At 47.1% G+C, this 72,089-nt stretch overlaps 1 protein-coding gene and 1 pseudogene across 1 annotated transcript; one reads left to right on the forward strand and one right to left on the reverse strand.

Annotated features, from left to right (window-relative positions):
• Positions 1 to 26,888: 26,888 nt before the first annotated feature.
• LOC147852223 (G-type lectin S-receptor-like serine/threonine-protein kinase At2g19130) lies at positions 26,889 to 29,570 on the reverse strand. The gene has a single exon (XM_087334429.1). The coding sequence runs from the start codon at positions 29,568 to 29,570 to the stop codon at positions 26,985 to 26,987; it is 2,586 nt and encodes an 861-aa protein (XP_087190555.1). The 3' UTR covers positions 26,889 to 26,984.
• A 1,119-nt stretch (positions 29,571 to 30,689) lies between these two features.
• LOC147852224 (G-type lectin S-receptor-like serine/threonine-protein kinase LECRK4) lies at positions 30,690 to 33,187 on the forward strand (annotated as a pseudogene).
• Positions 33,188 to 72,089: the final 38,902 nt, after the last annotated feature.

Consider the following 72,089-nt stretch of genomic DNA (forward strand, 5'->3'; position numbering starts at 1 on the left):
AATTCATCAAAAATGATATCTGTTCGGATTGAATCAAGAAGACTTGAATCTTCATATGCTTGAGAGGCATTAATAGTTAATAGTCATAACCGATTAGGCCCCAAGACGATTTGTTTTTGATGATCAAATGTGGGTTCTCCTGGTTGTGGAGCCAAATAAGATCATTGTGAGAGAGTATCGGCCTTTCCTTGTTGAACTCCTGGGCGATATGTGATAACGAAGTCAAAATGCGTTAGAAACTGTGCCCAACGAGCTTGGCGGCGACTCAAGACTCTAACACTTTGAAAGTATGTGAGGTTTTTATGATCATTGTAAACAATGATTTGGTGGGGAGAACATTCTAAGAAATATCTCCACTGTTCAAACGAGTCTATAATGGCTAGAAGCTCTTTGTCGTGAATCTCGTAATTGATCTCTACAACTTCGAATTTGCGTGAATGCAAAGCAATTGATGTAGCTTCCCATGATCTCCTGTCTATGACAAGATACTTCCTAGTGCAAAATCAGACGCATCCACCTCGATGATAAACAATTTTTCTAGGTCAGCATGAAGTAGAATTGGAGCAGAAGTGAATGCGCTCTTTAGGCTTTCAAAAGCATTGGTTGCACTAGAACTCCATGTGAATGACTTGTTCTTTTGTGTAAGCTTTGTGAGAGGCATCACAATGTTTGAATAATTCTTGATAAATTTGCAATAAAAATTTGCAAATCCTAAGAAACATTGAACATCACGCACTGAACGAGGTGGTTGCCAGTTTAGAATTGTCTGAACCTTAGATGGATCCATAGATATACCTTGTTGTGAAACCACATACCCCAAAAACTCCACGTGGTTTTGATCAAAGCTACATTTCTCAAGTTTGGCATAGAGCCCATATTCTTGTAAGCATTGGAAGACTTGGCGGACATGTATGTCATGCTCTTCTTGAGTTTTTGAGTAGATCAAGATTTCATCAAGATATACTATGGTGAATGAATCCAAAAAATCGCGGAAAATATCATTCGCCATGTGTTGAAAAACCGCGAGCGCATTCATGAGACCAAAAGGCATAACTATGTACTCGAAATGTCCGTATTGAGTACGGAATGCTATCTTCCATTCATCTCTTGGACGTATCCGAACAAGGTTATATGCACCTCGAAGATCTAGCTTCGTGAAAACTTTCGCTCCACTAAGATGCTCTAGTAAACTCGAAATCAAGGGTAGAGCATATCTATTTCGAACTGTGATTTTGTTTAGACCTCGATAGTCCACGACCAGTCGTAGAGATCCATCTTTCTTCTTGACAAAGAAGATGGGTGCACCAACAAGGCTTGTAGAATGTCGAATGAATCCATTTGCTAAGTGCTCGTCTATATACTCTCGAAGGGCCTTGAGTTCGGAAGGTGATAGATTATATATTGGGCCCCATGGTGGCTCTTTCCCAAGTTGTAGATCGATAGGTCAATCATAAGGCCGATGGTTTGGGAGAGAACTAGCTTTAGCTTTGTTGAAGATGTCTTCAAAATCCAAGTACTTGGTAGGGAGGGGAGTACTTGCCCCTTGTGAGCTAGAGGATGGGTTTGCTATTACTGCAAAGACAAACATTTCATTTGTTTGCCCGTCTTCTCGTAATTTTTGTAGAGAGATGATCTAACTAGAGAATTGGAATGAAGATTCTCACTAATACTTACTTGATTTACTTGTCGTTTTGGCCTATGTGGGCATGTGATCACAATGTGTCCTGAACCACCACAATACAAACATAGACGGTTTGCTCGATGTCTTTGCTTCTCAGCTTCAGATAAAGGCCCTCGACGACGTGTTACATCGAACTCCATTGGACTTGGACCACCTGATGGAATCATGTGTGAAGTTTGGGTAGTGCTCATAGGTGTCGAGGCTACTACCGAAGCATATGTTTGATTCGTTCTTGGTCATGACATTAATTGACGCTCCGAACGTCGCTCGAATAAGCGGTTGTCACATCGCACTGCACGACTTACCGCTTCTGTAAGTGATCTTGGATCTTCATGAAAAGTGAATAGCAAATCCTTTACATCACTTCTTAGTCCATAGCGAAATTGATCCATTAAGGCTTCTTCATCCCACGGAATATCACAAGCTAGGAGGCAGAAATCTGTGGCATAGGCAGAGGCAGGACGGTCCCCTTGACGCAGTCTTCGAATCTTGTTAATCGCTGTTCTAACACTATCAGTGTCTCCAAAGTTTGCTTGAAATTCTCTAATAAAACCTTCGAAGTCTTGGAGAAGAGGAGACTTCTTTTCTAGTAGTGGTGCAAACCACGCTAATGCAATTCCTGTTAAGAGGGTCCCAACTAGTCCAACTTCAGGTGCATCAGTCAAATACCTATTAGGGTGCATATAAATTACTAGATGTACTTGGTTTAGAAACCCTCAAAACTATGATCGATTACCATCGAACTTCCCAGGCAAACAAATCTTCGGTTCTTTGGGAGAGGTTTGTTGCATTGAAGCTTGTTGATGAAGAGACCACTGTCGTGATGTGGCGTGTTTAATGCGAGAAAAAGTGAAAAATTGAGGATACATGCACATTACACAAATACTTGTAAAAATGAAAATAATAATAAATAAACCTAGGACATGATGGCACTGAGTGCATATTGAGGGTTGCAAGTAAGATTTGAACCTTGCATGTCTAAGATAAGAAACAATGATCATACCACTAAATCTACTACTACATGCTTTACATTTTGTATATTTTCTTTTCATATTCAGTATTTCATAGGTAGCAAACAATCAAAACCGTGTACACAAAACCATGGTTTTTAGCCCATGGTTTTGTGCATGTCATAAGAAAAACCATGTGCACAAAACCATGGTTAGCCCATGGTTTTGTGCATGAGACAAGCATGGAGAGACCTATAAAAGCCTCTAGTAAGGGTTGTGTAAGGGGGGGCTCAATAGGTGATAATCACCACCGTCTTCATCATCATCAATATAAAATTCTTCTTATAATTATACTTCTATTGTTCATCTTCTTTCATCTTTGATACTTCGTATTGTACTTCTTATAATCATCAATCTTTTGATCTTGTCAAGGGTAACATTGTTTCTCAATAACTTGGTAAACGTCCTCCCTGGTCAGAGACCCCGGTGGTCCCGTTCGAGTGACACACGCACGCGCATCTTCGCGACACCGCAATGTTGTTTCGAGTTGCGATACACGTGTCGATAACTCATCATATTGTTGTGCCTTTTCTATGCTTACTTGTTGCAAATCTCCAAGCAATCGTTGATTCTCTTGTTCTAACGCCACAAACTTATTTGCGAGATGCTCTAGTTCAGAGACGACTCGAACATACTCTTGCTTGCTAACTGACTCCATGGAGAGGATAACATTTGGCAATATTCTCAAGGAGAAGGAAGGAAGGAGAAGAGAGTGAAAGAGACACACACAGAGAGAGAGAGAGAGAGAGAGAGAGAGAGAGAGAGAGCAAGGAAGAAAGAGAGAAGGTAGGAAAATTCTGGTTCAAACTGTCAAGGCCAAAGTTAGGAACGAGTTTTAAAATGAAGACAAGAATGAGAATGTTAACTCTTCGGGCCGGACAATGGCCTAACACAGGGTGTCTACGTGAGACACTTCACCAAAGGGTGTTACGACAACCGGATTAGACTTCAACGCTTAATCCGACTTAGTTAAGTTACTTATTAGGATCGTCTTTCATAACACGCGTAAGATATAACAATTAAGACAGAACGGCAATTAACACAGAGAGATAACAACGCTTAAGCTTTCATTAATAAACCGCCCTCTATCACATTGTATCCGGGCCTTTAAATAGGTTTCCGGTCTATATTACAAAACGGTGCCATCCGCACCTGTTCGGGATTGGTCCGGATCTGGAACGGCATACCGATTCCGGTCCGTCCGTCCACACTCATAGCTTAATTACAACCACATTCCTACTACTTAATTAGCTCTCCGTTTCCCACTCTGGACTCCTTTGCTGGCCGGTAACACCTGGCACGCCCGTGGGACAGTACCTTGTACGTCGAATCCACAACCGACCCTTGCTATTCTTCGTCCAAAATGTCCAGAATGATTTGTTCGAGAGGCTCCAATGGTTCATCTGGAAGTGGTTGTTGTTGTTGTTGCTGTTGCTGCTCTGTTGCTGTCTGCTGCGGTTGATCCGTTGGTGGTTGCTGCGGCTGCTCCTCCGTTTGTGGCTCTGACACCGGCGTCTCCGTCGTTGCTCCCTGCGTCGTAGTGGTCTCCGGTTGACTGGTTCCCGGCTGGCCCTCAGCCGGCGACGGTTCCTCATCACTAAGGTTAACCGTTGTCGCTTCCCGTGCTTTTTCTTCCCGTACCCGGGACCGCTCGTAGCTTTCAAACTGGATTTGAGCGTCCAGCCTATCATCGTCCAGCTGAGCTACGAGCTGCCTGACCTGCACCAGCTATTCATCTGCCAGGACTTGGAAGTCGTCGGCCAGCTCGTCCTGTATGGCGGTGAAGTCCTCGGAAGTCAACGTATAATAGTCATCTCCTTCCTTCCGCCAGTTTGCCACATCCGTCCGTAGCAACTGGAGTTCCACCGCGTTTTGTGCCCACTTTGTCCACCATTTTACGGAGCTTTCATCAATCAAGTGTTTCGTCTGATTCAGCCATGCCCGGAGGATGGATTGAATCCGGCTCGTTCCCAATTGCGATTTGGTTTCCGCCGCTTGCCGTTCCTCCTTCAGTTGTTTGATGATTTTGACGTTGTCCTCCGCCTGCGTCTTGTAATGCGTCAATTGCCTTTGATATGTACTTTGTAATTTCTGCAATACTGTTGACGCTCTCTCTTTGTCTTCCTGCTGCTACCTCTGGAGCTCCATCCGGACCTTCTCCGCCTCTTCCAAGCGTCTTGTATTTTCCGCCCGTTCGTCGGCGATCGCCGTCGCGGCCCGATCAACTGCCTGCTGGAGCTCGGCCATCCGTTCTTTATGCTCCGTTTCCAGCCGTTTGTAGTCCCGGTGCAGGTGCTCAAAATCATCCGTCTTTTGCTTGAGCCGTGCGTTGATCTGACGACGGGCGTGGTCCTCGCGGTCCTTCTGCTGGCAGAGCTCTTCCTTTAGCCGTTCAATCTCTGTTTCCGCCGTTTTCCGCAGCTTGTCCTTTTCCTGCAGCACTTTGTCTTTCTCCTCCTTTAGCCGGTCGTACGCTTGATGGCCTTTCCGAAGGCTCTCCTCTGCCCGGCGGAGGTTCTCAGCAGTCTTCTTTAATTCGGCTTCGGCCGCCGTCTTCAATTCTCGTTCACGGCTCCTTAGCGCTTCTTGTGCGGCAAGTTCCTCTTTCAATTCCGCAAGCTCCCGAGCTTGCGCCGTATCTCTCGCCGGAACGGTTTCCGTTGCCGGGGTCCTATTGCTATACAGATCGTTCCGTTTCTTTATTCTGTACACTTATCGGAGTCACTGGTGATTGGATCCGTATTTTGGCCATCTCTGTCGTGACCTGATCCAAATCTTTTTCAAGGCACTGGATTCTGGACCGGGCTGTCTCTAGTTGTTCGGTTGTGACGAGCAACCGTTCGCTTTGCGCTCTTTCTTCCGCCTCTATATACCCCACTGCTCCGGCTATCTGTTCGCCTATCCACCGGAGCCACAGGCTACCGGTGCCTTGTTGTGCTTGTACGGAGGTTTGATAGATGGGCTCACTTGTAGAGGGGTGGTCCCGCCTGGTTGCGCAGAGTTGCAGTTCCTTTTCTACCCGTGGACCATCCTGCTGTCATGGTTCCCCTTGCGCTTCTTCTTGGCTGACCGAGGGAGGCTGCAGTGACCTTTTCGGCTCTGGCGGGATGGGATTTGTCGGTGTTGCCGATGGTGCCGGGGCTTCTGTTTCTGGTGCCATCTGCACAGGTTCCGGTTCCTTCCTTGGCGTCGGAGTCTCAGTATGGGTAGCCGGTGTTCCCTCTATCTGAGGGTCCGAACGTTTCCCGGCTGCCTCAACGGTCCTTGCCGACGACCGTCACTGGAGGTGCTCCGTAGGCTCCTCCTCTATTTCCTCCTCCTGAGCTCCGGCATTGAGTTTTGCCGCCAAGGGGTCCGCTTCTCGATTCACCGGTCGGCGGAGTGTGACCTTTACAGGCCGTGCCAGTGGTTCCTCCTGCGCCTCCGTTGGGCGCTTCCGGCAACCGCTTCCTGTTGCCGCCTGTTCTGCATCCGCCGCCTTTCCCTTAGTGGCTTCGAGGCCAACAGTTGTTGCCGTTTGGAAGCCGTCCTTGATGTGCTGTCCGGCACTCTTCCTCGCTTCTTGGGCTGGACGGTCTAAACGGGTGGCACCAGCAAGGTGAGCCACTGCGTTACGGCGTGCCATATCCTTCGTCCGTCTCGGCCTTCTTTGTCGTCTTTGCCTCTGACGATCTCGATCGCCACACACAACCCGTCTGCAATCAATACCGGCCAATCCACCTTGATCCCTTCATAGGTGGCGATGATCATCCCTGCCCGGTTCTGCGGCATGACAGGGGGTCTAGGGTATACGTGGCCGTATTCATGGAGCACACGAGCAATTTCGCGGAACAACATATCTCCGCCGCCCTGTGTCCAGTAGCCCTTGCTGGCTAGAGAGTACTCACCAAAATACCTGATGAGTTGCTCCGGGGTTGGATTGTCGATCGTGAGTATGCCTCCCTCCAGAAGGCCTGTTAACGCTCAAATCGCCTCTGCCGTTATGACCTCTGTATCGATTTCCTTGATCACTTTGTCGGCTTCTTTGTGTGGCGGTACTTCCATCATCATCAAGAAGCCCTCGAGCCCATGTTGCTTTAGCCATGTCTTGGCGGCTTCCAACAACGTTTGCGGGTCCATCTCTGTGTCGGGGTCAGATTGCGGTGACGAGGATGGATGGTGATGAGAACGGGGTTGAGAAAGAGAGAGTTCAGAAGGCGGGGGTTCTCTGTGCGCAGGTTCTCGTCTGATGATCTTGCAACGTTTCGGTGCTTCTGTGCTCCTGGGTTCGCGAAAGTAGAGGGTCTCTACGCGCAATGGTTTTTGTCTGTGCATTCTAGCGCCTTTTTCGAGTTTGTGCATGTCGCGTACTTAAAATAGCATTATGTCCTGTGGTGGCGCTTTAAATGCCCACTACGTACCTTTTCGCTCCACGCTCTTTCATCCATTCATTCCTCGCTTTTGCATGATTGGTTTTTTTTTTTTTTTTTCAGTTATTATTATTATTAGTGTCACGTCACATGTCCGTTGGTCCTCCCGGACCCTTACCGGCCTCATTCTCTCCGGTTCCCGGCTTGCCGTCTCTGCCGTCTTGGTGGTTGCCGTCGGTCCTTTGCTCAAACGGGTTCTTAGGCATCGGTCCTCTATATGCCTTTAACCGGAATCCGTTGACCCATTTGCCCAGCACTTCGCCGGCAAGTGTCCCCAACTGGTAGGACCCATTATACTCCCATGTTAGCCAATATGGTCCGGTCCATCTAAACCTTGGTTTACCCGGCATCTTGCCCATCCGGGCTTGGAATACTAACACCGGTTTGCCGATTGCAAACATTTTTTCGTTACCTTTCCTGTGCCGGTCGACGAATGCTTTCCGTCGCCGTTGCTTCAATTCTAAATGTAGGATGCTGGCCAACCGTTGTTCCTCCAACTCACACAGCGCTGTCAACCTTATTGTCTCCGACTCCTTCTCGTTCAGCCGTTCTCGTAGCTAGATCCGTAAGCTAGGTACTTGAAATTTTACTGGCATGACCGCCTCGAGTCCGAACGCCAACCGGAACGGTGTTGTTCGGATGCTCGTTTTGTATGCCGTCCGGTATGCCCAAAGCGCGCTATGTAGCTTTGTGTCCCAATCCGTCCGGTTCTCGTTGACGATCTTCCGAAGGATGTTCTGGAGCGTCTTGTTTGTTGATTCCACTAATCCGTTCGCCTGTGGATAGTAAGGTGTGCTTCGTTTGTGGACCACGACATAGAAGGTCGTTAGGTTTTCCACTACTTGTCCGAGAAAGTGCCCCCCTTGGTCACTTATCAATTCAATGGGGCATCCGTAACGACACCAGATGTACTCATATAGAAACTTTGCCGTTGACGCAGCGGTGTTATCCCGTAAAGCTTTGGCCTCCACCCATTTCGTGCAGTAATCCGTAGCAACGATAACGTACCGATTACCCGTTCTCATTGCCGGTGGCTTGAACGGTCCTACAAAGTCCAGCCCCCACTTTTGGAATGGCTTGAGTGGTAGTACCGGCTGGTGTGGCATACGAGCCTGCTCCGTTGGCTGGCCCATTCTCTGGCATAGGTCACATTCTTTTGCGTACCGTACCGCATCTCTTAATGTCGTTGGCCACCATAGGCCACTTTGCCATATTTTTCTGGCGGTCGCATCTCCGGCATAGTGACCTCCGGCAACTCCGCAGTGGGCTTCCCTCAGTATCAGTTCCTTTTCATCGTTGCGCACCGCCCGTCTCCATATGCCATCAGCGCCCTTGTGGTACAGTGTGTCTTGCAGTAAGCAGAAATGTCGGCTTTGTACCGCCAGGCGTTTCCGGTCGTCCCGGTTCAGCTCTTCCGGAGGCAGTCGTGTGCTCAGAAACTGGTGCATATTTGTGAGCCACTTGTTTTCCTGGGCCACTGTCTCATCTGTTGTCGTCTCCGTAGTGACTCGAAACAGCTCCGCATCCGAAAACTCATCCGGTACTCCGTCACCCGTCTCTCCGGACTCTAATCGTCTAATCGGCTTAAGTAATCCGCTACGACATGCTGTATACCAGGTCGGTGGAATATTTCAAACTCGAACTCCTGTAACAATAAGGTCCACCGGGCCAATTTGCCGGTGAGTGACGCTTTGGACACCAGGTAAAGGAGTGTCGAATGATCTACATGGAAGGAAAACTTCCTCCCCAATAAATAGTGCCGAAACTTTGTCACACTGTAGATCATTCCTAGAGCTTCCCGTTCCGTAGTAGAGTAGTTCCGTTCTGCTTGGGATAGCTTCTGGTTGGCATAGTACACTGGCTGGTACCACTTTGGTTTCGTAAGCTGCATCAGTACGCTTCCGATTGCGATGTTGGAGGCGTCCACGAACACGTGAAATTCTTTACTCCAATCTGGAGGTTGTACTACCGGTGCCTGCGACAATAGTACCTTGAGGGCCTTATACGCCCTATCCTCAGTATCGGTCCACTGGAATGGGGTCCGATGTACGACGGCATGCAACGGTGTAGCCAGGTCGGCCAAGTATCGGAGCATCCGGCTGTGCCACCGGATCTGGCCTAAGAACCGGCTCAATGCCTTTGCCGTTCCCGGCGCCGATGCTTCTAATATGGCTTTCACTTTGTCCGGGTCGACTGCAATACCTTCTTGGCTCACGATATGTCCTAATAAAGTTCCACTGGACACGCCAAATACACACTTTGCCGGATTCAAGCTTAGCCGATACGCTCTACACTTTTCTAAACAAAGACGGAGGTGCTGAAAATGGTCCTCCTCCCGGCTATAGACGGCGAAATCTGCATAAAAGCCAGTATATATTCACCAAAGATTTCCATGATGATTCGTTGAAACGTTGCCGGTGCCGTTTTGAGTCCGAACATCATCACCACGGCCACAAACACCCCCCATTCGGTGACGAATGCCGTTTTCTCCTGGTCGTCGGGGTGCATCCGGATCTGATTATACCCACTGAATCCATCTAGGAAGCTATAGACCTCATGGACGGCGACGGCATCCAACACTCCATCTGTGAACGGAAGTGGAAACGCATCCGTTACCGTAGCCGCATTGAGTTTCCGGTAGTCCACGCAAACTCGAATTTTTCCGTTCTTCTTCGGTACGACTACGATGGGGCTCAGCCATGTCGCTTTCTTTACCGAACGGATAAAGCCAACTCTTAGCAGTTTGTCGATTTCTTCCTTGACCTTGGCAGCATAATTGGGATTCATCCGGTACCGTCTTTGTGCCACTGGTTTTGCGTCCTTGCTCAAGTGCACTTGATGCTGGTATAACTGAGGGTCGAGTCCTCGCATATCTTCGTATGACTAGGCGAACACATCCCGGAATTCCGTGAGAAGTGTTATCATCGCCGTTTTGTCTTCGGACTTCATCTCCTTGGCGATGTGCACCGGTTTTGCTTCGTCCGTGGTGCCTAAATTCACCTCTTCCAGTTGCGATGCTTTTACGCGCTATGAAACGGCCATTTCCCGTTCCAACGCTTCCTGCGCTTGCCGTAACTCCCGGATTGCGTCTTTATCCGGTTCTGTTTCCGCCTCTTCCGGTTGCGGTAAGTATGGTGCTACGGCTTCGGTAATGTCAATTTCGAAGAGGGGTATGATCTTCGGGTTTTCCTGCAGGTATTGAGCTTCTTCTTCGTCCGCTAACCCTTCTAGCATGTTGACGCATTCCGCATACAACGGTGTACATTCCTTGCCAGTGCTCGTCCTTGGCTGTGTTGGTACCCGTACCTTGGCTTTTCCTCGCCGGAAGGTAATTATATTTTTTCGCCAATTCTGTTTGATATGTGCCGTTTTCAACCATGGCCGCCCCAACAATAGCGGGTGTGCGCCTTGTGCCTGTAATTGTAGCACTACGGCCGACATGTGAAATGTATGCCCGCCGACGGTGACTTCTAATTTCCGTATTAATCCTGTCGGCCGCACTGAGCTTGTATCGTCCATCCGCAACCAGAACGGACACGGCTCCCACTCGTGGATTCCTAGGTCCTCACACATTCGGAGGCTTATTACATTTACCCCAGAGCCTCCGTCTATAATTGTGCCGGGGAGTTCTTTCCCTTTTACAATGGCAGTGATTACCGGACTGCTGGTGTCTACCACTGTTGGTCCCTCCTCCGGATTCGAGAAGAGTACCGGTGCCGGTGATGGTTCTCCTGCCGTCATGGCCGTCTTCAGTCCTTCCGTGAATCTTGGCACGAGTTGTAGGCGTCTTCCTAGTGGTAACGTAATCTGGCATTCTTGCAACGCCTGCCATGTCTCGTTCTTGGAGTGACTACCGCCGGCAAGCCCTGTGTCATGAACAGTACTGAGACAGAGAAGGAATCAGTACTAAACGAAGGATTAGTACTACGAGAGGTGTGAACTTCTTCGAGAGAAGGGAGAAGTGAGTGAGACAGAGAGAAAGAGAGAGAGAGAGAGAGAGAGAGAGAGGGTGATGATAAGAAAGATATTTATTATATGAAGAGAATATACAACGGCGGCTAAAAGGCTTAAGACTGGCGTTGAACCAATTTGGTTCAACATAATGCCTAGTGCCCTCTTTTATAGTGTTTTCAGGAGTAATCCTGAAGCTTCTAGAATGTTCCAGAGAAATCTGGAATATACACTAATTTCCTATAATAAAATGTAAATGAAAATAATATCCTACGTATTACAATAAATGTTCTAATGGTCAAGAGCTCGACCCATATAACCTAAGGTCATGGGTTCGAGTCTTGCCATATCATGACACTATCCCCCCTTTAAAACGACGAGTGTCACGAGTCGTCTTGGATTGAGGACCCGGTTTGTGTGGATATTGACGATGGAAGTCTTCAAGAAGAGCACGAGCATTGGTTACATTCTCGATCGGTTCCCAAGTACGTTCGCTGGGACTATAGCCTAGCCAATCGACTAGATAGTAGAGCTTGTTGCGAACAATCTTGGAATCAAGGATGGCGGCAACCTCGTACTCCGGCCCATCTTCAAGCTCGATCGGGGGTGGAGGTTGGATAAGACGTTCTGGGATGGTGCTCTCGTGGTAGGGTTCGAAGAGAGAACTATGAAACACCGGATGTATCCGAAGTTGAGGAGGTAGATCGAGACGAAAAGCGACATCATTAATCTTTCCAATAATACGGAAAGGACCTAATCGCCGATAATCCAACTTCTCACATGGGCGAGTAGCCTTGATGTGTCGTCGTAGCAGCCACACCCGATCTCCAATATTAAAACTAGATGGAAGTCGATGACGATCCGCGTAGACCTTGTGTGTTTGTTGAGCTTGCTGGAGATGAGTAGATAAATCTGCTTGTATCTTGCGTAACCGCTCCAAACGATCCTCCGTGCACGGATTTGTGGACACCTCTGGGGTTTCAAATACACTCCACCGGGGGTGACATCCCGTATAAGCATAAAATGGCGTAACTTTAGTGGATGCGTGGATAGAGTTGTTATAGGCAAATTCGGCGAAGTGGAGAATATCTGCCCAGTCGTCCTGATGATAGCTGAGAAAGCACCGCAGATACTGCTCCAACGTTTGATTTGTTCGTTCAGCTTGGGCGTCAGTTTGTGGGTGGTAGCCGGAAGAGAGGTTACAAGTGACCTTGAGCATGTTAAAAAGGTGCTTCCAGAATTTTGACACGAACTGGGGTCCACGATCGCTGATGATACTATCGGGGAGTCCATGATGCCGACATACTTCACGCATGACAATTTCGGCAGTGTCTTCACTGGAGATCTCCTTAGTACATGGCAAGAAATGAGCCATCTTCGTATATCGATCGACCACCGTTAGAATCGCATTGAACCCCTTAGAGACTGGAAGATCTGTGATGAAGTCTAGAGCAATGGATTGCCACGGCTTGCTTGGAATTGGTAATGGTTCTAATAAACCATATGGATGATGCCTTGGCATTTTCGCTCTGCAACATGTATCACAAGTCCGAACAAAATCCTTGACAAATTGTCGCATACAGGGCCACCAGAATGATCGTTGTACTAAATGTAATGTTTTAGTACTACCAAAATGCCCAGCTGTATATGTGTCATGACAGTTTTGTACTACTCGAAGCCGGCAAGAACCATTAGGAACATACAAAAGTTCTTTAAAGAAGAGTAATCCATCATGGTATTTGAATTGCCGATAGTCCGTACCTGGTGGTTGCGACTGTGAACACGACGTTCGAGAGGGATCAATTTGTGCTAGTATAGCTTGGGTGAACGCATCTGTCTTCAATTCTTCACGTATGGTATCGATAACGCGGGAATCCATAGGCATGTCAAAGATTTGTGTTGCTTGTAGTCGTGCCGGTCCCAAGATGACTTGTTTTTGGTTATCGAAAGCTGGCTCGCCGGGACAGGGTGCTAGATACGAACGCCGTGATAATGCATCTGCCTTCCCTTGGTGCCTCCCCGGACGATATGTAATTTTGAAGTCGAAACGCGTGAGGAAGTGGGCCCACCGAGCTTGACGTCGATTCAGCACACGAGCATCCTGAAAGTAGGCAAGATTCTTGTGGTCACTAAATATGGTGACTGGATGAGAGGATCCCTCCAGAAAATGCCTCCATTGCATAAAAGAATCCACTATTGCCAATAGCTCCTTATCATGAATTTCGTAGTTGATTTCGGCGGCATCAAACTTGCGTGAGTGGAAAGCCACAAGATGTAGCTTTTCATCATTCCCCTGTTGTGACAGAATGCTCCCCAATGCAAAATCCGATGCGTCAGCTTCGATAATGAATGGCTTCTCCGGATCGACATGAGCTAGAATTGGAGCCGATGTAAATGCTTTTTTAAGACTCTCGAAAGCCATGTCCGTTTCTTCAGACCAGATGAACGGTTGTCCCTTCCTGGTAAGTTGTGTGAGAGGTAGAACGATCTTTGAGTAATCTTGTATGAACTTCCGGTAAAAATTGGCAAAGCCTAAGAAGCATTGCACATCCCGTACCGAACGCGGAGTCTGCCATTCTACCACCGTTTTGACCTTAGCTGGGTCCATGGAGATGCCTTCTGACGAAATGATGTAGCCGAGAAATTCCACTTGGTTGCACCCGAAACTACATTTTTCTAGCTTTGCATACAGACCATGTTCTCGAAGTCGTTTTAGTACTAATAGTACATGAGAATCATGTTCTTCTTGGGTCTTTGAATAAACCAGTAGATCATCCAAATAGATGATCAAACAATCATCCAATAGATCTCGGAATATATCATTAGCCATGTGCTGGAAGACTGTCGGCGCATTAGTGAGGCCGAACGGCATGACAGTATACTCGAAGTGCCCATATCTGGTGCGAAACGCAGTCTTCCATTCGTCTCTTGGTCGGATCCGTCCGAGGTTATATGCTCCCCGTAAGTCGATCTTCGTGAAGAACCTGGCACCATTGATCCGTTCTAAAAGACTTGAGATAAGGGGAAGAGCATACGTATTCCTGATTGTAACCTTATTCAAGCCACGGTAATCTACAACGAGACGAAGCGATCCATCTTTTTTCTTGACGAAGAAAATGGGCGCACCGGCTGGAGATTTCGAATGCCGAATGAAACCATTTTCCAAATTCTCCTCTATATAGGCCCGAAGGACTTCCAGCTCGGTTGGTGACAAATTGTAGATCGGTCCCCATGGTGGCTCTTTTCCCGGTTGTAAATCGATGGGGCAATCGTACGGTCGATGATGAGGAAGTGTGTTGGCTTGTACTTTATCGAACACATCGGTGTAATGACGATACTTCTCGGGAAGTTGAACGGTGGATTCTTCTTTAGTGGTGTTGGAGGGGTTTACTGATATTGCAAAGAGGAACATTTCCTCCTTGTGCCCTTCTTTACGCAACTGACGTAGCGAAATGGTTGCCATCTTCTGAGTTGACCCTTGGGTTTGTCGACACCGGATTTCTCTTGTTCTCCAATCTATGTCAGGGTTATGTAACTCGAACCACGGTAGTCCTAAAACTATAGGATGTTCTGGGATACTAATAATATTAAATGATACTACACATGCTAAGTTATCTAGGACAATATTAATGGGCTCTGACTCTTCTAGGATATTTCCGGAAGCAATGGGACGTCCATCAATGACTACTACAGAGGCTGGACACTGGAGTTTTCTTAGGGATATCTTATGAGCTTGAGCAAATTTCTTATCCATAAAGCAAGAGTTAGCTCCGGAATCTAGGAGTGCTAGGACATGTACTGGAGGGGTACTTTTAGTACTAACTATTACTTGGGCTACGAATACATCACTAACTTGCTTAGTGGGAATGGAACCACTAATGGGTTGCACAGATCTAGGGCTGTCCAACCAAACGGCTCCTATTTTGGCTGGACTTAGTCGTTTAACTCTTCTTCTAACTGACTAAGGACATCAAATTTGTTTGCTAGATCTAGGATATTAGTACTATTAGGACTATCAGATATCCCTACTGAAATAGGCTTGGATTTAGTACAATTAGAACTAGCGACTATTTGGTTTACCTGTCTTCTTGGCCTATGGGGGCAATTTATTGCGATATGTCCTGGTCCACCGCAGTAAAGACATAGTCGATTTGTACGGCGTCGCTGCTTTTCTTCTTCGGATAATGGCCCTCGACGACGTGTAGTGTCAATCTCCATCGGAGTCGGAGTATTCGTTGGAGGCGCATTATATGACTCCCTCGGAAAAGGTCTTGCTACCATTGAGGCGTAGGTGGGCTCTGATCTTGCCCTTGGCATCTGTAGCTGTCGTTTCGAACGTCGCTCAAAGAGGCGGTTGTCACATCTCACCGCGCGACTGATTGCTTCTGTTAAGGACTTTGGCTCTTCGGGGAAGGTCAAGAGTAAATCCTTGACGTCGTTGCGTAAACCATAACGGAATTGCTCCATCAACGCTTGATCATCCCAAGGGATATCGGCGGCGAGTAGGCGAAAATCTGCAGTGTATGCGGAGGCTGGACGGTCACCTTGGCGTAATCGCCGGATTTTGTTGATTGCGGTCCTGATGCTGTCAGTATCTCCGAAACATGCTTTAAACTCACCTAGAAACTCTTCAAAATTGTTGAGTAACGGAGATTCCTTTTCTAATAGTGGAGCGAACCATGACAACGCTGAGCTACTTAACAAAGTGCCTACTAAACCCACTCGTGATGCATCGGTGGGATATCGGGAAGGATGCATTTGAATAACTAATCGTACCTGGTTAAGGAACCCTCTAAACTGTGATCGCGTTCCATCGAACTTCGTGGGAAGGCCAATCTTAGGTTCTTTATGAATCCCTTGTGTTCCGGGCCCGTGTTGTTGCATCGCTACGATGGTGGCTTCGAGTTGTTGCACGCGTAACGCAAGTTCCCCATGCTGTTGTTGCGTTTGCTGCTTTTCTAAGGAGATTTGCTGAAGATCCCCCAGCAACCGTTGGTTTTCTTGTTCCAAAGCATGGAACTTCTCCTTCAAGCATTGAAATTCTGAGAAAACAGATTGATATTCTTCAGCGCTAACAGTGGCCATAGGATGAAAGAAAAGAGGAATAAAAGATTAGTAGGACATGAGAGAGACAGAAGGTAGGGAAAATTGGTTCAAACTATCATGAACAGTACTGAGACAGAGAAGGAATCAGTACTAAACGAAGGATTAGTACTACGAGAGGTGTGAACTTCTTCGAGAGAAGGGAGAAGTGAGTGAGACAGAGAGAAAGAGAGAGAGAGAGAGAGAGAGAGAGAGAGAGAGAGAGAGGGTGATGATAAGAAAGATATTTATTATATGAAGAGAATATACAACGGCGGCTAAAAGGATTAAGACTGGCGTTGAACCAATTTGGTTCAACATAATGCCTAGTGCCCTCTTTTATAGTGTTTTCAGGAGTAATCCTGAAGCTTCTAGAATGTTCCAGAGAAATCTGGAATATACACTAATTTCCTATAATAAAATGTAAATGAAAATAATATCCTACGTATTACAATAGATGTTCTAATGGTCAAGAGCTCGACCCATATAACCTAAGGTCATGGGTTCGAGTCTTGCCATATCATGACACCCTGCGGTGTTCTCCTTTTGCTGCTGTAAGTCTGTGACATTCTGCTCGTTTGCTTTCTTTACCCATTCCGTTGCTTGTTTCCAGATGGTCTCCTGCGTCTCCCATTCTTTGGCCATGCCCTTCGACCTTGTGGTCACCTGCTGCAGGTCTGCCACCTTAGGGACTACCATATTTACCGCCGGTCGTTTTTCATAGCTCTTCACCAGGCATTGGTTACTATAATGGCCTTCCTGTCGGCAGTAATAGCAGTAGGCTTTCCGGGCATTGCTAGATTCGGCATTGTCTGTTGTACCCGGGGCAGGTCCTACGATACGCGCGGGGTTTTGTACCGGTTGGCTACTTGGAGCTCCTTGTTCCGGATCCCGAGGGTAGCCGCCTTTTTTAAAATGCCGTTTTTTGTTATAGCTCTTCTTATTACGGTACTCTTGACGGGGTTGCCCGTTATATCTGCCGTATTCCTCCCGTTGTTGACGATACCCGGGGGAGTGCTCCCAGTCGTACTGTTCGTATCGTCTATCGTAATCCTGGTACCGATTATGCCGGTCATAGTTCTCTCGCCGATCACCGTACCGAACATCATTTTCCCGTTGATCGCCATACCGGACATCATTTTCCCGTCGCTCGCCATACCAGACATCATTTTCCCGTCGCTCGCCATACCGGACATCCTGTGCCGGTCGGTCACGATCCATTCGCCGCCAGCGTTCGTCTTCTTCATCCCGACTGCTGCGTGGCTCAATTTGTCGGACGGGCGGTGCTTGCCGAGTCAACAGATTATACTCGCACCTATCCGTCGTATGGCTCTTGGATTGACAGATTACACATTGCATTCTCATAGTGCATTCTAGAGCCGAGTGTCCGGAATTCAAGCAGGTTGTGCACTGTATTGCTTGCCGAAACCGGAGGTCTTCATCGGATGGTAACGCCCGTTGAAGTGCGCCCAGTGTGAGCCAGGAGCTTGTCTTTTCCATCTCTTTCACCCGGTCAATGACCTGGTCGATGGTACTTGTGCGGAAATCGATTACCGTGCAAACCGTGCGTAGGGGTTCCCGGAGCGCGTTTAGGAATATCGTCCGTAATTCCTCCTCCGAGGGTGCACGGGCAAGCTGACTATGCATCCGTTGAAACCAGATGACAAATTGGGGAATGCTCTCCCCTGCCTCTTGCCGGATGGTATAAAATAAGCCTACCATTATGGTCTGGTCCACCTCCTTTTGAAAAAAATGCATGAATTTAGCTTTTAAATCTGCAAAGGTGTTGATGGTAGACGGGTCCTGTGTCCGGCGCCATCTTGTTGTTGGTCCCTCCAATGTGACGCCAAATTCCGCTATCTTAGAGCGTTCTTCTTCTTCTGGGGTCAATCGCTGGGACACATGGTTGGCTTCCCATGTCTGTTCAAAGGCGTGAACATGAGCTTCCGCGTCCGGATCATCTCTATACTTGGAGTACTGGAACGGCATGTCGTCGTCCGGTATCGGTGCACGGGCTGGTAGTGTTGGTGCTCGTTCCGGAATTTTCTCCGGTGTCGGTGGTCTTTCCTGATTTGATTCCGGGGTCGGTTGTTTCTCTTCCTTTGGTGACGGAGGCCTCTCCTCTTCGACTTCCGGTGTCGGAGGTCGTTCTTCTTCTGCTGGTTCCGGGGGTTCCAGCAATAGCACTTCCGGTTCCGGTTCCGGTGTCGGTAAGGTATCCGATCCTTCGTCCTCCGGTCCGCCCGGGGTTTCATTGCTGCTACGGTAGTTCGTGTGCACGTTGTATTCCCCTTCGGAGTCCGATTCATATGCTGAAAAGGCCTCTGCTTCGCCTTCTCCGTTTGCCAACGTGTGGAGAAGGGATTCGGTTTCCCGGAGGCTGCTTAGGCTGCTGCCGTCGTCCGGGTGCGATGTTTGCTGTAACCAGAGGGAGTCCTCCGCTACTCTCCGGATTACGTTGGAAAACGAGCGATCCACTCTAATTTCCTGCGCCGCTTGCTGGAAAGCCTCGCGTCTCCTTTGCCTTTAGGCAAGGCGTCGAGTTCGATCTGTAACCAGGTCGTGCGTTGATCTAGACATCCATCCGTGCCGTCGTTCGCTACAAAAACAGGAATCGTGGTCACCAAAAACTGTGTTAACTCTTCGGGCCGGACAATGGCCTAACACAGGGTGTCTACGTGAGACACTTCACCAAAGGGTGTTACGGCAACCGGATTAGACTTCAACGCTTAATCCGACTTAGTTAAGTTACTTATTAGGATCGTCTTTCATAACACGCGTAAGATATAACAGTTAAGACAGAACGACAATTAACACAGAGAGATAACAACGCTTAAGCTTTCATTAATTAACAACCCTCTATTACATTGTATCGGGGCCTTTAAATAGGTTTCCGGTCTGTATTACAAAACGGTGCCATCCGCACCTGTTCGGGATCGGTCCGGATCCGGAACGGCATACCGATTCTGGTCCGTCCGTCCACACTCATAGCTTAATTACAACCACATTCCTACTACTTAATTAGCTCTCTGTTTCCCACTCTGGACTCCTTTGCCGGCCGGTAACAGAGAAGCGAAAGATGTGAGAGAGATAAGAAGAATTTGATAATGTATTAACAACGAGAGCAATGTTTACAAGAATATGACGAAGACTGGCGTTGAACCAGAATGGTTCATCAATAGTCAAATACATGTTTATATAGCATGGTTTGGATACATGCATGCTTGCCACCTCATAGGCATGCATGATCGCCACTTGGCATTCATGCAAGAATGGCCCTTGGCAATCATGCATTAGCCTATGCAAGGTGGTGACATTTCAATAGTATTATTATATGTATTTCCTATTGATTAATAGAATTTATTATTTAATATATACAATATAATGTATCCAAATGGATGGGTTGTATGCCTTCTTTGAGGAGGTCATGGGTTCGAATCACCATAAAGCTTATTGGGTTTCGTATACACATGACAGACAACGATCAACAAAGGAACTGCGATAATCGTTCTTGTTTTTTTTTCTATTTTTTCTTCTCCATTCTAATCATGTATATGGTCATATTTAATTGTTTTTTCATTAACTCAATGATGTTGTAGTGGTAATTAATTGGTTATATAAAACGTTTACATATGTGCACGAGGTCAATACCTCATTTGATATATATTTTATATGTGATTAGTGACGTATGCGTACGAGGTTAATACCTCAATTACGTATTGCGTTCACAAACATATGTTACGTTTGCGTATGAGGTCATTACCTTGATTTGTATGTAAATGATATGCGTTTGGTGTTGTATGCGTATGAGGTCAATACCTCAATTGCGTATTATGATTAACCCTTATTTTTAGATGTTTCGTGTGCGTAGAGGGTATATGCCTCGATTATGTATCTCGATTACATCATTTTTGGCTATTTTATATTACGATTTCTTTTATATATGTATATGTGATCATGTGTATACGTATTTGATCGTATAGATGTGATAATATACATATGTGTATATAAGTTATTACGTGATTTGAATATCGAATGTTTTCCTTTTCGGGGAAAGGATCTTGGTGTCCGTCCTCACATTTTTGTGAGAATGGCATTGTCATCATCTCTTTTTCAATAAATTTTTATTGTTGACATCCACGTTGGTGACTTCGATTTCGTTACGTAATGAAACAATCTTAGCCACAATGGTGTTGAGAACGTAGGGCTTGACCCACTTGATGTGAGGTCGCTCTTATGACACACATATCCAACATCCCTCCCTCATTACATGGATACGATGCCACCATGAGATCATTCTTACGAAAGACATTCGTAATGACGTAACCATGTGATGGGCCACGTGAGCCTACTACGAAAAGAGGGCTCATTTGTCTTGACCATTAGGTTGCACTTGGTGTATGCCATTGTAATTATGAGACTTGAGGTTAGGTAACGTACCAACAAAGTTTGTGGTAAACGAGGGGGAAATAAGGACTCTTGACATATATGTTTCTTTTAAAAAACCATATATGGGCAAATGCCTCACATATCTCTTATATGCATTAAATATTAAACATTCAAGAAGAGCAACCTACTTGGTTGGCTCAAGTGTTTAATCTATTTGTTCTCGAGGTCTCAAGTTCAAATATGACCAAGAGCATACAACATCGTTGATACATATGATTATAACACATGTTTAGACTTGAGGTCTAAGTGTAGTTCAGGCTCCTCATAATAGGACTTAAAGAGCCGAAACCACATATGTGGGCACGGAAACATAGTTTATTGTTAACATTTTTTTCATGTATAAACTATTCATGATGCAAACATACATGGTTGAGCCTTGGGGAGCTGCCATGAAAAAATCGATATAGAGATCAGGGAAAGACATTAATTTGTCACCCCCATGGTTTTTAAAACACCTTTGTGTTACCATAGTAACCTGATCTTCAACCTCATCTCATACGTCTAGAGGGGTATTGACGTGAGATCATGATATCGATTAATGTTTGCCCATGATAAGTTTACATCACGACATGATGTTATGACTATTTGTCTGACCTTATCCTATTTCTTTGCCAAAAATAATCATTCAATGGCTCAAAATAACGACCCGATGTCATCCGCTCAAGCAGAAGGAACTCAAGGAAATCCTCTTGGACAAATGTCCATTGAGATGTATTTTTCACAAATAAGCCAATACCTTAGTTTCACTGCTCAACAGATGACTGAACTTAAGTAATCTCAAAGTGCTCTCGAGGCACGTGTCATTAGTTTACAACGTGAGACTAATAGACCTAATGAGCGACAGGGTGAACCATCGTTTGTCGTTAAGCTATTTACGGGAGAAAAAAAGGAAAGAACCGAAGAAGCAATCTGCACGTGGCTGGGCCGATGGGAGTCTCATTTTGAGCTCTATCCCATGCCAGATAGTACGAAGATTGCATATGTCGGCCGAGAACTAGGGGGTAAGGCTGCCGCCTGGTGGCATGGGCTCCGTACTTTGGGGAAATTGCCCGATACCTTGACAAATTTTGTCACAATTTTCAAGGGCCAATTTCTGCAACCTCCCTCTCGAACCGAGGTAGCACAAAGCTTTAATGAACCTCTCTAGCAGGAAGTTTTCCTCGCTAGAAGACTATGTCTACCATGCTAGAACCCAAATCCAAAAATCGGGTCTAGAAGGGGACAATTGGTCAATAACTTGTTTTGTCAATGGCATCCCCAATTCGGACTATCATGTGATAGTGCACGATAAGGAGCCAAAATCCTTTGAAGAGGCCGTTGAAATAGCTCTTCACTATCAACACACTTCGAAGAAGGACCACAACAAACCCAACAAAGCGCCCGGGACTAAGCAATCACAATTCGCTGGGAAACGGAAGACACCCAACGAATTCATGGATCACGATTGTAAGCGACAACATCCTTTTTGCGTATTCTGCAAAAAGAAGGGTCATACAAAAGAGCAATGTCAAAAGCTCCAACGGAAAGAGCACGATAGCAAAGCTAAAGTTGTAGACTATAAAGGTCAGATTCCTAATGGCCTTCAGGTCTATACACATTATTTAAGTAATTGTCAATGTTCTTTCCCTCACTATGTATTGGGTCCCAATGATTTACTACGTGCAAACGGGTATATCAATACATCTCCCGTACAATTTTTGTTTGATTCGGGAAGCTCACACAACTTTGTGAATGATCGTTTGGTTCAGATATGGGGAATCCAACCCACCGTAAGTGATCACACCTATACGGTGCACTTGGCTGATGGAAGAGTACAATACATGAACGGGGGGATTCATTCATTAGGAATTTCTATTGATACTTATATAGAGGAAGTAGACTTCCATGTAATGAATCTTTGTACCACTGATTTAATACTGGGTTATCCCTGGTTCTATAATAAAAACTCTTCTTTATCTATTGATTGGGTTCATCATTCAATAACTTTTGTACTGAACGATTGTACTCATTTTATTCAATGTGTAAAAAAACAATCCCTCTCAATTGTTTCCTCTCCATCAATATCCGAGTTGTCTTGTTCTACTCTATTTTATTGTGTACTTGATCCAGACATTCACGTTTACAATATCGATAATGTCTCAGTTCAATTAATATATTTTGAACAACAAGAACTTGATGAAATCTTAAATGATTTTTGTGATGTTTTTCTGAATGAACTACTAGATGGGTTACCTCCTAAACGTAATATAGACCATCGTATAGATATTGTACCTGGTGTTGCACCAAGAAGTATACCTCCTTATCGCTTAAGTCGATCCGAAGAGGATGAGGTATCTAAGCAACTCAAGGACTATTTACGAATGGGTTATATATGTTATAGTAAATCTCCATGGGGTGCACTTGTTCTCTTGGTAAAAAAGAAAGAGGGCACATGGTGTATGTGTATTAATTACCGACGCTTGAATAAAGTGACGATCAAGAATTTATATCCATTGCCCCGGGCTGACGATCTAATTGACCGTCTCCAGGGAGCTCGGTATTTTACGAAACTTGATCTCCGTACATGCTACCATCAAATTCGTATAAGTGAGGACGATGTCCCTAAAACGGCATTTCGTACGCGCTATGGCCATTATGAGTTTTTGGTTATGCCTTTTGGTTTGACCAATGCTTTGGCCACATTTCAACAAGAAATGAATGACATTTTCCGAGAACAACTTGGAAATTTTTTCGTTATTTTCTTGCATGATATTTTAGTTTATAGTCGTACATTAGAAGAACATTCTAAACATGTCCACTTTGTTTTACAAACATTGCGCGACAAACAGTTTTATGCGAAGATCTCAAAATGTGAGTTCTTCAAGAAATCAATTACTTATCTTGGAAATCTCATAACCGAATGAGGAGTTGAAATTGATCCTTCTCGCATCGAGAAAATCAAGCTTTGGCTCACTCTTCATAATATTCGAGAAGTTCGATCATTCCTTGGTTTTGTCGGGTTTTTGTGAAAATCCCTTCGTAATTACTCCCAATTGACAATGCCGTTTACTGATTTTCTAAAAGGTCAAACGCGTAAGTCTACAAAACCTATTGTCTGGAATGCTACACTAGACCTCGCCTTTAAGGAACTCAAGGACTTGGTGTGCAAGGCTCGTTCACTTCTTTTACCCGATCCTTTAAAACCTTTTGAGGTTGAAACCGATGCAAGCGATTATGCTATAGGTGTTGTCTTATATCAAGATGGTAAACCAATAGCATTCGAGAGTAAGAAACTTGATTCTGCTCAATGTCCATATACCGTTCAAGAAAAGAAATTATTTGCAGTTATACATGCGCTCAAAACATGGTGCCATTATCTTTATGGAAATTTACTGTGGTAACTATGGACCACGAGTCCTTGAAATATTTTTGTGACCAACAAGACCTGAAAGGTCATAAAGCACGATGGGTTGATCTCATCCAGGACTTTGATTTTTCCATACGATATCGTAAAGGTTCCATGAACACTGTCATTGATGCACTAAGTCGCATTCGTGAAGTTAACGTGCTTAGCTTCACTGAAATAACTTCAGATCTCTATGATCACCTTCGAAGAAAGTACCTGATGACAGCTATTTTGCAAAATACTGGGCAAGAGTTGAGTCTGGAACAGACACCACCGCATCCTCGAAGGAATTCTTCCACATTGCTAATGGTCTGCTCTACCGTAATGGGAAGGTTTGTGTTCCAGATTTTCCTGAGGTCAAAAAGAGAATTATTTTTGAATGCCATGATGCACCCTCAGCAGGGTACCCTGGAATACATTGTACACTCGTTCTCATCTCCACTCAATTCTATTGGCCTAAGATGCGTCCTTACATACATAACTATGTGAATAAATGTCACCAATGTCAGGTTAACAAAGCTGAGCGACTTAAAGCCGCAAGACTTTTACATCCCTTGAACATTCCCAATAATAAGTGGGAAAGTATATCCATGGATTTTATTGTTAGCCTTCCTCGTACCCAAAAAGGTCATGGTGCCATCTAGGTTGTGGTTGATAGACTAACTAAAATGGCCAAATTTATTGCTACTAAAACCACGATAACAACTCCTGAATTGGCTTACCAATTCGTTGAGGAGTTATTTCGTTTTTATGGGTTACCGATGGATATCGTGAGTGATCGAGATCCAAAGTTTACTAGTGACTTCTGGACGCAAGTCTTTAAGAAGTTAGAAACTACATTGAGCATGAGCTCTATGGATCATCCTCAATCCGATGGACAAACAGAACGAGTAAATCAAATTATTGAGGACATGCTTCGAGCAGACGTTGGTACAAAACGAACAAAATGGGAACGTTATCTCCCAATTTTGGAGTTTGCTAATAACAGCTCCAAGCATACATCGACGGGATATAGTCCTTTTATGTTGATGTATGGTTTTTAGCCACGAGCCCCAATTGATGTTAATATACATCATGATGAGTTGCGAAGTACGCAAAACTTTCTTCGAGATATGCAAGATATGTTGCATATTGCATGAGATAATATAAAAACCGCTCAAGATAGAGCACGTTTTTATGCCAATCATCATAGGCAACCTCATGTATTCAACCCTGGACAGAAGGTATTTTTACGTGTACCTCACAATTCTAAGACATTGTCTAAGGGTAAGTGCGCTAAGTTAGCTCCACGGTTTTGTGGACCTTTTATAGTCCTCAACCGCATTGGGTCATCAACCTATCGTCTCGCTCTTCCTGATGGTGTTGAAATTCATCTAGTTTTTCATGTGAGTCGTCTAAAAGAACTTCTAGGTTCTGGCGACAATACAGTTACAACTGAAACTCTGGTTACTTCTGAAGAATTATCTTCTAAACCACATGTACCAGAAAGAATTCTCGATGTTAAAACAAAAAAATTACATACTAAAGAAATCCGAGAATTTAAAATAAAATGGATGGATAAATCAATAAAAGATGCCACATGGGAACGTGAGGTGACCATATAATATCCCATGGTGAGAATTTATCGTAGTATTCCATACACGTGGATAAGTGTGAGGGTTAAAAGAGAGTGTAAAAAAGGGGAGGATTACTTTTAATCTCGGGATTGAGACAACCCATTAGGCCAAGTGTGAACTTGCTTGGGGGCCTTGGGTATCGCTATAAATAAGAGGCCTAGCTTCCCTCATTTCATCATCTTTTGACTACGTCGAGACTTTGTTTCATGGTGGTTCAACTCTTGTAGCGAGCGTGCCAACATCAAGTATTACTCGACGCCACGACGGTGGTATGAGACGCCGATCGAGGCTCAAGTCCGTCTCGATCCCTTCGCTCGGGGTTGTCGGGTGGTTCGGCACCCTTCTTTCTCTCTCTTCTTTCTATCTATCATTCTTTTCTCCTTATCATCCGCTTACATTAGATCATATCTCTAATATTAATGTTAAAGGACTAAAAACAACCCAGTAATAATGTAAAAACATAACACACACGTGCACACACACACACAAGCTATTCTATAAAAAGGTATACCAAGAAGCCATTCGAGGTCTCATTCTCAATGTCAACATGGAATCATGCCATTGAAGTTCTCCAACTTCCTACCAGAACAAGCTTTAAAGTGGAAGAGATCGTCGAAACTTGTTACGAGAACAAGCTTTTGAAGAAGAGATATTTGTACTAGAGTTGGCAACAACAAACAAACAAGCTTCGTAGTGATTTATCCAATGATGTTCAAGATGAACGTCATGTTCAATCATTATGGTTAACCAAGGAGATCGTTATGCTAGACACAATAAAAGGGAGATGTTTTATATTATCAAGCATTTGAGATTAAGAACCAGATTAAGCTCTGAGATATTAACCATTTGATGGTAGTAGAGTTGTTGATTCATCAAAAATTACACCTCAACTAAAAATGAATTTATTTCATGTCTCATCATAGAGTTGGTAAGCTTTATATCCATGAACCTCACCATATTTGACAAAGATTATTTTGTTTGCCAAAGCATGGTAGTTTGTTTCTGTTCTTCTTAGGCACATGTGTAGGTAGAACATCCAAATATTTTAAGATATTTTAATTGTGACTTTTATCCATGTCATAATTCATATGCTATCGTTAATCCCCCTAATCTGGTATTACAGTTAAGAGTGGTTACGGTTAACATGTCTAGACAAATATCAGGCCTCTATCCACAAGTGGGGATGGAGGAGCCAAAAGGTACTTCATAAGGGTTGTTTTGTCAAGTTAAGTCTCAAACGTACGAACTTCCAGATCGATTAAATCATTTACACCAATAGACCATAACATGTCCTTAATATAAACATTTTGCTTAAGTAATAATAATAACGTTTCCTCATCGAGGAAATATTATTGTTTTTATTGTTTTTTTTTAATATACATATAGTTATGTTCTAGCTAGCTACCTTGCTGAGAAAATCACATCGGATTCTGCTATATAGGAAGCTATATTTGTAGAGGTGCTACTGCTTTGATAGCCTACTAAGACGTCATTTGGAGCCGGGTACGGAGGGATCCCAATGTCGTCACCGATACCTTCGAAGAGCTGAAGAATTCGCAACATGGATGGTCGCAATTCGGGCTGATATTGAACACACCAGAGCCCGATCTTAAGGACTCGGATTTTCTCAAGGTTTTCAGCATGCTTATCTGATTGTACTAGGTCCACTTCTCTGTTGGGGATGTCAATATTGTCAAGATCATGCTCATGCATCTGACCCTGTGGATGTGGATGCTCTTCTTCCCCATTTGAAATGCTCTCATCGTTATGGTTATGGTCGCCCGAAATGAACTTGTATGCCCAATCCACAAGGGTTTCATTATCATTTCCTCTCTTATGGAACCCCCTCACAAGCTTCAGCAACACCATCCCATAACTGTAGACATCTGCCTTGGATGTGATCTCTACAGTTTTCAACCATTCAGGTGCTATGTAGCCCCTCGTTCCTCGTGCACCCGACATGTGTACATTGCTCTTTACCCCTTCTAACCGCCTCGCCAATCCGAAGTCAGCAACTTTCGGTGTAAAACCACGGTCTAAGAGCACATTCTCAGGCTTAATGTCACAATGCAATATATGTGGCTTGCAGTCATGGTGAAGGTATGCAATGCCTCGGGCCGTTCCTACAGCTATGGAGTATCGAACTGCCCATGGGAGTGGCTTCGGTTCTCTGGAGAGGAACCTGGCTACCGATCCGTTCTCGATGTATTCATATACCAAGATCCTCTTCACGGGAGCTCGGCCTCCTCCTCCGATGGAGTAACCCACAAGATCGACTAGATTGACATGATGGATCTTGCCAAGAGTGCTCACTTCTGCTCTGAATTGCCTGTCAGCTTCTCCATGGCTTGTACCCATGGTGTCTTTTAGCACCTTCACAGCAACAGGGAGCTGCTTTTCTCTTGGTTTTTTCTCATTCCCCATTACCACTATGATTCTGCCTTTGTATACTCTCCCAAAGCCCCCTTCACCCAACAACTTACTGAAATTCTGAGTTGCCTCTACCAGCTGATGGTATGTGAACTTAATCGGTCCACCATCGTTCATTACCCTGACACAGTCATCCCTTCTCATCTTTGGGAGAATCATCGCGCCATATCCTCTTCTCCATATTATGATGGAACCGACGACTAGCAACCCTACGATGAGAGCCGCAACAATTGCCCCTATAACTGCCCCTTTCTTCACCCCTGCTCCTCCTTTAGTAGGAGAGGACACTAACAATTTCATGAGTAGAGTATTGCCATCTGTGTAGTAACCATTCATGATTAGCCCTGTTGTTTGATTACCCTTCAGGAAGCATAATTTATCACCTAGCCTATAAGATGCTACAATGCAATCACAATTATCCAGGCATTGTTTCTTGCACTCCTCTATATCATCAACGAGTTGGTTGCTTAAGTCATTGTAATTATAATCACTATGCTCGTTCTCGACCATGGATAAGGACTCATTCTCACCCAATCCGCAGAAACTGGTCAAATTCAAGCTATTATAGCACCCCAGGGAAGCAGATTGAGCATCCACAGGTTGATAACCAACCGGACAAGTGCAAGTTAAAGAAGATCCATTTGTGCCTTCTTTGCATATGCCATAAGCCCCACAAGGGCTTCCCAAGAGGCATTTGCCATCGTCGAATTGCATTACCTTGTCCCATGTAGAATGTGAAGTATTCCAAGCATACATCCTTAGATTTCCGTCAGGATCTAATCGAAGCATGCTCATGGGCATGGATGAATTGTCTCGGTATGTTCTCCCTGCATCTCGGGTAAGCTCGAGAACACCCTGGCCAGCATTGAGGTATGCATATAAGCAGAGAAATTCCACATTATGGACAACATCCAATGCACGTAGATAGGCGACCGAGTACACATCGGTCTGAAGATGGAACCTTCCGGGGGGACCATAGGAGCTATCATTTGGACGAGATCGCAATAGATAAGGCTGATCTATTACTATAGAAGATAATGAACTAGTAGAACTGTCATCTCTTGGGCTCACCACAAGAGTGTCTCTGAGGTCCGAGAAGCTCTGCCATTGTAAATTCTCCATGGTGGCATCGAAAAGCTGTAGGTTCCCTGTATTTTGAAGCTTTGCAAAGGAAGCATCGGAGGTAGAGGTACTCCAAAGCATGGATTGGCTTGAGTCAATTAGCTCGAGGTTTCCATTACTCGTGAAGTTGAGAGTAGCTCCTTGTGTGACACTAGGGGTAGAGATGGAAGGCCACCATAGCGGAGTTCGGTTAGTGTCGGCAGTCACCCAAATGCAGAGAAGGAATTGGTGGAGGCCGAGGGATTTGAAGCCGAACGTGAGGGTTCCGTTGTCTGAGAGCCAGAAGCCGGAAGAAGAGGAATTAGAGGAAGCATTGGTATGAGTTGAAAAATGGGCATTTCCCGCCTGATACAATGGTGATGGTGTAGCAGCCAAGGCACCATGGAAGCTAGAGAGGAGCAGAGTAGGGAAAAGGAGGAGGAACAAGGGAGCCATGAGAGAGAGAGAGAGAGAGAGAGAGAGAGAGAGAGAGAGAGATGTAGCTCACTTGGTAAGGTTGCCCAATGGAGACCAAGTGGTGATGGGTTCAACCCCTACATTCCACGATGGCATCTAGTGAATTAAGAGTATATGAAGTATATAAATAGAGAGGTGAGGGAATTGGGTTTCGAACCCATGACAACAATAAAAGAGAGAGAGAGAGAGAGAGAGAGATTATTATGTCTAAAGAGAAAAAGCGCAGCAATATCCCATGGAACTGAAAGACAACCATCAGATTTCATCCAAAACAAACCATAATGAAAGATGAAGATTTTTTTACAAGAAAGGAAATTCAGGATTAGAAGGCAATTTAGGTCATGGGAAGGGTCTTTTGTGTTTTCTCACTTCGAAGCACATCAGATATGTATATAGATCTTCATTTGAAGAGACTCTACCCTTGTGAGTTATATAACCAATGTGCAAGTAGGTTTGCACTTGATGACTAGATAGATAGTTAGAACCTAGTTATATCATCCTCTCGGTTGTTTAGGCCAAAAATAACAAACTTGTAGTAGGAATTTTGCGGTAGGCTTTTTGTGAACCACAAGTATGTAGGCATAATATGACGATTTTCTTTCTTTTGCCCCCATAATGATACTCTGTCTTCACGTGTAAAAGTTTCGAGGTTCTAACCAAATCCGCAGGCAGATAGACACTAGTTAATGCAAAAATAGTTAAAAATACATAGCGATATTGTCCGAAATGTCTCAATCAATCATTCAATTCATTCATTAGTTCGATCAATTTATTCATTCAAATCATTTATTGATGAGTGGAAAGCAAGAGAAATACAATCCATGAGAACTCCTTATTACATGTGGTGCATAAGAAGGTTAGGAGAGTTCTCATGGATTGGATGTCTCCCCAATCATCCAATTCATTCATTCGTTCAATCAATTTATTCATTCAAATCATTCATTGATGAGTGGAAAGCAAGAGAAATACAAGGATCAATCCATGAAAACAAAAAAGACTGTCATAAAGGGCACTCTTTCTACAGACCAATATGTATGTACCATGCACTTCATCACTCAGTCTCTCTCTCTCTCTCTCTCTCTCTCTCTCTCTCTCTCTCCACTTCCTCATGGGGCCTCCCCTGTTTCTTCTTCTGCCTCTGTTTCTCTCTAGCTTCCATGGAACCTCTACTGCAACACCATCACCATTGTATCAGGCCGGAAATGCCCATTTCTCAACTCAGAATGATTCTTCCTCTAATTCCTCTTCTTCCGGCTTCTGGCTCTCAGAAAATGGAACCCTCACGTTCGGCTTCAAAGCCCTCGGCCTCGACGAATTCCTTCTCTGTATTTGGGTGACTGCCGACACTAACCGAACTCCGCTATGGTGGCCTTCCATCTCTACCCCTAGTGTCACACAAGGAGCTACTCTCAACTTCACGAGTAATGGAAACCTCGAGCTAATTGACTCCAGCCAATCCATGCTTTGGAGTACCTCTACCTCCGATGCTTCCTTTGCAAAGCTTCAAAATACAGGGAACCTACAGCTTTTCGATGCCACCATGGAGAATTTACAATGGCAGAGCTTCTCGGACCTCAGAGACACTCTTGTGGTGAGCCCAAGAGATGACAGTTCTACTAGTTCATTATCTTCTATAGTAATAGATCAGCCTTATCTATTGCGATCTCGTCCAAATGATAGTTCCTATGGTCCCCCCGGAAGGTTCCATCTTCAGACCGATGTATACTCGGTCGCTTATCTACGTGCATTGGATGTTGTCCATAATGTGGAATTTCTCTACTTATATGCATATATCAACACAAGCCATGGTGTTTTCGAGCTTAGCCAAAATGGAGGGAATACATATCGAGCCAATTCATCCATGCCAATGAGTGTGCTTCGATTAGATCCTGACGGAAATCTAAGGATCTACGCTTGGAATGCTTCACATTCCACATGGGACAAGGTATGGCAATTTTTCGACAACAATTTCACTACAACTATATTGACAAAGATGTTTGTATCCCATCCAAAAGGAGGGTTGGAGAGATGGGCAGTTATCGGGGCAGTTATTTTGGTTCTTTTCGTAGTAGCTATGCTGGTTGTCATAACCACCATAATGTGGCGGTCGAAGACTACACGAGACCATGGATGTGGAGCGATGATTTTTGGAAAGGTGAGAATGGGTGAGTATGTCACTGTGGTTGGAGATGGTGGACCCATAAGGTTTACATATGATCAACTGGTAGAGGCAACTCAGAATTTCAGTGAATTGTTGGGGGAAGGTGGATATGGGAAAGTATACAAAGGCAGAATCATGGTGGTAATGGGGGATGAGAAAAAAGCAAGTGAAAAGCAGCTCCGTGTTGCTGTCAAGGTGCTTAAAGGCACCATGGGTGCAAGCCATGGAGAAGCTGAAAAGCAATTCAGAGCAGAAGTGAGCACACTTGGCAAGATCCATCATGTCAATCTAGTCGATCTCGTGGGCTACTGCATCGGAGGAGGGAGATCTCAGGGGAATCTGAGGATCTTGGTATATGAATACATCAAAAATGGTTTGTTAGCCAGGTTCCTCTCCGGAGAACCGAAGCCTCTCCCATGGGCGGTTCGATACTCCATAGCTGTAGGAACGGCTCGAGGCATTGCATATCTTCACCACGATTGCAAGCCACACATAGTGCACTGTGACATTAAGCCTGAGAATGTGCTCTTAGACCATGAGTTTACGGCCAAAGTCTCGGACTTCTGATTGGCGAGGCGGTTAGAAGAGGTGAAGAGCAATCTACTGATGTCGGGTGCACGAGGAACAAGGGGCTACATGGCACCCGAATGGTTGAAAACCGCCGAGATCACATCGAAAGCAGATGTCTACAGTTATGGGATTGTGCTGCTTAAGCTTGTGAGGGGATTTCATGAGAGAGCAAATGACGATGAATCCCTTGTGGATTGGGCATACCAGTTCATTTCTGCAGCCGAAGAAGATCGGGACCACAAGGAATCAAGCATTTCAAATGGAGGAGAAGATTCTCTCAACAAGGAAGAGCGTCCACATGGTCAGATTCATGAGCATGATCTGGACAATATCGAGATTCCAAAAGGCGAACAGGAACCAGTAGCAGTTAGTTTGAAATGGGATAAGTGTGACGACGAGAGCTTCGAGAAAACTAGGGTGCTTAAGATCGGGTTGTGGTGCATTCAATATCAGCCTGAATTGCGACCATCGATGTTACGGATTGTTAAGCTCTTGGAAGGAAATGGTGAGGACGTAGGGATCCCTCCGTACCCGGGTCCGAGTGTGGTCTTAGTAGGCTATCAGAGCAGTAGCACCTCTACAAATATCCAATCCTACATGGCAGACTCGGATGTGGCCATCTCTGCAAGGTAGCTACCTACTAGCTAGGTTTAGCTTCATGAGACCATCATGATTTGTGAAGGGCTGAAGAAGCCATTCATGTGAAACCATGTTATCTTGTATCCTGTACTAGTAGACACCTCTTTTGTATGTGATTTTTGGGGGATTTGTGTGTGTGTTTGAATCCTGATTGCATTAGAAATGATAGCATTGGGTATCTGCGTTGTGATTTAGACTGTTGAATAAACCACTTCTTCATTTAGAATCTCTGCAACCTTCTATCCCTTGAATTAGGACTTTGACTAATCTTGTGTGCAAACATGGAACTGCATATGGAAAGTGTTTAGCATCAGCAAATTCAAATTCTGAAGGACTACCAAAAAAAGTGCACTTATTTAAAAGCGATGTTCAATCATAAGAAGAAAAGCAAAAATCAAAACAGAGAATAAAAAATAAACTTATAAGTTATAGCTGTGTAATGGAATGAGTTTTTTTGTCAAAAAAAATAAAATGCTACCCATTACTTACGAAGAAATACAGGAGGTATCATATCTACACGGGCCAGGCCTAATATAGAGCTCCGTGGTTTCAATTAACACTAAAAATGTGAATCCTAGAGTAATCCTTATAGAGTCTAGGGATGGTGGGTGGATGTCGCATGGGGGGAGTCCTAGGTGAGAAGAGCTATTTCGGCGGGAGATTGCACCATTGTATATTGTCGCATTGCAATCGCAACATTAGCATTCCACTCCAATTCAAAATGAAGGTTGCCCGTGCCCTGGATGTTGAGTCCATTTCGCCTTGAATATCTTCATATGACCCACGAAGGTGTTGGAAAATATAAGGAAAATAATATTATAAAATAAATAAATTGTAAAAATAAAAGTATGATATGAAAAGTCATACCACTAACGATTACAACTGAACAAGTAAAGGACACACATGTCCTATAAAGAGATATGCACGCCTCTCTATAGATTAGTATAGAAAAGGAATCAATTTCTGAATTAAAACAAATTTTATCTCTCTTTCTCTCTATCTCCCTATCTCTGTTGTTTTACATGGTATCAGAGCGGGTTCCCTATTCTACCATAGAAAAATCAGAGTCTGTAGATCAAACTTTCTACACCGAAACAACAATAAATAAGAGAAAATCAAAGAACAACCATATACAACTTTCTACACAAAATAATAATATACATATCTCAGAATAGGCCAGAACCTTTACCCCTTCTAAGGCCTGCACACTCTTGTTTTTCTTGAACAAATAACCTTTAGTAGCAAATGGCTCAGGCAACATCTTCATCCCAAAACTTCATGTATAGGAAAACAACCATTAGCAAATTGAATAACACAAATTATCGAGTTTGGAGTAGCAAAATGACTCTCCTTTTCAAACAATTGAAATTATGGGCAGTAGTTTTGGGAAATCAGTCCCTCCGGATGGAATCCGGTGATGAATGAAGAGGACCTGGTGATGAATGAAGAGGACCCGGTGAGAACCAGAAGAGAGACATATCTATAAATATGTTTCTTTGAGTAAGCCTATTGAGGTTATATTTGTAAATAGCCCTAAGTTCATATAAGTATAAATATGACTTAGGGCAATAACTTTAAAATGACGCATTAGTTGTTGTTGTTGATATATATTGTTGTATAGAGAGAGCGACAGAGAGAGAGAAAGTGAGATACAAAGAAATACTCTGTTGTAACCGCCAGTTGGCGAAGAAACAGAGCTCGAGGTCGTTGCCTCTGAGTCTCTGATTGTACCCTCTTTTCTTCATAGTGATAGTTGGAGTCTGTGGGCTCCCGTGGTTTTTTCCCATTCAGGGTTTTCCACATAAACATCCTGTGTACTCTCTTTTGTGTGTACGTCTATTCCCATTCCTGTATTGCTCTCTTATTGCAGTGATTCAAGACTCGGTTGTGGCCAAGCAATATTCCGCGCTATTCCTCTCAATCTAGTATCAGAGCCAATAACACAGAAAATGGAAGAATCGTTCGGCGGCATGTTCAAGCTTACCAGCTCCAACTACTTAGTGTGGAAGTCGAAGATGAGGGATATGCTGGTGGTCAAAGATCTTTGGTTGCCGGTTCAGCTCGAGGACAAGAGACTGGATAAGATCGACGCCACAGTGTGGGAGGTGATGCACATGAAGACGACGACATTCATCCGGTGCTTCATCGACATGAGCATGTACAACAACTTCAATGAAGAAAGTAAGGCTCATGAACTCTGGGAGAAGATCGACATCATGTTCCAGAACAAGAATGTTGTTAACCGAGTTTCGGTATTCCAGAAGCTAGTGAGGCTTCGGTACCAAGACGGCTCCAGTATGGCAGAGCACATGAATACCTTCCAGGGGCTTATACATCAAGCAACCTCGTTAGAAGTACCTCTCACCAAAACTGGGACAAATAGGGGCCGAGGTCAAAGTCAAGGGGAAGGCCCACGTGCTTCTATTGCAAGAAACCGGGACACTTCCAGAAGAACTATCGACATTTCCAGGAAAAGAAGGAAACCGGCACCACCGATTTGAAGAAGAGTTTGAACCAAAACGGTTCAGACCGGAGAGGCCCGGATCGGAAAGGAATGTCGGCGATTGCGACAAGTAAAGAGGAACTGATGCTCATTACCGAGGAGAATGAGTTAAACCTTGTCGGCGACGAGACAACGTGGGTTGTCGATTCCGGAGCATCGTTTCACCTGACACCGGATCAGAGATACTTCTCATCCTACACAACCGGTGATCATGGTTGTGTCCGGATGGGGAATGAAGGGACATGCCGAATTATCGGCATAGAGATGTGTTGTTGACAACATCAATCAGATGCAAGTTGCTATGGAAGGATGTTCGACACATTGTGGAGGTTCGACTGAACCTGATATCAGCCAACCGACTAGATGATGCTGGCTACATGGGTAGCATCCGGAACGGAGTCATGAAGTTCAACAAAGGGAGCCTAATAGTGCCTCAAGCCTGGAAGGTTAACACATTGTATCTGATGAATGCCCGGATATGTCGGGAAGAAGTGAACGTATCATCCGACACTGCCGGTGAGTTGTGGCACAAAAGACTATGTCACATGAATGAGAAGGGGATGAGGAGGCTTGCCGAAAACAACCTCATTTTGGTGAAGGACGTGCAACTTGAAAAGTGCACCAATTTCTTGGCCGGCAAGAAAAACCAAACCTCCTTCCGGTCAAGAACACCGATGAGACGGAATGCACCACTGGAGCTGGTGCATTCCGATGTGTGTCAAGTGGACACGAAGTTAGATGTCGGATCGCAGTACTTCGTGATGTTCATAGATGATCATAGCCGGAAGTTGTGGTTCTCACCGTTGAAGACGAAGGATTAGGTGCTATCCATCCTCAAGGAGTTCCACATGAGAGTGGAAAGAGAAACCGGCCGGAAGCTGAAGGTTCAAGCAGACAACGGAGGAGAATACCGGGGGCAGTTTGAGGAGTACTGCCAGTAGAAGGGAATCTAGCTCGAGTTTACCGTGCCAAAGACGTCGGAACTAAACGGGTTGGCCGAAAGAATGAACCGAACCATAATACAGAGAGTCCAGAGCATGCTGGCACATGCCAAGTTACCCAAGACGTTTTGGGTTGAGGCGCTGACGATGGCGACCTATGTGATAAACAGATCACCCTCAGTACCTTTGGGAGGAGACTCACCTCAGAAAGTATGGACCGGTAAAGATGTATCTTACCGGCATCTGAAGGTGTTCAGGTGTCTCGCATATGTGCATGTTGCAAAGGACAAGAGAGCAAAGCTGGATCCGAAGTCCAAGCCATGCATATTCCTTGGATCAGCGATGATGAGTTCGGTTACCGGGTGTGGGATCTGGTTGACAAGAAGGTGTTCCGGAGTCGGGACATAGTCTTCATGGAAGACAAGACCATTGCCGATTGGGAGTTGGAGACAAAGGTGATGAACTCCGGATCATCCAATGAAGACCGGTTTGAGGACACAAGGACTTACCCGGTTGAGAACCGGATGTTAGCCGGTAACTGGATGACACTCGAAGAACTGGCCGGATATGGACAAGAAACCGAACCGACCGAAGAAGAAGAAGATACTGAAGAAGGCTCTGAACTGGACCTTCACAATGAAAGACTTGGATCCGGAAAGACAGATATTGGGAATGCACATCATTCGGGACCGATTGAAGAAGCTATTGTGGTTGTCACAGGAGAAGTACGTGACAAAGGTGCTTCAAAGGTTCAACATGTCGGAGGCAAAACCGGTCGGATTGACACTTCCGGCAAACTGCAAGCTATCCGGGAAACAAAACCCGAGGACAAAGGCGGAGAAGACGGATGTGATGAAGATACCATATGCTTCTGCCATACGCGATGGTATGTACCCGGTCGGATATCGGATATGTAGTCGGAGTGGTAAGCCGGTTCATGAGCAATCCCGGAAGAGAGCATTGGAACGTGGTCAAGTGGATACTCCATTATCTGAAAGGCACCTCGAGTATGTGCCTCCAGTTCGGCTCCGGTAATCCTCAACTTGACGGATTCACTGATTCGGATATGTCGCCTGATGCGGATACCAGCCGGTCTACATCCGGATATGTCATGACTTATGTAGGGGGAGCTGTTTCGTGGCAGTCGAGGCTGCAAAAGACGGTTGTGTTGTCAACCACGGAAGCGGAGTACATGGTAGATGTGTAAGCCGGCAAGGAGATAATCTAGATGAAGGACTTCATTGGAGAGCTAAGAATCAAATAGGAGGAACACCAGCTCTACTACGATAGTCAAAATGTCATCCACCTTGCAAAGAACGTGACCTACCATTCTCGGACGAAACATATCCAGCGGAGGTACCACGGGATCTGGGAGAGAGTAGAAGATCAAGAGTTCGTGCTCACGAAGATCCACACGAAGGAGAACAGGTCGAACATGTTAACCAAGGTGCTGACAACTGACAAGTTGGACGCGTGCCGAAAGCGGATCGAGCTGACAAGACATCCCATGCCGGAGTGAAGGGGGAGATTATTGGGAAATTAGTCCCTCTGGATCCGGTGATGAATGAAGAGGACATGGTGAGAACTGGAAGAGATCCGGAAACCGGAGGAGACCCGGTGAGAACCGAAAGAGAGGCATAATTGTAAATATGTTTTTTTGAGTAAGCCAATTGAGGCTATATTTGTAAATAGCCCTAAGTTCATATAAGTATAAATATGACTTAGGGAAATAACTTTAAAATGACGCAATAATTATTGTTGTTGATATATATTGTTGTATAGAGAGAGCGACAGAGAGAGAGAGAGTGTGTGTGTGAGATACAGAGAAATACTCTGTTGTAACCGCCGGTTGGCAAAGATACAGAGCTCGAGGTCGTTGCCTCTGAGTCTTTGATTGTACCCTCTTTTCTTCATAGTGATAGTTGGAGTTTGTGGGCTCCTATGGTTTTTTCCCATTTAGGGTTTTCCACGCAAACATCCTGTGTACTCTCTTTTGTGTGTACGTTTATTCCCATTCCTGTGTTGCACTCTTATCGAAGTGATTCAAGACTCGGTTGTGGCCGAGCAGTATTCCGCGCTATTCCACTCAAGTAGTTGAGGGCACGGAGATACAACCCAACACGTTAGACCCAAACTACCCTGCATGGGAAGAAAAAGATCTAGCAGCAAAGCAAGAAATCATGTCAAATTTGGAAGACTAGCGAACTGACGGATCAAAAATTGTGTCACTGCAAATGACATGTGGATCGACTTGAAGAACGAATACGAACCAACTATAGATGGAAACCAGGTCATGACTCTAAACTCATTAGTCATTCATAAACTCATGGAAACGCAAATTAGATGACTATCTTATGTCCGGAGTAGAGATCGAATCAGAGTTGCAAAGGCTCTTTCTATTAGGTGCACTACCACCATCTTGGAGCATTTTTGTGACCACCCAAAACTTCAATACAAACACAACTCTCATTGACTTGATTAATTGTGTACGACAAGAAGAAGCCATGAAAATGGCATGTCGTCCTGAACAGACACAACACACATAAGCAATGATAGCATACCGTAGCAAACAACCCTATCAAAACCAAAGAACAGAATATAGTCCTAGAAGCTTTCTTGAAAACTCTAGACCACAAATCGAAGGCCTCATGTTCTCACAATATTTCTGCACCATCTGCAAGAAATTTCAAACAATCAATGTAGGCTTAGACAAACCAGAAATAAACAATCATATCAAAGACCCAAATCATCTCGAGTAGAAGTCCATCTAGCTAAAGAAGTTCCGGAAGACGACTCATACCCAACCGAAACAAACAATGATTCAGAAACAAATGGCGATGGCTATGACGACCTCATGCAAGCTTTTCTTGCAGAAGCTTTAACTACATGAATCAATGCTATACAAAAATTAGACAACACTTGGTACTTCGATACCGGTGCCACGCATCATATGACAAATAATAAACAATCTATTAGAAATTATAAACCCTTATGAACACCAATTCTTGTTTATTTGACAACAATGGAAGCCGAAATGCATTAGGAAAAGGGGATGCCAACCTTCTCCTACAAGAAAATCAACTCCTCATTGTAAACAATGTCTATTTTGTTCCTGGAATTACAAAAAATCTATTATCTGTCTGTCAAGCAACCAAAAACGGTACATCCATAAAATTCGAAGAAACATATGCACAAATTAAGCATAAAACTCTTGGCGGATAGACAACTAAATACATCTATAAACACCTAGATGAAGGGTTATACCGCATTCCATGCAGACCCGTGACTACCACATTAGAAGCATACTATACATCGACAAACGAACAATTTCGTTTAACAAATTTGTGGCACCGTCGACTCGCACACACACATTTACAAGCAATAAAAACTATGCAACTACATAACATGGCATTAGGCCTTCCAAAAGCCCATCTCACAAATCTGAAAATTTGTGAAGGGTGCATTCTTGGAAAAACGTCCGAACATAGTTTTCCATGCCGACAAACCACAAGGAGTCGACCACTGCAACTTGTCCACAACGATCTCTGTGGCCCTTTTCCTACAAAATCAATTAGTGGATCAGTATACTTCATAAGTTTTATTGATGACTACAGTAAATTCATTGTTATCACCTTCCTAAAAGCTAAAAACCAAGCTCTATCTGGATTCAAGAATTATCTCTCTCTTGCTGAAAATCTAACAAACCAAAAACTTCAATTATTACAAACGGATGGAGGAGGGGAGTGCCAATCAAACGGATTCATAAATTTCTGCAAATCACAAGGAATCCACCATCGAAGGTCTATTCCACACACACCTCAACAAAACAGTACTGCAGAAAGGAAAAACAGAAGCCTATTAAACGCTGCTCGCAGCATGTTACATGCTACAAAACTAGAATCGAAGTTCTGGGAAGAAGCCATTGCGATAGCTTGCTACATTCAAAATCGAATCTACCACCACTCCCTAGGCTTCCTTACTCCGTTTGAACTCTGGTATGGACATAAACCTCATCTCCAAAACTTGAAAATATTTGGTTGTCTTGCATTTGCTCACATATCAGATACGAAAAGAAAGAAACTTGATCCAAAAGCTAAGAAATCCATTTTTGTTGGCTATGGTGATGCCCATGGCTATAAAGCCTACCGCTTATATGACCCAAACACAAACACATTCTTTTTTAGTCGAAGTTTCCTCTTTGATGAAGATACAATTCTTCAACAACACAAATGTTCTACAACACTTTCACCAACAACAGAAAATAATCAGCACAATCAGGAGGTAGTCACTCAATGGCGGCTACAACTTGATGAAACCTACTCACATTATATGCACCAAGTTCCCATTACCACTGATCCTACACCGTCCTCTATCTCCTTCACCATAACGCCCCCCTCACATCACCCATTCTCTTATGCTGAGTACAGCTCCACACACTCGGGCACCACCTCTAAACCATTACATAGTCCAAAATTTTCCTCTTTGCATCAAGAAAATAGAACCATGCCACCTAACAAAGGTGCAATGAACAGTCACGACCTCATCCCACCACGACACGTAGGACACCGTGATCATCCTCATCCATCTGTGGTTGAAACAGAAAATTAGCAACATGAGACATCATCGCCATTCTCTAGCTCTACATCAAATTCACATGGCACACATGAACCCTTCATCCACGTTTACTCTCGGCAACCATCCACGCGTTCACATACAAATTCCAAGATAAATACTTCCCTTATAAAACTAGACTTCCCTAACACCCAACAATCACACACTTCTGACAACGATACTACACCCCCTAGACGCTTTAGACCACTATGTGACATCTACCAAGAATTGGACAACCTTGAGTGTCACTTTAGCAACCTTGATAATGGTCACACATTCAATCTTGACTAGGACAGTCCACATAACAATATCAAAGAACCCACTAACGTCGAAGAAGCACTTCAAAGCCCCAATGTTGATCACTGGATCAATGCAATGAAAAATGAAATGCACTCCCTCACAACAAATAAAACATGGGACCTAGTTAAAAAACCCACCGACCACAAAATCATTACATGCAAGTGGGTGCTCCGAATAAAACATGACCCCAAAGGACAACTTGTGCGTTTCAAAGCTAGACTAGTTGCTCGAGGTTTTACACAAGTACCAGGAATAGATTTTACAGATACCTTCAGCCCCACACTTCGGATAACATTTTTTCGACTACTTGTGGCCATTGCTACAGCTCAAAAGCTTGAACTTCATCACTTGGATGTTCAAACCGCCTTCCTACATGGTGACCTTGAAGAAGAAGTCTATATGGAGCAACATCCCTATTTCCAAAATACACAACTTCCAACCCACATCTGCAAATTACGAAAGTCAATCTATGGCCTACGACAATCACCTCGAGCCTAGTAGGCTAGTACTATCATCTCCATACTTTCTTAATTAAATGTGGATATAATAGACTTAAAAGTGAACCAAATATCTATTTTAGAAAATCGGCATCTAACTTCATCATATTAGGAGTCTATGTAGATGATTTCCCCTTGTTATCAAATTCTCTATCTTATTTAAATTTGTGTAAACAAGAGTTAAAATCAATCTTTCCTATCACCGATCTTGGACCAATGAACTATTTTCTAGGAATAGAAGTAAAAAGAAATACAAGACTAAGACAAATATCAATCTCCCAATCTCAATACATCGATAATATTCTAAAACGCTTTGACATGGAACATTGCAAACCCGAATCTACCCCATTTCCTACCACACTTAAGTTGTCCACTCAAGATAGCCCAAAATCACCCATAGAAATCTATTGCAAGCAACCCAAGAATTAGCGACAACATCCATCACATATCTTTCCAGCATCATTTCTTAAGAGACATGATCGAATAAAGTTTACGCCAACAACTCTGATGTGGGTAGATTTCTTAACAAAGGCAATAGCAAGTCACAAGCACTTACAATGTTGCAAAAACATCAGACTGCTTAATCACACAACTAGTAAAGATAAAAGCTAGAAACTTAAATTATTTTCCTTAGGGAGGAGTGTTGGAGAATATAAGGAAAATAATATTATAAAATAAATAAATTGGAAAAATAAAAGTATGATATGAAAAGTCATACCACAAACGGTTACAACTAAACAATTAAAGGACATACCTGTCCTATAAAGAGATATGCACACCTCTCTACAGATCAATAGATAAAAGGAATCAATTTCTGAATTAAAACAAATTTTATCTCTCTCTTTCTCTCTATCTCCCTCTCTTTGGTATTTTACGGAAGGAAGGCGATGAGGTGATTCCAAAGTTCCATGATTACCCATGATTACCTCTGTTGGCAGGATTGGCTTCCCTTAGAAGAACCTATTGCAGTCGTGCCTCCATATCTATCATGTTGTTAGACCTGCGAGTATGCTCCACAACGACTCCAGCTCTATTGACTTTGTTTGTGACTAGGATAGAGAATCGGTCGTCCTAATAGTTCCTTGCTCCAGTTGCATGAAGGCGCCCGATTCATTGAATTGGGGAAAACCATGATTCCTGGTCCATTGTGAGCCATTGGGTTGCCGCCCATTAGACCTCTCCATAACCTCCACTCCGCTGCGAGCTAGTACCTGTAAACTTCGCTTCCATATTTTACTATGTGTGTACGCAAGACCATAAGTACTACTAAGATGATTCAGTCTCTTCACCACACAAGGGGCAAGTTGGCTCCAATCCACATTTGTTGCTCCATTCCCCGGTTGGAAGGACACCATGGCTAAGCAACTAGAAAAATGACTTCGTTTTTTGGGGGAGATTAGAAATCCATAATTTCTCCCAAAACCTATGCAAGAAGAAGTCAGGTACGTTTGTGTGACGCCCACCTATTTTTAATTGGGGTTTTGGCTGCCAGCTTTAAAATAAAGAAATTAATATTAAAGGCCTAAAAACAACCCAAAAATAAAGTCAAAAAATAACACACACATACACACACACACAAGCAATTCTATAAAAGGTATATAAAGAACTTAGAAGCCATTCAAGGTCTCATTCTAAATGTCGACATGGAATCACGCCATTGAAGTTCTCCGACTTCCTACCAAAACAAGCTTTAAAGCGGAAGAGATAGTCAAAACTTGCTACGAGAACAAGCTTTAGAGGAAGAGATATATGTACTAGAGTTGGCGCCGATCAAACAAGCTTCATATTGATTTCGCCAATCATGTTCAATCATTATGGTTAACCAAGGACATGGTTGTGCTCAACGCAATAAAAGGGAGATGTTTTATGTAATCAAGCATTTGAGATTAAGAACAAGAATACGCTCTAAGATATTAACCATTTGATGGTAGTAATGGTTGATTCATCAAAAATTACACTTCAACTAAAAATGAATTTATTTCATGTCTCATCATAGAGTTCGTAAGCTTTATATCCATGAGCGTGACCGTGTCTGACAAAGATTGTTTTGTTTGCCAAAGCATCTAGTTTGTTTCTGTTCTTCTTATGCACATGTGTAAGGTAGAATATCCACAAAAAAATTATTTTAATTGTGACTTTGTTACACGCCGTAATTCACATGCTATCGTTAATCCCATTGACCAATGATAAACTCGTATTTGTTGATAACATGTTGTCAAGACAACTTCATCCCAGAATTAGGTATATTGACGACTTGGAGCATACCTCAAGGGGCATTGAGGGGACTTCTATTTTTTCATTCAGATACTCTATTTTGTTGTGGAGTGTGAGGTGTGGAAATTCCACGGTGTCGAAAAGAAAACCGTCCCTAGGCGGAAACCGAGTTCAGCATGTGTAAACCGGCCCTTACACGCGAGCACACTTTTCGTTGTATGGTAAGTAGGTAGGTACAAGTCGGATGAGGTGAAATCCTAGGTAGCGCGCATTTAATAGGGAGAGAATCGAGTTGTATCTCTGTTCGAAAGGATAGAGAATTAATATGATGTAACGGATGATAACAGCCTCCCTCCTTGGGCTATAAAAGAGAGGGAGAGGAAGGAGAGAGGGGATCACGCGTTAGAGAGGAGGAAGTGCTACCGAACTGGGACCGAGCCCTTCTCCTCTGCCACTCTCCATAGCCATTTTTGCGCAGGTTTTCGGGAGGCTTACTCTGCTCCGTGGAACGCCCGTGTGCTTCCGACAGAGTCTCTATCTCACTCTTCTGTGTGTGTGAGTGAACAGGCGTCGGTGTTCGCCTTGCTAGCCAGTTAGTTGTAACCGTCTCGGTATATATATATATATATATATATATATACATTTATATACATACGTGTTCATATACTCGGACTTCGAGTCGTCCTGTTTTGCTGTGTTGTTGGACTGTGATTCCTATGTGCTCCCGTGTCTATGCGTGTGCAAGTGCGTCCGTTGCCTTTCCGCTGTCCTCCTTCTCAGCTATTTCTCGTTCCAAGACCCTGGTGGTCCCGCCTCGTTCCTCACGCACACGCGTAACAACGCAACATATTTGGTGAACCCGACGTGAAGAGGCGGCAAAGGAATAGAAAGATGAGGGGGTCGGATCTCGCGGAAGCCATGGCATCGGTTGTGGATCGGATAGTAAGTACACGCGAAGGCACAGGCGCCCTCGATAGGGCTATTGAAGCGGTCGTCTGCACGATAGGCCGGTTCAGTGGGAAGGACGCCACGAGCTATTTGGAGGCCTACTGGGCCGAGATGGTAATGAGAGACATTCCGGAAGAAAGGCGACTGACCGGATTCCCTCGGGTGGCGATGCTGGGCATCCATGTGGAGGTGCTCGAGGTACGGGCTGAGAGCCGAACCTTTGAAGAGTTTGAAGGTCGGCTCCTTGAAAAACACGGGCTTGATGATGCGCTTCGGCTCTCGAAACGGGACTTCATGGAATGGGTAGAGACCCCCGAAAAGGGGAGAAATGCGTTGGTGCTCTTCCGGGTGTTTGAAGAACACTTCGCGTGTCTTTCGGCACTCGACCGGACCTTACTTGACACAAGTCGCGTCCTGTTGTTCGTTAAGTCAGTGGATGCGAGGGGCCGGGAGCAAGTGGGTCTCCTACTAGAGACAGATGACGGGCTGACGGCCGACGGGGCCGTGGTGAAGAGAGTCTGTGGCCGTTTCGACAAACGGTGAGATTGGGTTGATAAAGGGTCAACAGGGGCGGGCTCTGTAGCAGCAAAGAAACTCGATCCAACCCCACCAGCGTGAACGGAAGAGACCCAAGACTAGCTCGAGACCGAATCGACTTTGACCGGCATGGTCAAAGGTTCATCCGGAGGAGCATCTCTAGAGGAGATGACTAGGATGGTAAAGGACCTCCTGATTGCACAGGCACGGAGGGACGGCGGTGAACAGGCCCGTGACCGAAGGCCTCTAGCTGGAAACCAGTGTTTGTGGTGCGACGCGGTCGGCCACGTCCGAAAGGACTGCGGGGACTTCGCCGAGGCAATGAGAGCCAACGTGGTGTACCTATGGAACGGTCAGGTGCACGCTAGCGAGAGCCAAAGGGCCCTAGACTTGAATCTTGGATGAGGGGGTATGAAACGGCTAATGGAAGAAGCGGCGGCTCGCCACGCGGAGACCGTCCACTACTCGGCATCGGTTGGGATCCGTGTCAGAGGTGGTGAGGCCCGGAAGACGAACGAAGCCGGATTCTGGCCGCTGATGCTGGAAGGCCTCGCCGGCACACGGCTAAGGAAAGACGAAGATGACCGCACGGAAAAGCGGGTCCGGGAGGCAACCGGGTGGAGTGACCCGGTCGAAGAGAAGACGGGCTTTGTTGAAGCCGCATGCCAGAACTACGAGGCTCTGGTGGAGGACAAGCGAGTAGGTAAAACCGGAGGGGCCGGGCCCTCGCAACGGTACAATCCAGTTTGAGAGCTACGAGCGGTCCCGGGTTCGGGAAGAAAAAGCACGGGAAGCGGCAACGGTTAACCTTAGTGATGAGGAACTGTCGTCGGATGAGGGCCAGGCCGGAACCAGGCAACCGGAGACCACTACGACGGAGGGAGCAACAACGGTAACGCCGGTGTCAGAGCAACAAACGGAGGAGCAACCGCAGCAGCCACCAACGGACCAGTCGCAGCAGCCATCAACGGAGCAGCAACAACAACAACAACAACCACAACAACAACAACAACAACCAATTCCAAATGAACCATTGGAGACTCTCGAACAAAGCATTATGGATATTTTGGACGAAGAATAGCAAGGGTCGGATGGTGGATTTGACGTACAAGGTACTGTCCCACGGGCGTGCCATGTGTTACCGGCCGGCTAAGGAGTCCAGAGTGTGAAACGAAGGAGTTATTTAATTATTAAGGAATGGTTGTAAGTGAGCTATTAGTGTGGACGGACGGACCGGAATCGGTATGCCATTCTGGATCCGGACCGATCCCGAACAGGTGCGGATGGCACCGTTTTGTACTACAAACCGGAAACCTATTTAAAGGCCCGGGTACAATGTAATGTGGAGCGGATAATTAATGAAGCTTAGTGTTTTTTATCTCTTTGTGTTAATTGCCGTTCTGCATTCATTGTTATATCTTACGCGTGTGATTATTAAGGACGATCTTGCTAAGTAACCTAATTAAGTCGGATCAATCGTTGAGCCTAATCCTCTTGCCGTAACACCCCTTTGGTGAAGTGTCTTCCGTAGACACCCTGTGTTAGGCCATTGTCTGGCCCTAAGAGTTAACAGTGCACAGCTAAGGAAAGACGAAGCGGACCGCACGAAAAAGTGGGTCCGGGAGGTAACCGGGTGGAGTGACCCGGTCGAAGAGAAGACGGGCTTCATTGAAGCCGCATGCCAGAACTACGCGGCTCTGGTGGAGGACAAGCGAGTAGGTAAAACCGGAGGGGCCGGGCCCTCGCAACGATACGACAACCGATTCGGTCAAAGGCAAAATGAGGCCGGTGCAACCGGCGCACCGGATAAAGCCAAGAAGGCCGAATACCGGTTGAGCACGGAAATCGAAAGGACCATGGACCTGTGAAAGGTCCTAGAGGAACGTATCCTTGACAGCAAAGTGGAGATGTCGCTGAGGGAAGTGCTAGGGATCGCCAAGAAGGAGTTCCACGACTCCATCGTAGACTTGGTGAAGAGGAAGAGGTTGTCGACAGAGCCAGAGCTGGAGAAGCCGGTGGAAGTGCGAACGACGCACATAGAGGACATGGCGCTAGAAGACGAGTTGGCGGAGAGCCACTATTCGAGGCCGCATTGGGCCAGAGCGACCACGGAGACCCCTATCAAGGTCGGGGATGTCCAGGAGCCGGTGGTGGCGTTGGTGGACCACGGTTCGGAAATCAACTTGATGTCCATGGACTTCTACAAAAAGGGGAAATGACCGATCAACAACAAACACGGCTAGAAAGTACGGGCAGTGACTCGCGCCACGGAAGAACTACATGGAGCCTGCACGAACGTACCGATGAAAATCGGCGATGTCGAGATCGACTAGCACTTCTTCGTGCAGGAGACGTCCTCACATCTGGTTATACTAGGAGAACCATACATCACTGCGGCACGGATGGAGACCAAGGTGCTGGACAACAGTTCGGCCTATGCAAGAGTCAAGAGCCAGGATAGGCGTCACTCGGTCCAGTTCCCGACGGTGCGACCAAACCATGTGCGTAACCGCGAGACCCTCCGTGGCGAAACCCGAGGGGATTTTTAGAGAGGGCTATCAAGGCGTGGGGCCACGATAGTCCGGACACCCCGGAAAAACCTCACAAATGTATAGTAGGGAAGAAGACCTGTACCATAGGTAGGAAATTTTGGTTCTCCGACAACGGAGGTTGTACTATGGCCGGTGTCAACGGCCGGGAAAGGAAGCGAGCGGAGGAGCGGCTCAGGAGATGCGGAGTCCTCTCCCCCGACGAAGGGATCAGCGACGCCGTGGAGGCGGTCTCTTTTGACGACACCTTGGGCGAGTTGTGAAAGGTGATCGGTGAGGACCTTAGAGAAGACCGGACCGTTCTGGTAGGTTCGATGGGAATGTACGAAGTCATTGCAGACTTCGGGGAAAGGATCGGGTCGGATCTGACGGCCCGCGTGGGTACAAAGTACAAGACTGTGGACCGGAAGGTAAAGCCGGTCGCGGCACCCTTGCCGGAGGGCAGCGAGGAGCGGATAAAAGGGGTCGCGTCGGACCCAAGTTTACGGAATCCGGCTGGCATAGGGCACCGGTTCACCGACATAACGCTACAGGAGCTCAAGGTCGGTGGGGGTGGCTTTCTACTGCCGGCGGAGGAGGACAGGTTTCGGAAAATGCTCGAAAGGCATGGGAAAGCCCTCGCATTCTCGCCGGAGGAGATCGGGTGCGTGGACCCGACGATCGCCGAACCGATGGTGATCTTCATGGTACCGCATGTACCGTGGAATCTCAAACCGATTCCAGTGTCGAGAGCTCACATCCCAAAGTTGATGGAGCTTCTGAAGCAAAAGGTGGAGATGGGCATCCTCGAACCGTCGAGTGCCCCGTATTCGAATCGGTGGTTTACGGTGCCAAAGAAGAACGGCACACTGCATTTCATTCAAGGCCTGCAACCGGTCAACAGGGTGACCATCCGTAATGCGGGAATCGGACCGACCATAGACGAGTTTGTGGAGGCCTTCGTTGGGAGGTCGATCTATTCAGTCGGTGACTTATACTCGGGGTACGACCAGTTCCAGCTAGCCATGGAGAGCAGGGATATCACGACGATGCGAACCCCTCTCGGCCTAGTACGGATGTGTACCCTACCATAAGGCGGGACGAACTTGGTGGCGCATATGGTGAACGCAATGAACAAAGTGCTGAGGGATTGCATCCCGGACATCACCATGCCATTCTTGGACGACATCCCGATAAAGGGTTGTCCGGTGGAAGATGCGGACGAGACTACCAGGCCGGACAGATGCCGGAGGTTCGTCGTGAACTACATCAACGACTGCGAGAAGGTGCTGCAAAGGCTCGAGAGCGCACGACTCACCTTCTCCGTGTTGGGATTTCGGTTCCTTTCGGATGGGATGGTCGGATATCGGAGATGAATGCCGACAAGCCCGGTTTCGGTTTCGGATCCGGATGACGAAGACCCCGGTTTCGGTACCGGATGACGAATGTACCCGGAGAGCGATCCGGATGCAGGGACATATCCGTGAATATGTTCGCCATAGGCCCCTGAGGCCACAGTTGTAAATAGCCCCAAAGTCATATGTGTATAAATATGACTTAGGGCAAACAGTTTTGTTGTTGCTTCTCATTTTTCTGTTTTTCCACTTTAGAGGAGTGAAGAGAGAGCAGCCGTGAGTGTGAGAGAGAGAGATAGAGCGTGAGAGAGGAAGAGGTCGACGCCTCTGTGTAATACCGCCGCCTGTGGTGAAGAAAGCGAGCTCAAGGTCGTTGCCTTGCAGCTCGCCATTGTATATTTCTCTGTGCATAGTTTGGTTTGGAGTCTCGCACTCCCGTGGTTTATCCCGTATAGGGTTTTCCACGTTAATCCCTGTGTATCGTGTCTTTCTCAGTATTTCCTATTTTCTGCTCCATTGATTCGCGATTCCTCGGTTGTGGCCGAGTGAAGAAGGTGAATAGAAGGGTCTATTCCTTACAAACTGGTATCAGAGCGACTGTTGCAGAAAATGGAAGGCGGCGGCAGCGGGCAGCCGGGGATGATGGTGCTGAATGCACAGAATTACGCCGACTGGAAGATCAAGATGGAGGATCTTCTGATTGTTCGGGACCTGTACGAACCGATTGACAGGTCGGAAATACCGAAGGGGGTACTTGAGTCGGAGTGGAAGCTCCTGAACCGGAAAGCCGTAGCGACGATCCGACAATATGTCGATGTAAGCGTCCTACAACATGTGGCGAACGACACCAACGCATATGAGATGTGGAAGAAGCTGTCGGGCCTCTACGAGAGGAAGAATGCGTTGAACCGGACCTCCCTGATGAGGAAGATAGTGAACCTCAAGTACCGGGACGGCGAGAGTATGGTGGAACACGCAAGCACGTTCATGGGATTCGTGAACCAGCTTGCGGCGATCAAGTTCCCGTTGGAGGATGCAATGCAAGCCATCATCCTGATGTGTACATTGCCAGAAAGCTGGGAGAACTTGGTGGTGACTCTCAGCACCTCCTGCACCGAAGATAACTTGTCCTTACAAACGGTAAAGACAAGTATTTTGAATGAAGAAGCGCGTCGGAGAGATAAAGAACCGGCCTCCGACCCGAAGATGTTGTTTACCGAATCGGATCGGGGAAGACAATGGAACCGGAGTCCTCAAAGACGGGAGAAGTCGGGGACCCGGTCGCAGTCAAGAGGAAGGCCCACATGCTTCCACTGTGGGAAGCCGGGGCACTTCCGAAAGAATTGTCGGCATTACCGAAAAGACAATGGAACCGACAACACCGATTCGAAGAAGTCACCGGAGCGAAACGGTGCATACTGGGGAGCCACGGACCGGAATGGTTCGGATCGGCGAGGACAGGACCGGAAAGGAACGACGGCACTCGCGGCAAGTGAAGAGGAGATCATGCTCATCACCGAAGAAGGTGAACTAAACATTGCCGGCGATGAGACGACCTGGGTGGTCGATTCCGGAGCATCGTTCCACCTGACCCCGGAGAGAAGATACTTCTCATCCTACACAGCCGGCGAGCATGGCTGTGTTCGGATGGGAAACGAAGGTACGTGCCGGATTGCCGGCATAGGAGACGTGTGGTTGACAACCCCGACCGGATGCAAAATGCTGCTGAAGAATGTCCGACACGTTCCGGAGGTCCGACTGAACCTGATTTCGGCCGGGAGGCTAGATGATGAAGGCTACACGGGTAGCATCCGGAACGGTGTCATGAAGTTCAGCAAGGGGAGCTTGATAGTGGCTCGGGCCCGGAAGGTCAACACACTGTACCTGATGAATGCCCGGTTATGTCCGGAAGAGCTGAATGTGGCAGCCGACACTGCCGGTGAGCTGTGGCACAAAAGACTGTGCCACATGAGTGAGAAGGGGATGAAGAGGCTTGCAGAAGACAACCTTATTCCGGTGAAGCATGTGCACCTGGAGAAGTGCACCGACTGCCTGGCCGGTAAGCAGAACCGAACCTCCTTCCACTCAAGGCCACCGACGAGACGTAGCGCACCATTGGAGTTGGTGCACACCGACGTGTGTCAGGTAGAAACGAAGTCACATGGCGGAGCCCAGTACTTCGTAACTTTCATAGATGATCACAGCCGAAGACTGTGGACGGCACCGTTAAAGACAAAGGACCAAGTGTTGTGCGTCTTCAAAGAACTCCACGCGAGAGTGGAAAGGGAATCCGGCAAGAAGCTGAAAGCGATACGAGCGGATAACGGAGGGGAATACCGGGGGCAGTTCCAGGAGTACTGTCGCTCGAAGGGAATCCGACTCGAGTTTACTGTGCCGAAGACGCCGGAACTGAACGGGCTGGCCGAGAGGATGAACCGGACCATAATGGAGAGGGTTCGGAGTATGCTGGCGCATGCGAAATTACCCAAGGGGTTTTGGGCTGAGGCAATGTCGACGGCGACATATGTGATAAACCGATCACCCTCAGTACCTTTGGACGGAGACACGCCGCAGAAAGTGTGGACCGGTAAGGAAGTGTCCTACCGGCATCTGAAGGTGTTCGGGTGTCTCGCATACGTGCATGTGGCAAAGGACCGGAGAGGAAAGCTAGATCCGAAGACCCGGCCATGCATATTCCTCGGTTACGGCGACGACGAGTTCGGCTACCGAGTATGGGACCCGGTCGACAAGAAGATATTCAGGAGTCGAGATATCGTCTTTATGGAGGACAAGACACTCGCCGACTGGGAGTCGGAGAAGAAGATGAAGAGCTCCAAGTCGACCGGTGAGGATCAACTCTACGAGGAGCAGTCCCGACCGGCAAGGGACCGGTTAGCACTTGAGGACCCGGCCGAAGACGGTGAAGAAACAGAACCGGCCGAAGAAGATGAAAATGATACCGGAACCGGTCCCGATCCCGAAATGGATTCGGATGAAGAAGAAGAATCGGAAGAACCGGTTACCGAAGCTCCGAAACGGAGATACCCTCAAAGAGAGAGAAGGGCCCCCCGGAGATTTCCGGAACCAGAGCACGTGTTGCTAACCGACGAGGGGGAGCCGGAGAGCTTTGAGGAAGCGAAACATGACACCCAGAGCCGCAGGTGGTTGAGTGCCATGCAGGACGAGATGGATTCCCTGCATGAGAACCACACATATGAACTTGTGGAGTTGCCGAAAGGAAAGCGGGCACTTCGAAACAAGTGGGTGTTCAAGCTGAAACCGGGAGATGCCGGAAAACCCCCGAGATACAAAGCCAGGATCGTGGTGAAGGGGTTTCAGCAGAAGAAGGGCGTCGACTTCGACGAGATATTTGCCCCGGTAGTGAAGATGACCTCCATCCGGACGGTGCTGAGCATAGCGGCAAGCATGGACCTCGAGGTAGAACAGATGGACGTGAAGACGGCGTTCCTTCACGGTGACCTCGATGAAGAGATCTACATGCAGCAACCGGAAGGATTCGAGAAGAAAGGGAAGGAGCACTTGGTATGCCGGTTGAAGAAGAGCCTTTACGGACTGAAGCAGGCTCCCCGGCAATGGTACCGGAAGTTCGACTCCTTCATGACCGACGAAGGGTACCTCAAAACGCAGTCCGACCACTGCGTGTTTGTGAAGAAATTCGAAGGAGGAGACTTTCTAATACTCCTCCTGTACGTGGACGACATGTTGATCGTCGGACGAGACCAGGTCAAGATACGGATACTGAAGAAGGCTCTTCACCGAACCTTCTCAATGAAGGACCTGGGTCCGGCGAGGCAAATACTAGGGATGCACATCATCCGGGACCGGAAGAAGAAGCAGTTGTGGCTGTCACAGGAGAAGTACGTGACGAAGGTGCTTCACCGGTTCAACATGTCGGAAGCAAGACCGGTCGGATCGACCCTCCCGACAAACTGCAAGCTGTCCAGCAAGCAAAGTCCCAAGACAAAGGCTGAAAAGGAGGATATGATGAAAGTACCGTATGCCTCAGCCGTCGGGAGCTTGATGTACGCCATGGTGTGTACGAGACCGGACATTGGATATGCAGTCGGAGTGGTGAGCCGGTACATGAGCAATCCCGGCAAAGAGCATTGGAACGCGGCCAAGTGGATACTCCGATACCTGAAGGGCACAACGAATGTGTGCCTCCGATTCGGCTCCGGTAAACCCGAACTCGATGGTTTCACCGATTCGGATATGTCGGCTGATGCAGATACCAGCCGGTCCACATCAGGGTATGTGATGACGTATGCAGGGGGAGCTGTTTCATGGCAATCGAGGCTGCAGAAGACGGTTGCGCTGTCAACCACGGAGGCGGAGTACATGGCGGCTGTTGAAGCCGGCAAGGAAATAATATGGATGAAGGACTTCATTAGAGAGCTCGGTATCCGGCAGGAGGAGTACCGACTCTACTGCGACAGTCAGAGTGCAATCCACCTTGCAAAGAACGCGGCCTATCACTCCCGGACGAAGCACATCCAGCGAAGATATCACTGGATCCGGGAAAGGATAGAAGACAAGGAGTTCGTGCTGACGAAGATCCACACGGACGAGAACGGGTCGGATATGCTGACCAAGGTGCTCACACCCGACAAGCTGGAAGCATGCCGGAAGAGGATCGGATTGGAGAGACATCCCATGCCGAAGTGAAGGGGGAGTTTGTTGGGATTTCGGTTCCTTTCGGATGGGATGGTCGGATATCGGAGATGAATGCCGACAAGCCCGGTTTCGGTTTCGGATCCGGATGACGAAGACCCCGGTTTCGGTACCGGATGACGAATGTACCCGGAGAGCGATCCGGATGCAGGGACATATCCGTGAATATGTTCGCCATAGGCCCCTGAGGCCACAGTTGTAAATAGCCCCAAAGTCATATGTGTATAAATATGACTTAGGGCAAACAGTTTTGTTGTTGCTTCTCATTTTTCTGTTTTTCCACTTTAGAGGAGTGAAGAGAGAGCAGCCGTGAGTGTGAGAGAGAGAGATAGAGCGTGAGAGAGGAAGAGGTCGACGCCTCTGTGTAATACCGCCGCCTGTGGTGAAGAAAGCGAGCTCAAGGTCGTTGCCTTGCAGCTCGCCATTGTATATTTCTCTGTGCATAGTTTGGTTTGGAGTCTCGCACTCCCGTGGTTTTTCCCGTATAGGGTTTTCCACGTTAATCCCTGTGTATCGTGTCTTTCTCAGTATTTCCTATTTTCTGCTCCATTGATTCGCGATTCCTCGGTTGTGGCCGAGTGAAGAAGGTGAATAGAAGGGTCTATTCCTTACACTCCGGAGAAAAATCGGCGTTTAGGCCGTCAGAGATCTTGGTGGTTGGACACCTATGCGGGCCTTACGGTAGGAAACCGTCTCTGGCAAATGTAGAAGCCATCTCCGTGATGAAGGACGATTGCGGGCCGGTTACGGAGGTCCGCATATTCTTGGGGGCGTGCGCGTTCTACCACATCTGGATTCCACACTACGCGCATGTTGCGGAGCCACTCTACGGGCTATTGAAGAAAGGGCGTAGGTTCGAGTGGAGAACGGAGCACACGGAGTCAGTCCGGAGACTAAAGGAGGCGCTTACGATAGCACCAGCTCTCCGTAAAGCATCTTACGGCAAGGGCGTCCCCATCTACGTGACGGTGGACACGAGCCCGACCGGGATCGGGTGGGTGATCAATCAAGAGGATGACGTTGGCACGAGGTTCCCCATCCGGTTTGGCGCGAAGGTCCTCAGTGAATGACAGCGAGGATATGCCTAGGTTAAACGCGAACTCTAGGGTATCGTTTCGGCGGTGAAGGCCAATAAAGAGTACATGATCGGGACATAGGTAATAATCGAGACAGACTGCCTGCCGATTCTTGGCATGGTTTCCGGATGCGCGACGCTGGACCTAGCAATGCTCAGATGGATAGCGTACATCATGTCCCTGAATCCGGAAATACGACATGTTTCCAGAAAGGACAATGCCATGGCCAACATGCTCTCAAGGGCGAGATTCGAAGACGAGGACGGCATGGTTTCGGAGGACGAGGAAGTCGGCGTAGATTTCTTCGAGACGGCATACGTGACGAACAAAAAGGGGAGCACTACGACGCTTAACAAATTCGACAAGAGCAAGTATGACGAGGAGTGGCTCCAAATCGGTGGGCTCCTGAAAACAATGACACCGGACGCGGCGTGGACAAAGGAAGAGACCAACCGGATCTGGAAGAAAGCGTACCGATTCTTCCTTCGGGAGGGGTACATATGGAAGCACCCGAAGAAGAGGGACGGCATCCCGCTTCGAGTGGTGGCGAAGAAGGAGGAACAGGAGGAGTTGATGGAGGCCTACCACGAGAGTCCATGGGCCGGACACCGTGGAACGTGGGCCACGTTCGAGAAGCTGAAGGGGAAGTACTGGTGGCCAGGACTGTACCGGGACGTGCATCGGTTCGTGACGACTTATGCACTCCATAGTCCGACACTGGGACGATCTTCACCCGACCGACCCTCCGACCGTCCAATTCAAATGGATGGTGGATTTGGTGACGATGCCGATGGGGGTAGGACAGATGCGTTACCTAGTGCTTGCGCGGGAAGACTTAACGAACCAGGTGGAAGGCCATGCACTACAGAACAAGACAACCGCGGCGGTATGCCGGTTCCTGATCGAAGAAGTAGTGTGTCGGTACGGGTGCTTTGGGAGGATCGTGGCGGACCGGGGAGAGCTGGATGCGCGGGAAGCTGAGAAGCTAGTCGACCGACTAGAGGTCAAACTCTCCCTCACTATGGCGTACAATCCGGAGGCGAACAAGAAAGTAGAGCGTGGGCACGGGCCAATCGTAAAGGCGTTGGTGCGTGCATGCGGAGGGCAAGTCAGGAATTGGCCGCGGCTCCTTCCTTACGCATTATGTGTTGGGAGACAGGTCCCTCCGGATGGGAAGGGAGAAGAACAATGCCGACGAACAAACTCAGCCGAGGCCGAAACGGTATGAGGAGTACCCGGCTACGGAGAGCCGGATGATACAGGCCCGGTGTGAACCGGATGAGGAGTACCCGGCTACGGAGAGCCGGATGGTGCAGGCCCGGTGTGAATCGGATGAGGAGTACCCGGCTACGGAGAGCCGGATGGTGCAGAACCGGTGAGAACCGGAGGAAGAGACATATTCGTAAATATGTTTCTGAGAGCCCATCAAGGCTATATTTTTAAATAGCCGAAAAGTCATATTAGTATAAATATGACTTAGGGCAAACTTTTAGTTGTTGTTGTCATTTTCTGTTTTGCACGAGATCAGTGTGCGTAACTGTACAGAGAGAGAGAGAGAGAGAGAGAGAGAAAGAGGTTGTTGCCTCTGTTGTAACCGCCGCCTGTGGCGAAGATTTATGAGCACTAGGTCGGTGCCTCAGTGAACTCACTGTTGTATATTCCTACATAGTGACAGTTTGCAGCCTGTGGGCTGCCGTGGTTTTTCCCCTAGTTTGGGGTTTTCCACGTAAACCTCCTGTGTATTCTCTCCTTCTTTGTGTCTCGTTTTATTTCCCGTGTTTTTTTGTGTATCATTCTAAGCTCGGTTGTGGCCGAGCGTTGCGCATAAGGAACGTTGGGTTCCCGTCAAGTGGTATCAGAGCGAAACAACACAGAAATATGGACGAATCGTTTGGTGGCATGTTCAAGCTCACCGGCTCCAACTATTCTGTATGGAAGTCGAAGATGAGGGACATGCTCGTGGTTAAAGACCTCTGGCTGCCAGTTCAGTTCGGGGACAAGAGACCGGACAAAATCGACGTCGCGATATGGGAGGTGATGCACATGAAGACAACGGCGTACATACGGTGCTTCATCGACATGAGCCTGTACAACAACTACAATGAAGAGAGCAAGGCTCATGAGCTCTGGGAGAAGATCGGCATAATGTTTCAGAACAAAAATGTTGTTAATCAGGTGTCGGTATTCTGGAAGCTAGTAAGACTCCGGTACCAAGACGGCTCCAGCATGGCGGAGCACATGAATGCCTTCCAGGGGCTGATACACCAGGCAACTTCATTGGAAGTACCTCTCGCGGATGAGGTACTTGCACTACCCCTGCTCGGTTCCCTCCCAGGTAGCTGGGAGACGTTGGTTGTCACTTTGGGCAACGCCGGGCCGGAAGGAAAACGGTAATCCCTAGCAAGAGTAAAGTCGAGCTTGCTAGATGAGGAGGCGCGTCAGAAAGACAAAGATACGAGCTCCGACTCCAAAGCGCTTCTTACCGAATCGGAACGTGGAAGACATAGAAACCGTAGTCCCCAGAACCGGGAGAAGTCGGGGACACGGTCAAAGTCAAGGGGGAGGCCTACTTGCTTCTATTGCGGCAAGCCGGGACACTTCCAAAAGAACTGTCGGCATTTCTGTAAAGACAAGGAAACCGACGGTACCGATTCGAAGCAAACCCCGGACCGGAACGGTAAAGACCGGAAGGGGCCGGACCGGAAGGGAACGACGGCAACCGCGGCAAGCGAAGAAGAGTTGATGCTCATCACCGAGGAGAGTGAAATAAACCTTTCCGTCGACGAGATGACCTGGGTGGTAGACTCTGGAGCGTCGTTCCACCTTACCCCGGACCGGAAATGCTTCTCATCCTATTCAGCCGGTGATCACGGCTGTGTCCGGATGGGGAATGAAGGAACATGCCGAATTGTCGGCATAGGAGACGTGTGGCTCACAACACCAACCGGATGCAAGTTGCTGCTGAAGGATGTCCGACATGTTCCGGAAGTTCGTCTGAACCTGATATCCGTCGGTCGGCTAGATAATGAAGGCTACACGGGTAGCATCCGGAACGGTGTCATGAAGTTCAGCAAAGGGAGCCTGATTGTGGCTCAGGCCCGGAAGGTGAGCACACTGTACCTGATGAATGCCTGGTTATGTCCGGAAGAAGTGAACATGGCATCCGACACTGCCGGTGAGCTATGGCACAAGAGGCTGTGTCACATGAGCGAGAAGGGGATGAAGAGGCTTGCAGAAGACAACCTCATTCCAGTGAAGAACGTGCACTTAGAGAAGTGCACTGATTGTCTGGCCGGTAAGCAGCACCGGACCTCCTTCCGACCAAGACCACCGATGAGACGTAATGCACCACTGGAGTTGGTGCATACGGATGTGTGTCAGGTAGACATGAAGTCACATGCCGGAGCGCAGTATTTCGTGATATTCATAGATGACCACAGCCCGAAGCTGTGGGCTACACCGCTGAAGACGAAGGATCAGGTGCTATCCGTCTTCAAAGAGCTCCACGCGAGAGTGGAAAGAGAAACCGGCTGGGAGCTGAAGGCAGTTCGAGCAGACAACAGAGGAGAATACCGGGGGCAGTTCGAGGAGTACTGTCGCTCGAAGGGAATCCGGATCGAATTTACCATGCCGAAGACGCCGGAACTAAACGGACTGGCCGAGAGGATGAACCGGACCATAATGGAGAGGGTCCGGAGTATGCTAGCGCATGCAAAACTACCCAAGAAGTTTTGGGCTGAGGCATTGTCGACGGTGACATACGTGATAAACAGATCACCCTCAGTACCCTTGGACGGAGTCACGCCACAGAGAGTATGGACTGGTATGGAAGTGTCCTACCGGCATCTGAAGGTGTTCGGGTGTCTCGCGTACGTGCATGTAGCCAAGGACCGGAGAGGAAAGCTAGATCCAAAGACCCGGCCATGCATATTCCTCGGTTACGGTGACGATGAGTTCGGCTACCGAGTGTGGGACCCGGTCGACAAGAAGGTATTCCGGAGTCGAGATATTATCTTCATGGAGGACAAGACGCTCGCGGACTGGGAGTCGGAGAAGAAGATGTTAGGACATCAACGGTTTCCAAACCGTCACCTCTCGGCCACAACCGAGGAAACACGAGTCAATGCAGAAGTATATCGAAAACACAGAGAGAGACTTGAATGCACAGGGTTTAACGTGGAAAACCCTAGACGGGAAAAACCACGGGAGTGCAAGACTCCAACTATCACTATAAACAGAGATGTACACTGGTGAAGCTACAAGGCGACAACCTTGAGCTCACTGTCTTCGCCACAGGCGGCGGTAATACACAGAGGCAACGACCTCCTCGTCTCTCTCTCTCTCTCTCTCTCTCTCTCTCGGCTGCTCTCACTTCGCTCCCCCTAAGTGGAAAAACAGAAAAATAAGCAACAACATAAAACTGTTTGCCCTAAGTCATATTTATACAACATATGACTTTCGGGCTATTTACAAATATAGCCTCTTGGGCCCTTGGCAAACATATTCACAAATATGTCCCCGCATCCGGATCTCTCTCCGGGTACATTCGTCATCCGGCTCCGTAGCCGGGGTCTTCATCATCCGGATCCGGAACCGGGTCTTCATCATCCGGCTCCGTAGCCAGGGTCTTCATCATTCAGATCCGGAAACCGGGTCTTCATCATCCGGATCCGGAAACCGGGTCTTCATCATCCGGATCCGGAAATCCGACCATCCCATCCGGAGGGACCGTAATCCCAACAAACTCCCCCTTCACTTCGGCATGGGATGTCTTTCCAGTCCGACCCTCTTCTGGCACGCTTCCAGCTTGTCGGGTGTGAGCACTTTGGTCAGCATGTCTGACCCGTTCTCGTCCGTGTGGATCTTCGTCAGCACGAACTCCTGGTCTTCTATCCTTTCCCGGATCTAGTGATATCTTCGCTGGATGTGCTTCGTCCGGGAGTGATAGGCCGCGTTCTTCGCAAGGTGGATGGCACTCTGACTGTCGCAGTAGAGTCGGTACTCCTCCTGCCGGATACCGAGCTCTCTAATGAAGTCCTTCATCCATATTATTTCCTTGCCGGCTTCAACAGCCGCCATGTACTCCGCCTCCGTGGTTGACAACGCAACCGTCTTCTGCAGCCTCGACTGCCACGAAACAGCTCCCCCTGCATACGTCATCACATACCCTGATGTGGACCGGCTGGTATCTGCATCAGCCGACATATCCGAATCGGTAAAGCCGTCGAGTTCGGGCTTACTGGAGCCGAATCGGAGGCACACGTTTGCCGTGCCCTTCAGGTATCGGAGTATCCACTTGACCGCGTTCCAGTGTTCTTTGCCGGGATCATGTACCGGCTCACCACTCCAACTGCATATCCTATGTCCGGTCTTGTACACACCATTGCGTACATCAAGCTTCCGACGGCAGAGGCATATGGTACTTTCATCATGTCCTCCTTCTCAGCCTTCGTCTTGGGGCTTTGCTTGCTGGACAACTTGCAGTTTGCCGGGAGGGTCGATCCGACCGGTCTTGCTTCCGACATGTTGAACCGGTGAAGCACCTTTGTCACGTACTTCTCCTGTGACAGCCACAACTGCTTCTTCTTCCGGTCCCGGATGATGTGCATCCCTAGTATTTGCCTCGCCGGACCCAGGTCCTTCATTGAGAAGGTTCGGTGAAGCGCTTTCTTCAGCGTCTGTATCTTGACCTGGTCCCGTCCGACGATCAACATGTCGTCCACGTATAGGAGGAGTATTAGAAAGTCTCCTCCTTCGAACTTCTTCACAAACACGCAGTGATCGGACTGCGTTTTGTGGTACCCTTCATCGGTCATGAAGGAGTCGAACTTCCGGTACCATTGCCGGGGAGCCTGCTTCAGTCCGTAAAGGCTCTTCTTCAACCGGCATACCAGGTGCTCCTTCCCTTTCTTCTCGAATCCTTCCGGTTGCTGCATGTAGATCTCTTCTTCGAGGTCACCGTGAAGGAATGTCGTCTTCACGTCCATCTGTTCTACCTCGAGGTCCATGCTTGCCGCTATGCTCAGCACCGTCCGGATGGAGGTCATCTTCACTACCGGGGCAAATATCTCGTCGAAGTCGACGCCCTTCTTCTGCTGGAACCCCTTCACCACGATCCTGGCTTTGTATCTCGTGGGTTTTCCGGCATCTCCCGGTTTCAGCTTGAACACCCACTTGTTCCGAAGTGCCCGCTTTCCTTTCGGCAACTCCACAAGTTCATATGTGTGGTTCTCATGCAAGGAATCCATCTCCTCCTGCATGGCACTTAACCACCTGCGGCTATGGGTGTCAAGCTTGGCTTCTTCAAAACTCTCCGGCTCCCCCTCGTCGGTTAGTAGCACGTGCTCTGGTTCCGGAAATCTCCGGGGGGCCCTTCTCTCTCTTAGAGGATATCTCCGTTCCGGAGCTTCGGTAACCGGCCCTTCCGTTTCCTCTTCATCCGAATCCATTTCGGGATCGGGGCCGGTTCCGGTATCAGTTTCATCTTCCTCGGCCGGTTCTGTTTCTTCACCGTCTTCGGCCGGATCCTCGAGTGCTAACCGGTCCCTTGCCGGTCGGGACTGCTCTTCGTAGAGTTGATTCTCACCGGTCAACTTGGAGCTCTTCATCTTCTTCTCCGACTCCCAGTCGGCGAGTGTCTTGTCCTCCATGAAGATGATATCTCGACTCCTGAATATCTTCTTTTCGACCGGGTCCCATACTCGGTAGCCGAACTCGTCGTCGCCGTAACCGAGGAATATGTGTGGCCGGGTCTTTGGATCTAGCTTTCCTCTCCGGTCCTTTGCCACATGCACGTATGCGAGACTCCCGAACACCTTTAGATGCCGGTAGGAGACTTCCTTACCGGTCCACACTCTCTGCGGCGTGTCTCCGTCCAAAGGTACTGAGGGTGATCTGTTTATCACGTATGTCGCCGTTGACATTGCCTCAGCCCAAAACCCCTTGGGTAATTTCGCATGCGCCAGCATACTCCGGACCCTCTCCATTATGGTCCGGTTCATCCTCTCGGCCAGCCCGTTTAGTTCCGGCGTCTTCGGCACAGTAAACTCGAGCCGGATTCCCTTCGAGCGACAGTACTCCTGGAACTGCCCCCGGTATTCCCCTCCGTTATCCGCTCGTGTCGCTTTCAGCTTCTTGCCGGATTCCCTTTCCACTCTCGCGTGGAGTTCTTTGAAGACGGACAATACTTGGTCCTTTGTCTTCAACGGTGCCGTCCACAGCTTCCAGCTGTGGTCATCAATGAATGTCACGATGTACTGGGCTCCGCCATGTGACTTCGTTTCTACTTGACACACGTCAGTGTGCACCAACTCCAATGGTGCGCTACGTCTCGTCGGTGGCCTTGTGTGGAAGGAGGTCCGGTTTTGCTTACCGGCCAGACAGTCGGTACACTTCCCCAAGTGTACATGCTTTACCGGTATCAGGTTGTCTTCGGCAAGCCTCTTCATCCCCTTCTCGCTCATGTGGCACAGTCTCTTGTGCCATAGCTCACCGGCAGTGTCTGCTGCCACGTTCAGCTCCTCCGGACATAGCCGGGAATTCATCAGGTACAGTGTGTTGATCTTCCGGGCCCGAGCCATTATCAGGCTCCCTTTGCTGAACTTCATGACACCGTTCCGGATGCTACCCGTGTAGCCTTCATCGTCTAGCCTCCCGGCCGAAATCAGGTTCAATCGAACCTCCAGAACGTGTCGAACATCCTTCAACAGCATCTTGCATCCGGTTGATGTCATCAGCCACACGTCTCCTATGCCGGCAATCCGGCATGTACCTTCATTTCCCATCCGGACACATCCGTGCTCACCGGCTGTGTAGGATGAGAAGTATTTCTTCTCCGGGGTCAGGTGGAACGACGCTCCGGAATCGACCACCCAGGTCATCTCTTCACCGGCAAGGTTCAGCTCCCTCTCTTCGGTAATGAGCATTATCTCTTCTTCACTTGCCGCGAGTGCCGTCGTTCCTTTCCGGTCCTGCCCTTGCCGATCCGGACCTCTCCGGTCCGTGGCTCCCCGGTATGCACCGTTTCGCTCCGGTGACTTCTTCGAATCGGTGTCGTCGGCTCCGTTGTCTTTTCGGTAATGCCGACAATTCTTCCGGAAGTGCCCCGGCTTCCCACAGTGGAAGCATGTGGGCCTTCCTCTTGACTGCGACCGGGTCCCCGACTTCTCCCGTCTTTGCGGACTCCGGTTCCGTTGTCTTCCCCGTTCCGATTCGGTAAGCAGTGCCTTCGAGTCGAAGACCGGTTCTTTATCTCTTCAACGCGCTTCTTCGTTCAAAATACTTGTCTTTACCGTTTGTAGGGACAAGTTATCTTCGGTGCAGGAGGTGCTGAGAGTCACCACCAAGTTCTCCCAGCTTTCCGGCAATGTACACATCAGGATGATGGCTTGCATTGCATCCTCCAACGGGAACTTGATCGCCGCAAGCTGGTTCACGAATCCCATGAACGTGCTTACGTGTTCCACCATACTCTCGCCGTCCCGGTACTTGAGGTTCACTATCTTCCTCATCAGGGAGGTCCGGTTCAACGCATTCTTCCTCTCGTAGAGGCCCGACAGCTTCCGCCACATCTCATATGCGTTGGTGTCGTTCGCCACATGTTGTAGAATGCTCACGTCGACGTATTGCCGAATGGTTGCAACGGCTTTCCGGTTCAGAAGCCTCCATTCCATCTCAAGTACCCCCTTGGGTATTTCCGACCTGTCGATCGGTTCATACAGGTCCCGAACAATGAGCAGATCCTCCATCTTTATCTTCCAGTCGGCGTAGTTCTGCGCATTCAGCACCATCATCCCCGGCTGCCCGCTGCTGCCGCCTTCCATTTTCTGCACTGCCGTCGCTCTGATACCAATTTGTTAGGACATCAACGGTTTCCAAACCGTCACCTCTCGGCCACAACCGAGGAAACACGAGTCAATGCAGAAGTATATCGAAAACACAGAGAGAGACTTGAATGCACAGGGTTTAACGTGGAAAACCCTAGACGGGAAAAACCACGGGAGTGCAAGACTCCAACTATCACTATAAACAGAGATATACACTGGTGAAGCTACAAGGCGACAACCTTGAGCTCAATGTCTTCGCCACAGGCGGCGGTAATACACAGAGGCAACGACCTCCTCATCTCTCTCTCTCTCTCTCTCTCTCTCTCTCTCTCTCTCGGCTACTCTCACTTCGCTCCCCCTAAGTGGAAAAACAGAAAAATAAGCAACAACATAAAACTGTTTGCCCTAAGTAATATTTATACAACATATGACTTTCGGGCTATTTACAAATATAGCCTCTTGGGCCCTTAGCAAACATATTCACAAATATGTCCCCGCATCCGGATCTCTCTCCGGGTACATTCGTCATCCGGCTCCGTAGCCGGGGTCTTCATCATCCGGATCCGGAACCGGGTCTTCATCATCCGGCTCCGTAGCCAGGGTCTTCATCATCCGGATCCGGAAACCGGGTCTTCATCATCCGGATCCGGAAATCCGACCATCCCATCCGGAGGGACCGTAATCCCAACAGAAGATAATGAACTCCGAGTCGACTGGTAAGGATCGACTCTACGATGAGCAGACCCAACCGGCAAGAGACCGGTTAGCACTCGAGCAACCAGCCGGTTACGGTGAGGATACCGAACCGGCAGAAGAAGAAGTAGAGGAAGCTGAGACCGGAACCGGCCAAGACCCCGAATCGGATTCGGATGAAGAGCAAATGGAGGAGCCGGTTATCGAAGCCCGAAGACGTAGATATCCTCTCAGAGACAAAAGGGCGGCCCGGAGATTTCCGGATGCGGAGCATGTTCTGCTGACCGATGAGGGGGAGCCGGAAAGCTTCGAAGAAGCGAAGGAAGACACCCACAGCCGAAAATGGTTAAGTGCCATGCAGGATGAGATGGATTCCCTGCATGAGAACCATACGTACGAATTGGTGTAGTTGCCGAAAGGAAAGCGGGCACTTCGAAACAAGTGGGTCTACAAGTTGAAACCGGGAGATGTCGGGAACCCCTCGAGATACAAAACCAGGATCGTGGTGAAGGGGCTCCAGTAGAAGAAGGGCGTGGACTTCGACGAGATATTTGCCCCGGTAGTAAAGATGACCTCCATCCGGACAGTGCTGAGTATAGCAGCAAGCATGGACCTCGAGGTAGATCAGTTGGATGTGAAGACGGCATTCCTTCACGACGACCTCGAAGAGGAGATCTACATGCAGCAACCGGAAGGTTTCGTGGAGAAAGGGAAGGAGCACCTGGTATGCCGGTGCAAGAAGAGCCTGTACGGACTGAAGGAGGCTCCCTGGCAATGGTACCGGAAGTTCGACTCCTTCATGACCGATCAAGGGTACCACAAGACGCAGGCCGATCACTGCGTGTTTGTGAAGAAGTTCGAAGGAGGGGACTTCCTGATACTCCTCCTGTACGTGGATGACATGTTGATCGTCGGACGAGACCAAGTCAAAATACGGATGTTGAAGAAGGCTCTCAACCGGACCTTCTCAATGAAAGACTTGGGTTCGGCAAGATAGATGTTGGGGATGCACATCATCCGGAACCGGTCAACGAAGCAATTATGGCTGTCACAGGAGAAGTATGTGACAAAGGTGCTTCACCGGTTCAACATGTTAGAAGCGAAGCCGGTCGGGTCAACACTTCCGGCAAACTGCAAGCTGTTTGGCAAGCAAAGCCCGAAGACGAAAGCACAGAAGGCGGAAATGATGAAGATCCCATATGCCTCTACCGTCGGGAGCTTGATGTACGCAATGGTGTGTACCCGACCGGATATAGGATACGCAGTCGGGGTGGTGAGCCGGTTTATGAGCAATCCCGGCAAGGAGCACTGGAACGCGGTCAAATGGATACTCCGGTATTTGAAGGGCACTTCAAATATGTGTCTCCGATTCAGCTCCGGAAAACCTCAACTGGACGGTTTCACCGATTCGGACATGTCGGCTGATGTGGATACCAGCTGGTCTACATCCGGGTATGTAATGACATATGCAGGGGGAGCTGTTTCGTGGCAGTCGAGGCTGCAGAAGACGCTTGCATTGTCAACCACGGAGGTAGAGTACATGGCAGTTGTGGAAGCCGGCAAGGAAATTTTATGGATGAAGGACTTCATCGGAGAGCTCGGTATACGGCAAGAGGAATACCGACTCTATTGCGACAGTCAAAGTGCCATCCACCTTGCTAAGAATGTGGCCTACCATTCACGGACGAAGCATATCCAGCGGAGGTATCACTGGATCCGAGAAAGAGTAGATGACCAGGAGTTCGCACTGACGAAAATCCACACGGCTGAGAACGGGTCAGATATGCTGACCAAAGTGCTGACACCCGACAAGCTGGATGCATGCCGGAAGAGAATCGGACTGGTAAGACACCCCATGCCAGAGTGAAAGGGGAGTTTGTTGGGAGACAGGTCCCTCCGGATGGGAAGGGAGAAGAACAATGCCGACGAACAAACTCGGCCGAGGCCGAAACCGGATGAGGAGTACCCGGCTACGGAGAGCCGGATGATACAGGCCCGGTGTGAACCGAATGAGGAGTACCCGGGTACGGAGAGCCGGATGATACAGGCCCGGTGTGAACCGGATGAGGAGTACCCGGCTATGGAGAGCTGGATGGTGCAGGCCCGGTGTGAACCGGATGAGGAGTACCCGGCTACGGAGAGTCGGATGGTGCAGAACCGGTGAGAACCGAAGGAAGAGACATATTCGTAAATATGTTTCTGAGAGCCCATCAAGGCTATATTTTTAAATAGCCGAAAAGTCATATTAGTATAAATATGACTTAGGGCAAACTTTTAGTTGTTGTTGTCATTTTCTGTTTTGCACGAGATCAGTGTGCGTAACTATACAGAGAGAGAGAGAGAGAGAGAGAGAAAGAGGTTGTTGCCTCTGTTGTAACCGCCGCCTGTGGCGAGGATTTGTGAGCACTAGGTCGGTGCCTCAGTGAACTCACTGTTGTATATTCCTACATAGTGACAGTTTGCAGCCTGTGGGCTGCCGTGGTTTTTCCCCTAGTTTGGGGTTTTCCACGTAAACCTCCTGTGTATTCTCTCCTTCTTTGTGTCTCGTTTTATTTCCCGTGTTTTTTTGTGTATCATTCTAAGCTCGGTTGTGGCCGAGCATTGCGCATAAGAAACGTTGGGTTCCCGTCATTATGGGCGGACCGAACTACGCACAGTTCGGTAACCGGGTTCATGCCGGTAGAGCTTATGTACGGACAGAGGCCGATCATGCCAACGGAGCGAACCATCTCCTCATGGGCCACGGTGGACTGGAGAGATGAGATGAGCCGGGAGGAGCTGCTAGCGGCACAGATTCGACAGCTCGAGCGAAGGCCGGAGGACGTGGAACGAGCCGCGGAGAAGCTTCGGTTGGCAAGGTTGAAGAACAAAGGACGGTTTGACCGGACTCACCAACTGCGACCGAAGAAAATCGAGGAAGGCGATTGGGTCCTAGTGTATGACGGTAGCCTCAACAACTAGCACAGGGCAACGCGGAAGTTTGCAAGGAGGTGGTTCGGGCCTTACGTGGTGACAGGCGCCAACGACAACGGGACCTACCATCTTGCGGAGCTCGACAGTACGAGGATGGCAATACCAGTAGCGGGGAAGAGGGTCAAAGCGTTTAAGAAACGACACGAGTGCGAGCCGGATCTGGAAATCATGGACGACGACGACGGGCGGTCCGAAGCGGATGACGAACCGGAAGACGAGGAGTAAAGCATGGGCTGGTTTTCTCCAACAAGAGCCCAATTTTGGCGCATACTGGTGGATGCGCGGTTAGGTGGGGGCAGATGCCGCGAAGAAAACCGTCCCTAGGCAGAAACCGAGCTCAGCATGTGTAAACCGGCCCTTACACGCGAGCACACTTTTCGTTGTATGGTAAGTAGGTAGGTACAAGTCGGATGAGGTGAAATCCTAGGTAGCGCACATTTAATAGGGAGAGAATCGAGTTGTATCTCTATCCGAAAGGACAAAGAATTAATATGATGTAACGGATGATAACGGCCTCCCTCCTTGGGCTATAAAAGAGAGGGAGAGGAAGGAGAGAGGGGATCGCGCATTAGAGAGGAGGAAGTGCTGCTGGACTGGGACCGAGCCCTTCTCCTCTGCCACTCTCCATAGCCATTTTTGCGCAGGTTTTCGGGAGGCTTACTTTGCTCCGTGGAACGCCCATGTGCTTCCGACAGAGTCTCCATCTCGCTCTTTTGTGTGTTTGAGTGAACAGGCGTCGGTGTTCGCCTTGCCAGCTTGTTAGTTGTAATCGTCTCGATATATATATATATATATACATTTATATACATACGTGTTCATATACTCGGACTTCGAGTCGTCCCGTTTTGCTGTGTTGTTGGACTGTGATTCCTGTCTGCTCCCGTGTCTGTGCGTGTGCAAGTGCGTCTATTGCCTTTCCGTTGTCCTCCTTCTCAGCTATTTCTCGGTCCAAGACCCCGGTGGTCCCGCCTCGTTCCCCACGCACGCGCGTAACAACGCGACAACGGCAAGTACATTGTGATTGGAACAATTCTGTAAATGTGCTTGAACAATACTCACACCCTCCATCAATTTATAATTGTAGAATGGATCTGCGTGTGATATTCTTTGCTAATTAGATGTAATTTCTGAATACTTGAAATGTTTGATCTTAGGTTTAAATAGGAATGTTATTATTGGAAAATAATTATAATAATCAATGAAGCTAATGAAATATTGAGATCTGGCTATGGAGTTTGTAGGGAAGGGTCAACATATGTCACTATGTACAAGTTGTAGTCGATGTTGGCATTTGTTATGCTGAATTGGAAACAAATGTTGTGGCATTTTGCCAAAAAAACATCCTTTGCAAATATCTACCATGGAAAAACATTCTTTTGGTAAGCCACTAACCATATTATTTAATTGGAGTGCCTTGATGGCTTGAACATGTAGGTGTCCCAAGTTGATGATGTCATAATATTGTTTGATTGATATTTTTTTCATTCTTTATAAATATTTGCTTCTATCTTCTAATGCGCAGGAATTTATTGAGTAGAATAGAGACCTCCCTCACTTGCTTGCAACTATATTTTATTTGTTCTCCATCTAATAATGTGTACTTTATTTGTGCGTAGTTTCTTTTAAATTCTCTTGATGCACACTTTTTTGTTGTTTGTCCAATAAATAACAAATGGTTTGTGATTCATAAAACGAAGTATACATTACACGGGGTTTTGTACGAAGAGAGTTTGTAATGAAAAGGGAGAGAGACGAGCATATACGAGAGATAGAGATAGTCTATGATTCAAGAAGCAAGAGTATATCGTAAAAACAAGATTTATTATATTGGCAATATAAGATTTACCAAAGTTACAATGCTCTAGAAGCAAGAGTATATGGTAAAAACAAGCTTTATTATATTAACAATACAAGATTTTACCAAAATTACAATGCTTGATCACAAGGATGATACTTCATGTGTGTCAAACTTCGAATCGAACCTCACCTTTAAATTTGAAAGATGAGATAATTTCTAGTGAGTTATCTTTTCATCCACCAATAATGAGTCAACCCTCTTTCTCAATGAAACAACCTCTGTGGTTGAAATAGACTTGCATGCCTTGCTCCATGAATTGGCCGACCGAAACCAAATTCTTTGTTATGGTTGGAACATACAAGAAATTTTTAAGATATGTCTGGTTGCCTTCTTTGTCGAATGGGAAATTGTCAACATGCCATATCGGATGAGTAGTGTCGTCCCTAGTCTCAACATAGTCGGGTCGATTAGGCACTCACAGGTCTCAGAACCAATCTTGATGAGACGTCATATTCTTTGAAGCACTGGAGTCGACAAACCATATGCCTTCTATGTTAGAGGTACTGGTCGGACTAGAGGCCGACATAGAATTTTCTCTATGTGTCATCACGAACATTCCGCCATATTCGTCATAGTAAGAGTTTGTGGCATAGTTTGTGAGTTGTCGACTTGTGGAGGCCAACTCACTTTTCTTCTTTCAGCACTCCTCATGGTGGCCGATTTTGCCACAATATCCGCATTCAACGAAATTTTGCCACAATATTCGTCATAGTAAGAGTTCGTGGCATAGTTTGTGAGTTGTCGGCTTGTGGAGGCCAACTCACTTTTCTTCTTTCAGCACTCCTCATGGTGGCCGATTTTGCCACAATATCCACTCCTCATATTCTATTGTCGGCTTGGTCCAGGATGACAGCTCCCCCTTCCGCCGAACGCTCCACGAGTGTTCTCGCTTTCTTGTCGAAGGTGGAGTTGCCTTCATGAAATGGTCCTCGTCCATTTCATCCTTGGCCAAATCGGCCTCTTCTTGCATGACCGTGTCCTCTACCGTTGCCCGAGTGTGTGTTGAGTAGTTGACCTTCCAAGGTGGTGCTTCTTGTTTGAACATGGTTTTCTTCAACCAGCGACTGAAGATCAAAGGAGGGAGGATTTTCCCTTGTGAGGATGGTCGTTCTCATAGTGCTGAACCATGGTGCTAGGTCGTCGAGCCATATTTGCACCATCTCGTCATCGTCAACGTTCAACTCCTAGATCTTCAAGGTATAGCTTATGATCGACATGTCCCTTTGTTGGACATTATTCAACTTTTGACATAGTTGAAGTTTTCGTGCGGTTGTGTTCACCGTAAAAATCTTCTTGAGGTTCTCCCAAGCTTCCTTCGACATCTTGGCTTCTCGAATATAGCCGAGCATGTGGTCGTGAACACATGAGGTTAGGCAATACAACACAAGACTTGCCGCTTGCTCTCATATTGGGTAGTCGGGGTGTGTTGGGTTGGGTTTCATTTCTTGAGCTCCTTCGATGTAGCTCCAATAGCCTTGGCTGACAATGTATTGGCGCATTTTGTATTCCCACGATGCAAAGTTATTTCTATCCAGATTTCATGATGGCCGAAATGGGTTTTCTTCTTATTATTTTTCTTCTCTCTCAGATACGAACTATGTAGGAGTGCTACGATAGCGATCGATTGGTTCTTCTTCGACGTCGGCGTAGGCACAACACGCGCGGATGGGCTTAGGAAAAGCTACCAAACTGCTCTAATACCATGTAAATATTTAACTATGTAGTTATGTGCAACGGAGATAGACTAGAGGTATCTGTGTGTGTGTGTGTATGTGAAAAGAGAGAATAGAGACAAGATAGACAGAAAATCAGAAAATTGTATATTCACAAGAAACAATAACAATCAACTACTTACAAAGGAGAGGAGAAGGTGCTTATATGCTCACCTTCCCTCTACATTCTCTTACTAAAACTACCTCTCGGGAAAGGGGGGGAAACCTTAACCACCTCAATAACTATTTGTCATAGGATGTAAGTCTTATGACACATTAGTTATGTTACATAGTCGTGGTGTGTTCACACACTTCACATATTAGAGCGTATTCCTACTAGGTTAAGTTGAGTTTGATTCTCAACAATATCATTTGGAGGATTATGGTATGTGTAACTTTTGCTCGAGCTTATATGATGTGTTCAGGTCGCAGTCCTATATGATACATGGAAAGTGTATCTTCTGCTCTGTCAAAGTGGAGGCTAATAGGAATTTTATTTGTTTCTTGTCCTGGCGTAAGAATGGTTTGGAAGGTAAGCAATGTAGTGTGGTTGTCTATGATGTGTTCAAACCGCAATCCTATGTGATCCATGAAATGTGTATCTTTTGCTCTATCAAAGTGGAGGCTAATAATTATTTTTAGAGCACTTAGGTATTGAGGACTATGGTTCGATTGGAGTATGACAAATGCATTTGCTTTTGATTCATAATTTGGGCTCAAGAAATATATTCTAATGTTGAATGAATTACTTTCGTGGCATTTTTCATTGTTGGAAAGGTCAAGGAATCTATCACATGCAGAGAGATAATTATGTTAGGTTACAATTGGCCTTATTCATAATCTGGATTGGTGTTTAGGTTGTGAG

Source organism: Azolla caroliniana, unplaced genomic scaffold, assembly GCF_043228905.1.
Source record: "Azolla caroliniana isolate FFs.n. ecotype wild unplaced genomic scaffold, voAzoCaro1.0.p SCAF_18, whole genome shotgun sequence".
Lineage (NCBI taxonomy): Eukaryota > Viridiplantae > Streptophyta > Polypodiopsida > Salviniales > Salviniaceae > Azolla > Azolla caroliniana.

Excerpts from the sequence above, each read along its gene's own strand:
- LOC147852223 (XM_087334429.1), bottom strand. The coding sequence starts at position 29,570 with ATGGCTCCCTTGTTCCTCCTCCTTTTCCCTACTCTGCTCCTCTCTAGC.